The 72,089-nt window shown below is 42.1% G+C and overlaps 1 protein-coding gene across 1 annotated transcript; it reads right to left on the bottom strand.

The window, feature by feature from the left end:
- Nucleotides 1-20,656: 20,656 nt before the first annotated feature.
- cyp26b1 (cytochrome P450, family 26, subfamily b, polypeptide 1) lies at nt 20,657-59,111 on the bottom strand. Its single transcript, XM_004561115.6, has 7 exons — nt 57,775-59,111; nt 39,842-40,066; nt 28,026-28,144; nt 27,629-27,785; nt 27,112-27,267; nt 25,259-25,543; nt 20,657-24,325 (listed from the first exon to the last, which is right to left on the bottom strand). Exons 1-7 carry the CDS (start codon nt 57,976-57,978, stop codon nt 23,933-23,935), a joined length of 1,539 nt encoding a protein of 512 aa, XP_004561172.1. The 5' UTR covers nt 57,979-59,111; the 3' UTR covers nt 20,657-23,932.
- Between the last annotated feature and the right edge of the window lie 12,978 nt (nt 59,112-72,089).

Below are 72,089 nucleotides of genomic sequence, written 5' to 3'. Positions count from 1 at the left end.
TTATCTATGGATTCACTACACATAAACCTGTAAACAGATATGCATCCATATAGCAGATTTTTTTTTTCCACTGATCAATAGTGTGATGACATAAAACTTGATACTGACTCCATTACCACCTTCATCAATAATTCATCATCCACTTCGACCAGCAGTTTCTTGGTGAAACCGTCCATGTGTCTCTTTTTGTCTTGCAGATGTCCAAGATTAATATGCAGTAGACTGATGCTTATAAAATAAACTTCTTCAGGAGTTCAGGAGTTTTTGTCATTATATAAAAGCTGTTTTGGTTTTTTTTGTTTGTTTTGTTTTTTTCTTTCGCCTGTCCCGTTTGGTTCTTTTGCCATCAGAATTCTTGTCTAAAGGCAAAGAAAGATGCTCTTACTTTACCAAGTGGACCATCCCGGCCTTGCCGTATCAGTCCATTTGATTGACCTTTGTTTTTATTGTTTATTTTATTTTATTTTCAGTTGTTACATACGGGACAGACGTGACTGGGGGAAGGGAAAGAAAAACAGCAGAGAAGAGGAACAGTGATAAAGGGCACAAAACAAAAATAGAATAGAATAGAATTCAACTTTATTGTCATTGCACATGCACAGGTACAGGGCAACGAAATGCAGTTTGCATCCATCCAGAAGTGCTTTAGTGATATAGATATATTACAATATATATTAGCAATAATATAGATATGTAAGTATATTACAGAAATGGGTCTATTATGGTATGTTATAATGTACACGGTATGAAGTATGTTGTGAATATTCTATAACTATAGGTATGTACAGGCTGTAAGCTATGTACAGGTTATGAACAGGATATAAATATGAAAAACTATACAGAATATGAAATAAATAACTTTACAGACATCTGAGATATGCAGCTATACAGAAATGGGAACTATGCAAGTTGTAAACAGTTGTAGGGTTAAAAATTATCGAATATACACAATGATTATTTACACAGAGCTATACAGTAGTGCAGTTAAGATAAGTGAGATATAATTCCTACAGAGGCTATATAAAGTGCTAGTGGTTGTGAGTGGTGGTTCAGTCCATGTTATTATTGTGTGTTTGAGGGTACAGTTGTCCATTGTGGGTGTGTGTATGTTCAGTCCATGTGTTAACGTGGGTCAGATGTCAGGAGGCAGAGTTCAGGAGTCTGACAGCTGTGGGGAAGAAGCTGTTCCGGTACCTGGTGGTCTTAGTCCGGAGGCTCCTGTGGCGCCTCCCAGAGGGCAGGAGGGTGAAGAGTCCATGTGATGGGTGACTGGGGTCTTTGATGATTTTCCCAGCCTTTTTCAGACACTGCTTCCTGTAGATGTCTTTTATGGCAGGAAGTGGTGCTCCAACGATGCGCTGGGCAGTTTTCACGACCCTCTGCAATGCCTTCCGGTCCGAGGCAGAGCAGTTCCCGTACCAGACTGTTATACAGTTGGTCAGGATGCTCTCGATGGTGCAGCGATAGAAGTTCACCAGGATGTCTGAGGACAGGTGGTTCTTCCTCAGAGTCCTCAAGAAGAAGAGGCGCTGGTGAGCCTTCTTGACCAGCTTGGAGCAGTTGGTCGTCCAGGTGAGATCCTTGGAGATGTGGACTCCCAGGAACTTGAAGCTGCTCACACGCTCCACAGCCATCCCCTTAATGTGGATGGGTGGATGTGGGTCAGCATTCCTCCTGTAGTCTACGATGAGCTCCTTAGTCTTCTCGGTGTTAAGCAGCAGGTTGTTTGTGTCGCACCACTCAGCCAGACGATCCACCTCCTCCCTGTAGGCGGCCTCATCGTTGTCACTGATGAGGCCAATCACCGTGGTGTCATCTGCAAACTTAATGATGGTGTTGGGTGGACTGTCCCGGGCTCTGTGGGGCCGGGAGGCGCTGCTGCACTGGGCCCCGGTCTGATGGGCCTGGGCCCCCTTTCCCTGGCGGGTCGCGGAGTGTGGGAGTGCCTACTGGGGTCAGCGGGGGAGCTGGCCCCAGGGAGGGGTTACCTGCCCCTCCCTTCCTTCCCTCCCCATCTCCAGCTGCCTCCCTCTTCCCGCTCCACCACAACCACCCACACATGCAGGGCCTTGGAGTAGGGGTATGTCACCAGGGTGCAGAGGAGGCTACCCCCCCTCTGTCCCCTTCTGGCTGCCTCTGCCTCAATTTTATCCCACAACTTAGACATTCACATTATTCACACTCTCATTACACATACATATAGGATCTTGGGGGTGGGCACAATCACGGAGTCCAAATTACCATCAGGGTGTACACCTCACCCCTGGCATCGTTGCCCACCTCTCAATTTTAAATACACGTAGACATTGAGGGCTATCAGGAGGGACCATGCGCTTACCTGCTGCTCCTTGGCAGGTAGCTCCATGCCCTCCTGGGTTTTAAATGCACCTTAGAACACACATGCATCAACACTACAATGAGCGGGTGGAGGGAGGTTTGGAGTCTTCTCCCACCCCCATTCTCTGCGGCCTGCTGGAGCGGGAGGGCTAGGTGGAGTTGGCCGTCCGACTGCGGTCTGGAGTGTGGGGCCTCCCTGCTTCTGCGGAGTCGGGGTGGTCTGCCTCTCCCCACCGCAGGGAAAAGGGTAACACCACCTGGGTCTGGGTGCAGTTCCCCCCTCCAGGGGCAAGGGTACCTAGACCCGGTTCGTAGAGTACGCTTGGGGAGTGTGATCGTGTGTACAGCGTCTCTTTATGTCTGTCTCCACGTTGGTTGAGTGTGGAGTGAGTGCATATGAGAGCATGAGGGTGGGAATGGATGTTTGTGTCTGTGTGTGCCTGTATGTCTGTGTCTATATGTCAGGTTGGGTATCAGACGCCACCTCTCTGGGGACACCTCAGGCCCTCCAAGGTTTGGAGGCCTATCTCCACCTACCACCACTTCCCCTGCCGGTGGCGGACTCCCTCAGGTGTCGGTGCGTTGGTGGTTCTTTGTGTCTGGGGGTGGGCGTCCAGGTACACACCGGCTCACTCCTTGGTGGCCGCTTATCGGGGCCTGGAGCCTGGGGCTCGCTCGGGCCCCTTCGGGGGTGTGGTGCCCCCGGCCTCTTGGCCTGGGGCTCGGTCACTCAGGCACAGCTGGCGGCCGGCGGAGTTCACGGGCGCGTCACTGCAACTCCCCCTGGCTTCTGCTCCGCGGCTGCTGAGTGAGCCCTCATCTGGGACTCTCCTCAGCTCTTACTGGAACAGTGGCGCGGCTGCCCCTCTGTTAGTCTTCCATGGTCTCTTGTGTTCTGGGGGCCTCTGGATGTCTGGAGTTTTGATCTCCTCCATACCTGCTTCACACCCTGGAGGACGGGGCTGTGGCCCCCCCACACTCCCTAGCAGATCGTTACATGGAGAAACCTTTGGAATACAAGCGCGCTGATCCACACAGGTATGCACATGGGTGTTCACTGCTCGTAGACCCAAATTACACCTTTCTTGGCTGCTACTTCGAAGCACATCTGTCCTGCGTGCTGCACAACAACATTGAATATTTAGTATTTACTGCTGTTTACACTTAGCTAGATTAATGCGATGGTGTTGTGTTTAGTATGTTGCTTTGTTTGTTTTTTTTGGTCTTTTTTTGCTTGTTTTCTATTCTTCTCTCAACAGGTGATCCAGGAGATTTTTATTTTTTTTCTCCCCCCCTTTCTCACTGTCCCTCTCCCCTTCTGTTTTTCCTTTCCTTCCTCTTTCTTTCTCCCTTTCCTATCTCTCACTCATGTCTGTCCCGTCTGTAACATCTGAAAATAAAATATAATAAATAATAAAAACAAAGATCGACCAAATGGACCAATACGGCAATGCCACGATGATCCATTTGGCAAAGTAAATCCATTGGGTATCCTTGTTGGTCTTCGTACAACAATTCTGATGGCTAAAGAACCAAATGGGACAGGCAAAAAAAAAAAAAAAAATGATGGTGTTGGAACCATCAGCAGGTCTGCAGTCGTGGGTGAAGAGGGAGTAGAGGAAAGGGCTCATCACACAGCCTTGTGGTACACCGGTGTTCATTGTGATGGTAGATGAGTAGCGGTTATCCAGCCGGACATGTTGGGGGCGGTTGGTCAGGAAGTCCAGTTACCATTTGCAGATGAGGGAACTGATACCCAGGTCTGTCAGTTTCCTGATGAGTTGTGAGGGGTGGATTGTATTGAATGCTGAACTGAAGTCTATAAACAGCATTCTGGCGTAGGTGTTGTTGTTGTCCAGGTGTGAGAGGACAGAGTGCAGTGCGATGGAGACTGCATCCTCTGTGCTCCTGTTCTGGCGGTATGCGAATTGGTGGGGGTCCAGGGTGGGGGGGAGACAGGATTTGAAGTGTGCTAGGACCAGCTGCTCTAAGCACTTAGTGATGATGGGGGTGAGTGCTACTGGGCGGTAGTCATTGAGGCAAGATGGGTTGGAGTTTTTGAGTATCGGGACGATGGAGGTGGATTTGAAGCAGGCCGGTACCACAGCGTGGGCCAAGGACAGATTGAATATGTCTGTGAGCACTCCTGCAAGCTCCTCAGAACATGCTCTGAGAACATGCCCGGGGATGCCATCAGGACCTGCAGCCTTGTGGACATTGATCCTGCTCTCTCCCCCACATCGCACAGTGTGCTTTGAGGTGTAGTTTGTGTCTGTGAGCACCCGTGTGTACACCTGTGAGCATGAGTGCGCTTGTATTTAAAAGGTTCCTTCATGTAATGATCTGCTAGGGGCCACAGCCCCGTCCTCCAGGGCATGAAGCAGGCATGGAGGAGATCCAGGCTCCAGACATCCAGAGACTGTCAGAGCACAAGAGTCCAACACAGGGACCAACAGAGGGACAACTGTGCCACTCTCCCAGAAAGAGCTGAGGAGAGCCCCAGATGAGGGGTCATACAGCAGCAGCAGAGCAGAAGCCAGGGGGGGTTGCAGTGACATGCCCGTGACCTCCACCAGCATCCAGCTGTGCCAGAGTGGACCGAACCCCAGGCCCAGAGGCCCCGAGCCACAGGCGCCGGGCCCTGACAAGCAGCCACCGGGAGTGAGCCGGTGCATACCTGAGCTCCCAGCCCCGGACACCAAGAACCACCAATGCACCGATGTCTCAGGGTGTCAGCCACTGGCAGGTGGAGTGTTGTTGGGGGGGGGTCCATACCTTGGTCCATACCTTGGAAGGCCTAAGATGTCCCCAGAGAGGTGGCGTCTAATACCCGACCTGAGGTGGCATCTAATACCCGACCTGACATATAGACACAGACAAACGGGCACACACAGATACAAACATCCACCCATGCACACATATGCAAATACTCAGCACTCACCCAACGTGGAGACAGACGTAAGTAGACACTGTACACACAATCACACTCCTCTGTTTTCTGAAGTTTTACATAAAATAGAGTTACATGGCACTGTTCATAACATTTGAAAGGAAGCCTGCATTATGTCAGTAGTCTGAAGTGTATTACCCACTGTGAGATGATGGATCACAGTTGGCTTTCATGTCAGGTCAAAGGGTTTTTTATATGAAAGTGTCATCAAATCTTGAATACAGGGAGTGCAGAATTATTAGGCAAATGAGTATTTTGTCCACATCATCCTCTTCATGCATGTTGTCTTACTCCAAGCTGTATAGGCTCGAAAGCCTACTACCAATTAAGCATATTAGGTGATGTGCATCTCTGTAATGAGAAGGGGTGTGGTCTAATGACATCAACACCCTATATCAGGTGTGTATAATTATTAGGCAACGTCCTTTCCTTTGGCAAAATGGGTCAAAAGAAGGACTTGACAGGCTCAGAAAGTCAAAAATAGTGAGATATCTTGCAGAGGGATGCAGCAGTCTCAAAATTGCAAAGCTTCTGAAGCGTGATTATCGAACAATCAAGCGTTTCATTCAAAATAGTCAACAGGGTCGCAAGAAAAACCAAGGCACAAAATAACTGCCCATGAACTGAGAAAAGTCAAGCGTGCAGCTGCCAAGATGCCACTTGCCACCAGTTTGGCCATGTTTCAGAGCTGCAACATCACTGGAGTGCCCAAAAGCACAAGGTGTGCAATACTCAGAGACATGGCCAAGGTAAGAAAGGCTGAAAGACGACCACCACTGAACAAGACACACAAGCTGAAACGTCAAGACTGGGCCAAGAAATATCTCAAGACTGGTTTTTCTAAGGTTTTATGGACTGATGAAATGAGAGTGAGTCTTGATGGGCCAGATGGATGGGCCCGTGGCTGGATTGGTAAAGGGCAGAGAGCTCCAGTCCGACTCAGACGCCAGCAAGGTGGAGGTGGAGTACTGGTTTGGGCTGGTATCATCAAAGATGAGCTTGTGGGGCCTTTTCGGGTTGAGGATGGAGTCAAGCTCAACTCCCAGTCCTACTGCCAGTTTCTGGAAGACACCTTCTTCAAGCAGTGGTACAGGAAGAAGTCTGCATCCTTCAAGAAAAACATGATTTTCTTTTTTTTTTTTTGTTATTCTCTTTTTATTAAACAACCTATATAAACACAAATGATCCAAAATAAACATATAATCAAGAACAGACGTAAATTAAAAAATAAATAAATAAAAATAAGAAAAACAGACGGGTGTACCCTCTAGTGTGTATGTACTCGCACACACATATTCACTCACACACCCATATTCTTAAGCATACATACACATACCTACTTACATATGTGTTCACTTGTAGTCTCATACATACTAACATATACATATAAACACATAACGATTCAGAAATGTGGCATATATAGTTACAGAGATTCAAACAAGATCGGGTCTCCTTAACCGGATGTAGTGTTTCCATTTACCCCAAATTTCACTAAATATATCAAACTGGAGTCTTTTAATGAAGGTAATTCTTTCCATTTTAAACATCCCATGTACAGTCTCATGCCAATCACCCAGTGATGGAATTTTCGCACTAAGCCATTTCTTGGTAATAATTTTACGGGCAGCCAAACTCAGGATACCATACAACTGCTTAGACATTTTATCTACATTTACTGAGTATAAATATCCAAACAAAAGTTCGTCCCAATTAAAGGGAAGCTGCATACCAAAAATAATCTGCAACTCAGAGTGGATCAATACCCAAAAAATGTTGATCCTTGGGCAAGACCAGAACAGATGAAAATGTTTTACTCCTTGGGCCCCACAATTTCTCCAGCAATTAGAGTGATTAAAATAATGTTTACTTTGTGCAGGGGTAATAAAAAACCTACAGATACTCTTCCAACCGTAACATCTCCATGTATTAGAACTAGAAATTCTCCACTGAAAAGCGTACTGCTCATACCAAATGTTATCTGATATTGCTATATTTGTTTCATTTTCCCATTTTTTTTTTTGATGTAGGTAGTATTCCACTTCTTAACCTCTTGTATACCCTTGTACAATCTTGAAATCACCTTAAGGCCTGTGTCATGTGAAAAACATGATTTTCATGCAGGACAATGCTCCATCACACGCGTCCAAGTACTCCACAGCGTGGCTGGCAAGAAAGGGTATAAAAGAAGAAAAACTAATGACATGGCCACCTTGTTCACCTGATCTGAACCCCATTGAGAACCTGTGGTCCATCAGCAAATGTGAGATTTACAACACAGTACAGTACAGTACACCTCTCTGAACAGTGTCTGGGAGGCTGTGGTTGCTGCTGCACGCAATGTTGATGGTGAACAGATCAAAACACTGACAGAATCCATGGATGGCAGGCTTTTGAGTGTCCTTGCAAAGAAAGGTGGCTATATTGGTCGCTGATTTGTTTTTGTTTTGTTTTTGAATGTCAGAAATGTATATTTGTGAATGTGGAGATGTTATATTGGTTTCACTGGTAAAAATAAATGATTGAAATGGGTATATATTTGTTTTTTGTTAAGTTGCCTAATAATTATGCACAGTAATAGTCACCTGCACACGCAGATATCCCCCTAAAATAGCTAAAACTAAAAACTACTTCCAAAAACATTCAGCTTTGATATTAATGAGTTTTTTGGGTTCATTGAGAACATGGTTGTTGTTCAATAATAAAATTATTCCTCAAATATACAACTTGCCTAATAATTCTGCACTCCCTGTAATCTTCTGAGCCAAAGTGAATATGCTATATGTGCAGTCAAGCTACTGTACTGCACATGAGTGCCGCTGTGTGTGTGCGCCTGTGTTTTGCTTCTATCTTTCTGAGGTCCAATTTGTGTTTTAGATCCTTTTAGGACATTTTACTTGCTTTTGTTTTCGAGGATTAAGACTTAGTTTTACAGTGACAGACGTGATGTTCATCTAGGGGGATGTTTTCTATAATCACGGGTCCCCACGAGTGTATAAAGCCAAAGATAGCTGTGTGCCTGAGCTTGTTCTTTGAACTCAGTTTGACTCTGACACCTGCTGAGCATTAGACGCATCATCACGAGTTCACCTGGAGTGCATGACCCCACACATGTGTACACACCTGCAGTAATCCCCACAGTTTATCTCCCGTTTGATCTTCCCATCAGCACCCACGCCGCTTATCGCATTCTCTTTCACATTTTCTTTTCATTCATTAAATATTTACTTCCTTCTCATTCCTTATTTTCTATTTCTAAATCTATCTCTCCGCTTTGTTATACTTACTGTACCAGTCGATCACGTTATGCAACAATTTCTTCTTTCTGTCATTGTTTTGTTTCTCGATGAGTCACACCTCTTCTCTCACTTTCTCTTTTTCCACGACAGTAAAAAAACGGATTAAATAAACCAGGGAATTTAACAGAACCCTACTGTAGTATGTGACCAATGTCAAAGTGAAAGTAGCTTCTTGATGATATGTGTGGCCAGTTTCGACACACTGGAACTTTCTAGAAGTCAGCGGCCGGGCTTCCTGTGGTCCACTGTAAAATGGCACACAGGAGTATCATTTTAGGAGCCTATGAAAAACAAATGTTATTGTATTGCAGACAGGAATAAAATTGTTGTTTAGTTTAATGTTGACCACACAGAATGTGACTCTCACTGGTCAGTTTCTTTTTTTAATCAACCCACCACAAATATTTGAATGACTAGTGGATGAACTCCCCTGACTTAGTGCAAATTCACTGCTCAGTAAAATTAAGAAACCCTTGATCATCCCAGTGTAACGCAGAGTCAGTTAAATTTCAGGGCTATAAATCTGTCTCTTCAGGAAGCATAAATCACAAAAACATCAATTTCAGCTGACATGTCAGCAGGTTCACTCGAGTGCCAACAGCAAGACAAACCTATGTCCAGTCAAGATTGCTCTCTTCTTAGCTTGCAGCCCATTCAGACCACTTTTTTGACCAAACTGTCAGAAACAGACTCTATGGGGTCAGCGCAAGATCCCAACATCCTTCACTAGGACCTCTGCTCAAACTCCAGAACTGACTTGTCTGTGATTGGTGCCCATTCTCTTCACAGATGAGAGCAGGTTCACACTGAGCACATGGACAGATGTCACAGCCACCTGCAGACTCTTTCACCTGTGCGAGTTTCTTCAGTGAACGTTTGAAACGTGGCACTATGTTGTGTTTTATTCCCGTAAAGCCTGAACCATGAAATCATTTTCTCTGTTTATTTTAAACAAACAAAAATATATACAGCAGGTTGGATTAAGGTTCAAAAACACAGATAATTACACTGATGATGTACAGGTATCAGATATTATACACTTGGCATTACAGGCTTGATAATGCATTTAGCATCAATGAAGGGAAAGCATTAAACTCAGTGAATTCAGTCTTTATTATAATCAGTCATATGCCTTTTTAAATTCTTTATATTTTAAATAGCTGGCATGAAATGCATCATTTAAATTTGAATACAGTGCATTACTATCAGGACTGAGTCAATATTCCAACATATCCATGGAAATGACTAACCGTCTGAGGTCAAAGTGGCAACCCTATTCATTCTTAAGGCTAACTCTAACTCTAACCGTAGGCATTGAGAATATGAACTTTTTTTTATTGTTATTAACTTGCTCTCCCAATTCTGGGTATTTTGGGAACAAAACGTATGATGACTTAGACATCAGAGGGTTAAAACATTAAGAGGAAAGTGAGGAATTCTACCAAATTTTCTGAAACCATCACATATAAATTGGTGTTTATGGGCGAAGGAACTTGACCTCTATTTTTAAAAGTTTCTTTGATTTAACTTGATTAGAAATTCTCATTACAACCATGGGTATAATCCATATTTTATGCAGTGGAACTGGAAAAGAAAATGAAGTGAGGGAGTTCTGGCCCGTGTACACAGAGCTGATGAATAGAAAAACACTGGGTGCAGCCTTCTCAGATGGGAATTTCTGAAGAAAAAAATTACGCGAATAAACCTGAAAGTACAAGACGTGCAGAACCCCAGGCTGAATAGGGCGAACTGCCAAATAACTTCCTCCTCATTTCCTTCTACACCATTTACAGAAAGAGCTTCACCTTCATGATAAAAACAAAGGGAAAACCGCAACGTGTCAAATCTATAAATAGTCTGATGAGGTACCAGTGTTCAGTTGCAAGAAGCAAGTTTCTCTGGAAGCTCTTCCCACTCCAGCTGGATGTGCAGGACTTGCTTTGCCAGCCCAAACTCTTGGCTCGCTGTGGACAGTTTAAAAAAGAAGTGACAAAGCAGGAGCAGTTCTCACATGTTTGACAGGCCATCACGCAGGGAAACCCCACATTCAAGCAAGGAGGAAAAACTCACACACCTCATACATACCAGAATACATGCCAACTGACAATTCAGCCTGCCAGGAAATATTGACACTTGTTCAAACGCACGTGCCCGCACAAGCAGAATCACATGCCTAGAATTAAAGAGAGGCCTAAAGTGTAATTACACCCATAATTTCTTGTTCACCTTATTTTCCACCAAAATGTCATTATTCGCTTTTTGTCACCAACCACCAATTTAATTAAATCGCAGTCACTACAGATGTCAGTATTTGATTAGCTCTTACATTTCCTCTTACCAACCAGCAGTCCCGTACAAACAAGTCCTGCAGCTTCCAGCTGCAGACTCATTTAGTTTCTAGTGAAAAACCCCTGATGTTTACTGGAAGCATTGCTTGCAAGAAACTGGATAAGCTAAATGTGATTTTTCTTAACCCCCTACAGGATGTGTCACTTTATAAACTTTGACAAGCAGTTTTGCCCTGGGCTGTACCTTCTCACTTGAAGCTGCTGATACCTGCTTAAGCTTATGTGTGTTTCCTGCAAATTAACATAGTGATACTAAAGTAATGCTCATAGGCTACAATCTCTTTGCTGGGCCACATCAACTCGTTTAAAACCATTGCTGAGCAACATTAAAACATTAAAAATTAACCCATTATCTATTAAAATAAGCCTCCACTTTGCGTAGTTTAACTCTGTGCTCTTCGTCATCCTCCCAACACAACAAAGTGTGTAACAGACATGCCGGTCCACCTTGTCCTTTTAATGCTTTGTGTCTCCAAAGGTGAAATGTACACGCATGCAGAAGTTGCAGTAACAACCAAGGCAGATATTTTATTTCAAGCCAACATGAAAATGGTCACAGGAAAGTGTTTAAACAGAGTGTTTATTAACACATTTACATCTATATACATATTAGCCACTTAGCTTAATCCAGTGGTTCCCAAACCTCTTTTGCTTGGCCCCTTTGTTTTACAAGAAAATCTTCGTACCTTTGTTGTTGTAATTGTTGTTGTTGTTTTGACTGTGTAAGAATATTCGACATTGCTATCAATACATTTTTTTTAAAAATGCCTCTCTGTGCAAAATGGGTTTAAAAACATAAACAACTGTGGGATACTGTTTGTCTGTGACTTAAACAGGGGGAACAAATTGTGGCAGGATCAGCCTGATATTATTTGTATGCCACTGTAGCTTTGCTGTATAAAGAGCAACAATCGCCAAACTTTCATTATAGGAAGTGTTTGTGAACTAAAAATCAAGAATGTGGGGTACTGTTTCCCAGTGATTTAAGCAGCCCAGCGCGTGCTCCTGACGCAGGGGAAACAAATTCTGTCGGGGGATACCTACCTTGGCACCACCGTTGTGCAGGTGAAGCCAATTGCAAGATATGCTTCGTCATGTTTTCTAGTCTTTGGTTTGGATGAAGTTGGTTTGGAAGCATATTTGGCGATAATTCATCTTCTGCTTTGCATTTGTGTGGCAGCCCCGTTCATTATGCTAGCACTGTTCAAGCATTCTTTTTTTTCATTCATACCGCACCCTCCCTGCAATGGCTCTGCGTCACCCACTTTCGGAACCACTGGCTTAGTCGATTCTGACGAAAAAGACTCTGGAATGTACTTCATACGTTCTTAGTTCACTACTAACTTTGTGGCTTTAAATATATTATCTCCCCCTACTGGAAATGTACACAGTGGACCAGTATGTCTATTACACATTTGGCCATGATACTGGATTGCATTTGATCTGACAGCCTACACTCATATGACAAACGCCGGTCAGAGTGTCTGAGGACAATTGCAAAGTTTCCCAAATTATTTACTTGTCACCTGTCCACTTTTTGGACCTACGATGAAGCAAAGGATTCAACTACAAGTCCAGTTCCAACCATACAGTAAGTTATGATCTGTTAAGTTACTTTGCTTTGTCAATCTTTCCATCCACCCCTGCATCGTTTCTAAGCAAACTTTATGCTGCTGTATGTATGTTAACTGATGCTCACATCTAAAGGCAAAATAGAAAATTTGCAAATTACTACCACAAACCATAAATGATGGGGAGGTCAATATGCATTATGTTTGATCAGAAACAAAAGTAAACATTGAAATGTGCATATGACAGCCTGGCACGAAAAGTCATTCAGTCACAAACTTTGTCTTTATCTTCAACTTTGTTTGTGGATTGTCTTAAAAATTTCATCATCCAACCTACAGAATCAGGATTTGTCTTAAAGTCCTGCGTGAAGTTCATCATTGCTGTTATTCAGTTGTTTTAGCACATGATCCAGTCTTGACATGGGCGGTCACTCTTTCACTTTCACAGCACTCCCACTCTGTTTACTCAGGCTATGCACTAGCTGGTTGTTGCCCGTTGTTAGTATTTGTGATGATCCGTCATACCTGCAGCTAAGGATTCAGCTGTGTGCTGCCACATCCTGTCCACTGGATAATAGCTGAGGTTTAATCCTCAAGAAAAGATGAGAGTCACAGCTAAGAGAAGTCTCCCTTTCACCCTGAATTTTCCGTATTCTGCCGTTCCCTCTGTTGCTTTCTCTCCAACTTGCCTTTTAGTTTGCTGTTTCTTTTACCCAGCAAGAGACAGAACAGACACACATTTTATTCAGGAAACCAGACACAGGGGAGGTGCAGCTGTGTTATTGCAAATCCAACCAAACCAAATCTTTTCCATTGAGGTGTGTAATATCAAAAAATTGCTCATATCATAAGTTTTGATGATTATTAAGTTATTTTTAAATGTAATAATAGCTATAAATGTAAAGAAAATATATAATTTCCATCCTGGTTTAGCCCCGTTTTAAATTATTATTTTTTATTTAAATAAATTTCTTTACACACCAGTCATGGTAATTAGTCAGAAAAATTCCCAGCCAGGGGATTGCAGTTTGTGTGCCATTTGGAATTTTTTTTTTTTACTTGCTCATTAGGCTTTGCTCACTTTTTACTTTTGGTTTTACAGGATCAGTGGGTTTAAGCACAAAAACATTCAGTCACAAACTTTGTCTTTATCCAGGATAAAACAGGATTATTGTTGTTTATGGACCATTAGCATTATACTCGGATTGTACCATAAAGTGGCACAAATGTCCAAAATAAGGCTGTGCCACAATCGTATCATCCATGAAGACACCCATAATAATGTTTGCACAATAGGAGAGTGTCATAGTGTTGCTATAGTAATGCCATGGGTTTGTACACCTCTGCCTCCAGAACCGAGTTTCAACCTCTGATGAAGATTTATTTGGCAAAAACGCACCATGCAGTACAATCAGGCTATGTAGGCACATCAGGAGGAGATGAGAGGAGCTCCTGATGTGCGGCCCACGAATAAACAAGTGGTTTAACCAGGCATCACTGGAGCATCAGCAGCCAGCACGGGGAGTGCTAAGACATGGGAGCGGGGAGCACAAAGACACGGACTTTTCAGGGAGGACACGACACGGGAGTCAGGGGAGAGCACGGGGATTTATTGTTGTTTTTCCATTCACTGTGAATAAACGCACTGCTGATATTCAGAGCTCCACGCCTGGGTCCTCCTTCCTCACTTCCCCACGGTTGGCCATCGTCAACTGTGACAGCATCTGGTAGTTAGACTCTGTAACACAGGAAGAGCAAATGATGGATACAAATAAATGATGCAGGTGCATAATGGACAAGCAGGACTTCAGGCTGCTTGACCCAAGATATAACACCACAGGTGTCTATAAATGGTAAAATTCAATGCATGGTAAAAATACGGAAAAACATCCGTAAATAACCGATAGGGAAAATTCTTTCTTTTTAAAAACGGTACATTGTACTGTGTTTTCTTCTATTTGAAATCAAGATCAGAAAAGTCCAGTTTAAAAATATGTATCTCAAAGTATTTATCAGATATTTGTACTGAGCCGGTACAACTCCCAAGACGTTCTGAATGGATATTATTGTCATTGGTCGTAGTCATGTTGAAGAGCAGGTGTGCTCGAAACGCCTTACGCTACTCCTCAGTCTCTCAGAACCAATGAGACATGGGGAGTGGTTGCTCCATGATCGGAAGGTCGGGGGTTTGACTCCACTGAATGGGTATCCTGAGGTTCCCCTGACCAAGATACCGTCCCTACAGCTCCCCGGTCGCTGCATTGGTGGCTGCCCACTGCTTCACTGGGTGAATGGGTTAAATGCAGAGGAGGACCAACGGGGACCAACACACACACTTGCATCCTCGCAGATCCACAAAGTGTAATGCTTCCTTTTGATCTATGTTTTTGCCTCTTTGCACATCTTTTTACATCTTATTGTCCCCAGAAATAAATCTTAAAATGAATATTACCTACAGGTCGCAGCACACGACGAGCACATGGCCCTTCCACGAGCCTTTTTATGCTGGAGGTTTCTTCGTGTAAAAAGGGAGTTTTTCCTTCCCACTTTCACCAAATGCTTACTCATAGGGGGTCGCCTGATTGTTGGGGCTTTTTCTTGGTCTCTACCTTACAATATAAAAAGGCTTGAGGTGGCTGATGTTCTGATTTGGTGCTATGTGAATAAAACTTAGTTGAACTGATACAACACACAAAACCCATGTGGTTAGGTTCAAAAACAATATTATGGTTTGCACATTCGAAAAATGACGCTGCCCAGTACATTTTAATGGGACGTCACTAGTACCTTGTGTATTACACAAGTCTAGTCACCTTGTGTATTACAGCACTGATGCCAAAGGACACCTTGTGCGAGACGCTAGGGGTTTTGACACAACAACAGGATCTGACGCCCTGGGAAACTGTGCAGTTTTGGAAACTGAAGGAGAATGGCTTCCAGGTGGTGCAGAAGACTGGAGAAAAAGGTCTTAATGTTCGCAAGCTGATTTTTTTCTTTTCTTTCTGTTGGAAGCATTTTTCAAAAACACTTTACCTTTTAAGCACCGCATTCACAACACTGTGTAATGGTATAAAGACAATAAAATGAAAAACAAATACAGATCACAGAACTTTCCTCCATTCATGAAAGCCATCAAATTATGTCCACACAGTCTGACCAACAGGACACAGGGAAACACAAACACAAACACACACACACACACACACACACACACACACACACACACACACTGTTCCCTTGAAGTGGTTCATCTTGGAGTACTTACTGTGGCAAACAGACTCTCCTGGCAGCAAAACTACAAACAAACAGAACCAAACTCCTTGTTCTTCCCACAAGCTGTGTGTGATTTGATGCGTGTATCCCAACTGTAAAGCCGGTGTTACTTTCAGTCATATGTCATGTTGTTTGTGAACATTATCATTTTTTTCCAAAACTTCCTCGTACACTTGTGTGTTCTTCTTTGGTGACCATGTAAGTGTGTGTAGCTTGCATCTCTCCAACCCTAATGTCTTTGAAGTGGGTGTAGGTTTTTACATGTGGACTTATTGTAGTAGCTTTCTCCTTGTCTTCCTCTCTCTTTCTCTCTTCTGTCTTCCATCAAGCCAGAGAAAAACTCTGGTTTTTTTCTTGATGTTCACAAACCACAGTGATCTGCTGGCAGGGGAATAAAAACAGATATGGAAGCAGTGAGACGTCACTCAATCACACAATCACAGTGCTGAGACCCTGAACCAGATCATCGTTTTCTGTGTGTTCCCCAACATAACAGTTCTCAGTCCCACTGTTAGGCTCTCTTTGAAGAGTCCAATACTGAAGTTGAATATTCACAACAGAAGACACACAAGAGATTACAAAAAGCTTTACTATTTAATAATCTAGTGTGCAGCTAAGCATTGCTTCCCTGTGGCTTTTCAAATGAGAGTCAGCTTTTCATGGAGCATGTTTACACGTACGCGGGAGATCTGACTCTGTTTTCTAGTTCCAGTAACAGTTCCAAGAACAATGTTCAAGGAAAGAGCCACCATTCATCTCTGCATCAAGAAAGCGAGGCTGCTTAAGGGAACGTTCGAGTAGGGTTTAATCAAGTCTGCGGTCTTTTTAATGTTGGGCGTCATTTATTTATGAAAGCATCCAGCTTGTTGACGATTTGTTACCAACAGTATCGCGTTTCACCCATTAAGCTGCTCATTGCTGCTTTCACAATGCTTACTTAGCTAAAATCAAATGAATCTTTCCTCTAAATAACACTGCGGTCCCACACTACACCCAAATTTGATTTTTATTTAGATCTGACAGATGTGAACACCAAAAAGGTTCCTGATGGAAAGGCTAATCCCCTCTTTCTAATCACTATCACTTATGCTGCCTTCTTCTTTCTGTTTGCCACAGCGGATCATCTGCTTCTGTCTTTCTCCGGCTCTAGCATCTAACTTTGTCACAGCAACCCTTTTGCATGACTTCCTTCACTACATCCATGCTCTAGATATGTCCAAACCATCCCAGCCATCCCTCTTTGTCTTCGAGCTGCTCAACCTCTGATGTATTCCTGTCCATCGTGGACACTCCCAATGAAAATCTTCAAACCTGCTACCTTCAGCTCAGCCTCCTGTCTCTCTTCATTACTTTGAATGGTTGGCCGTAGGTATTAAAACTCATCTTTTACTACTGCTACTCCTTGCACCTATACCTTTCCACCTCCCTCCATTTCATTCTTTCTCAATTTAAATCAGTTTTCAAATCTGTTTGATGAACTCAAATAAGTAACAAAGTGTAACAAATATGCTAAAAAGGGGCAAATATTGTTTCCCAGCTCTGTATCAGCATTGATAAGGGTGTATTAGACATCCTAAAATTAACAGAAATATGCTGAATGGTTAAAATTAGGTTGACGTGCTGATGTCTAAGGAATGGTGATGCTTTAGACCTCAGAGGAATAAATTCAGGTGTCTCTAATGCCTTGAAAAGATTACCATTCACTTTTACACACTTGAATGTTAGCTGGAGTTAGATTATGGGAAACAAATGTGTATTAATTAATCAACTAAAATGAACTCAATCCCCCAAATCAATCAACAATTGAGTTTCTTATGCGAATGGTGCAAGGTTTAGCACTGCTTGCCAAAAATAATTTTCCCATGTAGGACAATACCGTTTTTTTATGGAAGCCCGTTTCCTCCACAAAAAAACCAATAGAATTAGATCAGGTCAGCTGTTACGCTCACTAAGAAATTACTAGAGAAAACCCAGAGGGATCGGGTGACTTCTTGAGGCCTTGTAAATAATTGCTTTTAAAATCTTAAACCTTCTAACCTAAAAAACTGAGCTTTCTAAAACGTGTTTAACATTGTAATGAGGGTGTATTTACGAAGTGAAATTGAAATGGTCTATTAAAATGAAAGTAAATGGCATGTAAAAACAAAGGTCAAAACATAATATGAAACTAAGATAACATGGGAGTTTAACGCTGCTGAGTGAAACTGTTGTATTGATGTATAACACTCCCATAGTCATGTATAACAGTCCCATAACGTCCTGATGTGAACTATTGTTGTTCTTTCAAAGGGGAAACAATGACTGGTTTTATTTAAATGACAGAAGCCATCCCAGCAGGTGGGCGTATTTTCAAAAAAGTGTCACTGATGGGATTGTGAGCGTAAAAACAAAACTTAACTCAAAATATAATATGAAACTATGATTACATGAGGGTTGAACTCCAGTGTCATGGGTGAACTTGCTGTACTGACGTGTGACACTGCCACTCCTACAACCTTTTTACATAGACTTCTTTTGCGCTTTCAAAGTGGAAACACTCACGGGTTTCTTTTTTAGTGGACAGAAGCCACTTGAGCAGATGGGTGAATATGTCATTCATGGAGCTGGGATTCATCACAGAAACCACTACTATAAATAGTTAACTTAAACTGACAGAGAGCACCTGGTCCTGCTTGTTACCCTTCCGCAAGATTTCCAACCTTTCTGATTTACAAGTTCGTGCTTTCAGTACTTCAAGCTTGTTAGCATGCACAATACAGGCGGCCTACCATCTGTCTGACTTGCTTGCTGGCTGCACTTTTGCACATACATTTGTTTTTGTTTGTGTGCCGGTTTCATGTGGCTTCCAAAAAACTAACAAAGTTCTCATGCATGCTCTTCAGAGTCTGGATGTAATTTGGTTATCTAGATTGTCACTGCATTAACACCTTATATAAAGATTTAACTTCATCTGAATACAATACACAGCAATGCTGCATGGCAAAGCTGAGTGTAGGGTAGAAGTTGTTAATGGTTGATCTTTGAATCGGTCAAAAAGCTGGTTCACAGATGTAACCAAGTCTAGGTTTTTTCTTTTCCACACAGCTTTTTTAGTTAGGATTTATTTACTTTAGTATTCTGGCTAAGAGGTTAGGGTTATCCCAGCTGTCATGGAGGGTTGGGCGATATGACCTCTAATCACAATAGCAAATAACTGAAGATTTTACCTTGTTTGCTCTGCAAGCGCTACCACACACACGCATAACAAATTTATAAGACCACCACCTATTATATTTTAGAAATCTGCCAAAACATGTTTAAGACTAAAAATTCTAAAATTTGCAAAGTTTTTATACCTAAATTCGAGTTTTCAGTCCACTGTATGGACTGAAAACTCGGAAAGTAATAAAGTACAATGTTCAACCATTAAATGTTTTTTTTCTCTTCAGGAATGCAAATAAATAACTGTAATTATTTACTTATAAATCTGAAAATTAATGGATAGGGACCAGTGTTGTTCAAGTTATTTGAAAAAAGTCATTAGTTACTTATTACTGATTACTTCTCCAAAAAAGTAACCCCGTTACATTACTGAGTACTTATTTTCAAAAGTAATTAATTACTTATTACTTAGTTACTTTTTAAAAACATGATACACAACCTGAATACTTAATAAAGCAATAGACCTTTCAGCCCAATTCTATTTTTTATGCATAATCTATCATATAAAACTGAATCAAATGGAAAAGTCTCTTTGTAAAATTGTTTTATTAGTTTTAATCTTTTAAATTTATGCACATCAAGCAAAAAATTTAATTATAAGCAACAGTCTTTCATTTGAATACACTTTTTTAATATTTAAACCCATTTTCTGCATATTCCAGCATGTAAAATGAAATATGTTTTTGTGTTTCACTCACTCTTTCAAATAGATGCAAGTAAAACAGCAAAAAATAAACAAAATCCAAGATTTAGCTACACTAAGTCCTGACTCTCTTAAATCTGTTTTCACCTGTTTAGCAGGAGTGGGGCAGGTGGAGGTTTGCCCAGTGCCGCAGCGGTCATGTCAGTGGAGGGATCCGGGGGTTTCTCTGTCAATTTCACATTCCCGTGGCGGCTTGCTCGGTGCTTGCTCAGATTTGAAGTTTAACTTTTCTTCCCACGTAGAGTGTACAGCGGACGCTAATGTTTCTGTCACTTTTTACAGAATAAAACTTGAAGTAGAGTAAGCACTTCCACGCTTTTAGCACTACATGGTTGTACTCTCTCCATTGTTGATCTACACGTCTGTTGCTGCCACAGACGTTGCACGCGCTTACATCATTGTCGTGAGACACTTCACAAACAAAATCACGGTTTAGTAACACAGTAACGCAGCATGCTTACGGGAAAGTAGCAGTAATCTAATTGCTTTTTTGCATTAGTAATCCGTTACATTACTCATTACTTGAAAAAAGGAATCAGATTAACGCGTTACTGCCCATCTCTGATAGGGACAATGATTGTATTTTAGCTTTAAAATATCAAAATTTACTGGGAGAGTACATACTGTAGGTTGTATTGAGAGAATTTAAAAGCAAAATGTCAGTTCTCATTCATTTAAATTACTGCCCAACCCTACACCTTGATGAGGTTGTCAGGTTAGCATGGGCCTAACACAGAGACCCAGCCAACCATTTACTTGCACAGTCACACCCATTAAGCTAACATGCATGTCTGGACTATGAGGGAATATCGAGTATCCAGAAAGAGCACGTGCAAGGACCAGTGAAGGAGACCCCAGCCAGGATTAAAAACCAGGACCGTCTTGTTGTGAAGGTAACACAGTGCTGTCCAATAAAAACTGCAGTTTCTCTTTGCTAGTCAAAAGAAAGAGTGGTCAAAAAATTCACTTTTCAGATATCTTTTTCACTTTATATTTTATTACAGGAGTATATTTAACAATCATAGTAACAAAAAGAAAACAAGGAAAGTAGCACACGACATTCATATTTAACCTAAATGATTTTTTTTTCGTATAAAGAAAGGCAAATATGTACAGAATGACGTAAGACAGGTTCAGAAACCAACAGGTGAGAGAAAAAGGAAGTGTAGTCGCATGGCACTTAAAAAATAAAACATACCTCACAAGTGCTTTTTTGTTTCCCATAATTAATATCAAATAAAATGCAGTGATAATAAGTCTGAATAACAAAACAAATAATAATTATTACAGTAATCAAATCATCAATATTAACATTTTAAACACTGTTTACAATATAATTGAAATACATAACATTCTAAATACATCCAATATTTACCAAAGACCTTCTCATTTAGCCTAAAAACTCTAAATCTGTAATAGAATAAAAATAGCATTTCAAATATCTTATAACAACAATATTAATTGTACAATAACATTAATATTAGGTTATTAGTTGATGTAAATAGCTGATTTTCCCCAATGGCTTGCTAATGAAAGGAATATTGTACAAATTAATATACACTATAACCTGTTAATGCTCTTTCTGCTTTCACAAAATATTTTAATCAGCTAAATTATATATATATATATATATATATATATATATATATATATATATGAATGAAGGAAAGAAATAGCAAGTCTCACTCGATACAAACTATTGCAATCTAGAACTCTCAATTAGAAAATGTACACAAGAAAAGCAGCAAAACCAAAAACAAAAATATCTACGTTCATATTTTTTCATCATGACGAGATCAGTGGTGTGGTTGGCAGAAAGAGTGAACAACATCTGGCACAGGCAGGATCCATCTGGAATGTTAGTGGACAACAGGATGGTCCAATTAGATATCAAATTTTATTTAAAAATAAACAAAAAAACTCTGAGTGCCACCCTGTCCTCCCCTAAAACCTCATTGGTCCTTCTCTCCCAAGCTCAAAACATAGAACTCTGTCCAAGGAGCTCAGAATGTCCCAAACAAGTCCCAGATTTCCACTGTTAGAAGCTTTCCATATATGGGAAAAAGAACTGGATGTTCCTTTCCAATTATGGAACACAAAAATCTCCAAGAGTTCTGATTGTGCAATCACCTCGAGCAATAAATCTCTTTCAGCTCATAAAGTTGCTTAAACCGTGGAATTACTTTTGTTTTTGCATTCTTAGTGTTGATTGGAGGAGCAGCAAGACAGAGCGTCAATTTTTTCCGCAGAGCTCAAAATGGCCGCCCCAGGGAGCCACACAAATAAAAACAGCACACAAATAAACAAACGCAGAATGACAAAGCAACATTCAAGCAGCATGTATTTAGGACTTCTCTCCACCTCCGCCTTACCCTTCTTTTTTTCACTGCTCTCTCTCTCTCGGAGCAAGTCCTTAAAGTTACTTGTTTCCTTGTTAGCGGGACAAAGTGTCCACCCGAGAGAGAGTACAATCTCAATGCAACTTGGTAGTGTGGTATATAAAAAAATCAAATCAAATCAAAGCACAGGTTCAGAGAATTTACAAAGCAGACCTGGACCACGTTACTTTTGACCTGAATTCCATTGCTTTTATCTTGTGTGATGCCGAATGGGAATTCCTGTCGGTTGTTTGTGCTTCCACCAACAAAATTGTTTGCTTTGGGGGATGCAAAATGGTTGCAGAAGGGTAACATGTCAAGTAGAAAAAGAATTGCTGTTTGAAGTTGCTCACCCTCACCCCATGATTCATCTTCTTTTTTTCTTCTTTTTGATTTGGGCAAAAAACATCAATCCAGCTCTGAAGTTACGGCGGCAAGTAAGGGATAGTCCTGTTATGTGCAGTCATAGTTAAATATTAAAGAAGGCTTATCAGTTCTACACCATAGTGCCTAATCTGCACCTGAGTTTATTCACTTTTTAGATAATTGAGGATTTGTATATATGGGCAAGATTCTGACTTGATGCAGACGGGCAACCTGAAAACAATCTCAAGGTTCAAAGTGGAATTAAGGAAGTAAGGCTGTCTTTGAGCTTCTCTTGAACTCAGTTCCCATTTTTAGGGCTTTTTAAGTGGAATGTTAGAGCCAGAAAGCACATTGTCCTTCCAGCATGATTTTATTCTTTCAAGATATATCTCAAAGAGTTTGAGGCTCCCTAGTTCCTCTCTTTGCTGTGATTGCAGCTGCACTTTGCATTAAAATCCCCCCTCCCTCCTGGATAAAAGCTCTGCAGCTCTTAGCCTTTATGTATGTGTTTCTTTGCGATGCTAGTACTTTGAGAAGCTTATTTTACTTTATGGTGCACGAGTGGAGGTAATATGGAAACTGTTAGAGGCAGATAGGAAAGGCAATGTTGTCATAAGAAACAAATTGCCCATTTACATCACTTCAGTGTGGTTTGAGTACTGCCCCTCAACTTAGCCATCCAGCGTATCTTCCCCATTAAAATACATTCTTCATTGATACTTGACACTAATTAGCAGTACAAGTTTAAACCACTCAAAAGTATATACTGCATCATCATACAGTTAATGGTATAGAGCTAAAGTGATGCACAACCTGCTACCCAGTGTGCAACGATCCTTTAGGGTGCATCCGAGTGCTAGTAAAGAACTTGAATTGGAAAGAACCCAAAAAAAGCTACCACTACCATACACTAAAAAGACATGGATTAAATTTGGAGGGCACCACTAAGAAGGAAATGAAAAAGACTAAAGGATCATGAAACCTGAAATGTTTAAGTCTATATATCCATCTCTCTTACCCTGCTATACAACTGAAATGGTTCACTCATTTTTTGATTAAGCACAAGCATAAATGCTAGAATATCATATTTGTTCATCCTTTACCCTGTTTCATCCATCTCGCCTCCCATTGACAACCATCTTTAACTTTTCTACACTTCATTTCACCAAAAGTACCACCACAACTCTCTTTCTCCCTTTGTGCACTACCCACATTCTTTTTCAAATTATATTACATAGCTTTTTTGTTTTCTTTTTTTTGTACATACTTTTTGTGTTATAGTTCTTTGTATAGTATAGAACTCTAGAACTTTTTTTGGCAGCTTCTTTCTTTCTTAAAGGAAAGTCCAAATCATCAGCTGTAGCATAACACTAAGACTTCTCCTTCTTGGCTGAAAAAAAAGGTGGAAAGGAAAAGATAACTCTAAAATGTATTCCTTCCTTTCTCAAATCTTCTCCCTTACAAATCTGCTCTCCTCCCCTACCCCCACTCATCAACCCCTCCACCCTTTTAAACTGTCGCTCCCAGGAGCTCTTCGGACTTGGCCATGATCTCATTTTGGTTGGAGTCCAATCCGTAGAACTTAACCTTCAGCCCATCGACCGGGTGGACAACGGGCACCGTGATCACGCGGGGGAAGTTCCGCGTAGCCAGCTCGAAGCGGCTGGTGCAGGCCAGCTCAATCGCCAGGATGCGAAGGAAGAGGGTGGCGAGCTGCTTTCCCAGACAGGACCTGACGCCGCCACCAAAAGGCAGATAGTGGAAGCGTCCTTCTTTGTCTTCACTCCGCTCCTGACTGAAGCGGTCAGGGTCAAAGGCATCCACATCTTTGAAGACGGCAGCAGTGTCGTGGGTGTCCCGAATGCTGTACATCACACTCCAGCCTTTGGGAATCTGGACTCCCTGGAGACAAAAGACCAGAATTCATAACAATGAACACACATAAAAATAATTGTTCACTTAGCCACCATAAGCACATATGACCAATTAATTTGGATAACAATCTGATTTCTGTTGTTGTATCCCCAAGAAGTAATTGTGAACTTTTCTGCTAATATGTGTTCTTCCATATTCAAACCATCTTTTCTCTGTTCATACCAGAATACAGCAATATGAGAAGCATTTAGGGTCCTTGATCAATCCAGGAACCCATTGGAATAGAATAGAATAGAATAGACTAGAATAGCCCATTACTGTCATTGTACGTGTACAATGGAAAGAGTCTGTTGATTTAACATCTGGCTGCAACACCCATTTTTTTCAGGCGTGCAGAGTATCAGAAGATATGTGGGCTAGGACCTTCTTTTTCTATCCAGTGGTCATTGTTAATGAATGCAAATACATTAAAGAAGCAAATAAAGTCAAAATCATCATAAATAGTTTCACTGCTGAATTCATCTGTGATGGTGATCAGGACATTGGAACACTTTTTGTACCAAAATTCGTTTCCATTGCCAGTGGTTCTCTCTTCTTTAAATACAGATAGCTATTTAAAGAGGTCCATCCTTGGTAATTTTCCTCTAAACCTCCCCTTCCCTCCTTTTGTGTGATGAGACTCTTGGTACTCTTGTAATGATTCTTGTAGTGTCTGCAGGTTGTGAACCAACACCTACACCATTCATTTGAATGGTAACTCGATGGTTCTTCTAGTTGAGTCTCTGACCTTTTGGGTAGATTTGATATGACAGAACTACCACTGCACAAAAATATAACGGGAAATAAAAGCTGACATTGAGTAGCATTGATTTAAAAAAGAAAATTCATGTTAAGGCAAGCATGCTGCACAACAAGAGGTACATGAAGATGTGAAGGATGTACTGTTCTAGGGACACTTACGTCCAGTTCGAAGGTCTGCATGGCGGTTCGGTAGGCCCCAGAAACAGGAGTAAAGAGTCTCAGCACCTCCTTGATGACACAGTCCAGGTACTTCAGGCTGATAATGGTGTCGAGCCTCAGTTCTGCTTCTGGGCAGAGGCAGCCGTTGTGAAGGAGACCCCTGGATCTCAGTTCCTCCCTCAGGCGCTCAAGGACTTGCGGGTGGCGGAGGAGCTGCATGATAAGGGAGGTGCTTGCGCTGGCAGTGGTGGCAAAGGCAGCAAAGATCAGCTCAATGGTTGATTCCTGTGGGTCAGCAAACAGATACGATGGTGTATTAGTGCGCTACTTGGGTCTTGTTTGGTTAACAGTTTTGCAGAAAAACACATTTATCTTGCAACCCCTTGGAGGTCCCGAGCTCCCAGGGTATCAGTCGACCCTATACATTTTTCATCTTCTCCCATGGGGGAAAAACTTTTATGGGTTTATAGAATAGCAAACAGCTTTGAAAAAGAGTTCCTATCACTATTTACAACAATAACTAGGAAAGTAAAGACTCATTCTTGAATGATCACAAGCATTCATTGAGTACTTGGCAGTACTGAGGGTGTATCAGCTGACTTGTCTTTACTTTGAGAGCAAGCCAACTATAGCCTCATTTCATCTCTGATTGGTTAATTACTTGTTGTTTTAATAAACAGTTTGCAGAGTGGAAATAAAGAAGGCTGAGGGTGAGCATCAGCCAAATGCTCAACCAGTAGTCTTTCATAGTCTTTTTGAGCTAGAAGTAAACCCAGAAACTGCTTGTTTAACAGCGGCATGTAGGAATATTATTCTAAAAAATGTAAAATTGTTCTTTCCACTGAGTAAAAACAGAGCTATGTGCAAACTCAACCAAAATTTGGACACAAATCCATTACCCCACACCTCAAGCTTGCCATTTGTTTTGGAACAATGTTGGACCAAAAGAGAGAGAGGAGTCAAAAGTCAATACATAATAAAAGAATGGTGTTTTTAATTCCTGAAAAGTAGTGTGTTTGGAAATATGAAGGTAACATCCAATAACAAACTCAGTGTGCACTATGCTGGGCCCCTTAAGGCCTTAAGTCAGTGGAATAAATAATAGTGAGGTCCTCCTCGCATCTACCAGCATGCATATGCATATATATATATATATATATATATATATATACACACACACACACACACACACACACACGTGTGTGTGTGTGTGTGCGCGCTATAAATGCATGCGTCAGAAAACTGCAGGAGAAAGCGACAGGGCCTCCCCAGTTCACTTTGTGTGTGTATTTAAATATTTGTGTGTGAGTGTGTGCGTACAGGAGGCCTCTTTCAGACCCCTAGCAGGGGGGGAGTGTTGACTTATTTTTGGCCCTGGACTTAACCCAGAAACCACAAAGTCCGAGAGAGAAGCAGAGAGTCGAGTTTCCACAGAATTCCTCTGAATTACTTTAATAGGTAAACAGAGGGTGTGCCTGACCATGAGTGTGTGTGTATGTGTGTGTTATGCTGTTCCTGTCAGCCGATAGGTATTAACGCAGCTTGCTTTCATATTTCACATTAGGGTGTGTATCATTATCCCCATTTGGTACTTATGATCACTGGCTGATTTGTCAGAGAATTATGATGACTGTTTGTGTTTTCAGTCAGCCCAGACTGGTTCCCTTTGGCAGCTCTCTGCTAGGTAAATAGAGATTTCTATGTGTGTTTGCACCCATACGAATCAGTGTGTATCCACGTGCTTCTACATGCGATTGAGTGACTTCTTGTGGTTCTGGCTTCTTTTCAGCGCATGCTTGCACTACCCTACCCTCTTTCCCAGGTGGCTGTTTTTTTGTGCTTAGGTATGTTACCTTGAGTTCTTGCATGGTGAGCTCGCTGCCATTCTCTTTGGAACTCTCCATTAGGACATCCAACGCGTCACTGTAATCTTTGCCTTGGGTGCACATGGGCTTCTCCCTGATGGCTTTCTCTATGCTCTTCTGAAGGGTGTCTCGTGCACGGATACCCTGCAACAATGCACAAATTAAGTCCTTTTACCCTTAAAATGTCCTCTTTGATGCAAATTCAGTTTAGCTGAGCAACAAGCACCCCAAAATGCTTTGTATTGTAAGGTAAAGATCCTACAATATTAGAAAGAAACCTAAACAGTTGCACAACGCCCTATGAGCAAACACTTGATGACAGTAGGAAAGAAAAACTCCCTTTTAACAGGAAGTACCGTTGAACAGAACCAGGCTCAGGGAGGTGCAGCCATCTGCAGTGACCAGTTGGGAAAACACTTTTATTTTTGGGGACATTAAGATGTAAAAAGATATACTAAGCTCCAAAAATACCAATGAGAAGGAAGTGGTCATATGATACACTTACCCTTCTGTAGCCACTAAATGGCAGGTCTATGGGCAGACTGAAGAGGTTGTTAACAAAGTCCTGGAAGGTTGAGAACAAATGCTTCATTTCCTCCTCCGTCACCCTGAAGCCCAGCAGCACCCTGACAGCCATGGTGAAGGACAGCCTCTGGCTCTCCCTACAGAAAAATGACAGATGACAGAATATTAATTTAGTAGCCCATTGAAGCAGCCTGTGTTTTTGAACTGTTGTATATTCTGAGTTTCTACCACTGCTGATAACGACTCTGTGTTGTCAGCGATACTCATCATAAATACCTTTCTACCTGCATTCACCTAGGATAGGAGCGCTGTTTTAGTCTTGCTCCCAGATTTTAGCTACATTAACAACTGTCTCCACTGTCCTTTCCTGGCCGTACCTGTAGACGTTGATGGGCTCAGGTGTAGAGCTCCACACTCTGAGACTCTCCTGGATGACCTGCTGGATTTTAGGGAGGTACGACTCTAAGGCCTCATGGCTGAACACTTTGGCAAACACCTGGAGGGACAGAGAAATGAGCAAATAACATCAGTCTCAAATGCAGAATGCAACAGCGCCCAGCTGTTGGAGAAGTGCAAGTCAAAACAGAGGACAAATGTCCACAGATTATATGTTGTAATCCCCTCGGTAAATCCTGACTGACAGGTATGTGGAAAGACAACAGGAAGCACAAGTTTATTCTGCAGTAATGCTGGTATTCACTGGGAATTTATTGGGGTGTTTTGTGTCTGTCTCTTGGTTTGCAGGGCATCTAAAAATGTGCACTTTACAAGTGAAATTTGGTACAAAGTTCTACAGTTGACCATGAAAGAGACAACTGGTTTTTGGTAAAGGATAAAACATCTGGCTGTATTTTTGTAGCCATTGTCTTGGCCTCTCATATTTCTCTAAATTGTCTAACCATTGATCTCCTTCTCTCTTCTAAATTCTACCTAGGCTGGACTTTCCATCACGTGTTCATTCATTTTTTCATTTTCTATGATTCCCGTTCCTTATTTATCCCCAAGTTCTCCCTCTCTCTGTCTCTCCCCCCTTATTGCTCTTGCTTGGTCTTTACAGAGACTTATACATTGTGGAGGTTTTTCCCCTGTAGTCAGCAGAACTAGAATGACAGACAGAAAGAGCACGAACAGAAAGAGGGGGAAGAGCTAAGTTCTTTCCTGGCTGCACAGAGTATTTCTTAGTATGAATCAGTCACCAGTCGTCAGTGTTGTTTGGACAAATAATATTCCATCAGATTTAAAGTGCAAAACTGCCCATGAAAGAGTCTTGGGAATGATTTAGAGGGGAGAACACCGAAGAGGAGAAAAAGGAGAGGGAAATGGACTAGAATAGAGCTTTTATATTAAAATGAGTCAACTACCCATGCTTAGTTTTATTTGAACTAATAAGTTTCTTGTTCCTTTAACGGTTGGACATTTTCCTAATTATGTAGATGAGTGAAGAAGAAAAAACAAAGTTAGAACCAGATGAACTGTAGCCGTTAACAGCCTTAATTATTTTCTCAAAACACTGAGTGAAATCAAATTTTGTAGCTGTGTTTAGGATTTCACCTAAAAAGAATATGCCAGAAGTGAGGTGCAGTTCCTTCAGTGGCCACTTGAGGCTGATTCCAAAAGTTGGTAAATGCCCATAGAGCCCCATATTAAAATGCTCCTACTTTACAACAAAAATAAACATGTTCACAGGCTGCTACAAAAATTTCTCTCTTCTTAATAGCTGTACACAGTTACTATTTTTAATATTGTTCCCTAATCTAACCAAGGCATGGCTGACTTGTTGGGGCTTTTTATCCTTTACATCCACTGATGCAAGTAACTAAAGTGGACACTTCAAACATATTTGGAGTATTTTAAAGCAAATATTGTTTGTTTGTCCGACATGTCTGCGCTCTAGTATTGTTATACTATTTAAAAATACTAATAAAAATAATAATAATGAAACACTGTTCTGCCTAGTAGTAACTAACTGTGTCTATGCACTCAACAATCACACCTGGCTCCAAAACAAGACAATGATATTAGAATGGTCACACTGAGACTTCAAAAAAAGACTGTCATATTTAATTTGGACCACCCTCTAATCAATACATCTTATAGGTTTTACTGAATCAGAAATCAAAGCTGAATGAGCTGAGTTTCCATTAGAAGTGGAAAACTTCTAATAAATAGTGGTCATTGAAGCCTTACAGTTGTTTTGGAAATGTCTCCAATCCAGCAGACGTTAAGTGGATTTTTATTATTTTTTAATGGCTTTCGTTTTTATTATCTAAAATACACATACAAAACTTCCAACTGCTACTTGTCTGTGGTTTTTCTCTGCTTTATTTAATCACTGTGGTTTCTTTTTATGACTTTCTCCTTTATTAGACCCTGCAGAGAAACTAATCTATGCTAAAAAAAAAAATCCTGTATAGGTATTGTTTCTAATAGCAGCATGTTGTAAAAGAAAATATATGCTTAATCTCTTTGATAATGGCTTTTGTCTGCAATCATCCTTAATTCGTTACCACCTGAAAGCTGATGAGGAGTAACCTTTGAAACCCTTTTCTTAACTGAGTGGTTTCTGTCATATTTCAGGGCTTTTTACATAACAAAATGACTGGTTGTTCATCAAAAGTTGGTGAGGTTGGTCTCTGCTTATGCAGCTATCCTTGGAGAAACCCGGAAACTATTCTAATGGTGGTCAAACCACCTCTTTATTGATATTGTGAAGTGTCAAAACTCATCATTAAGGGTACAGGGGAGGCTGTCAAATGTTGTCTGTATGGGGGAAAGAGTTTTTTGTTTTTTTTTTAAAGTATAACAGTATATGCTCGTAAAAACTGTATTGTGTCCAGATTCTTTGTTTTACTGAAATATGCACAAACAAAGTGCCTTTATTGTTTATTTTGGAATATATTTCCCATATGTTAACACACCGGAGGAGCCAGTGGAGTGTTTCTGCTTCTCTTCATTGACTTATTGAGAGGGAAGAAAGCAGCTTCTAGTGGGATCTGAACCAAGGCCAGAGAGGGTACATGTGGTTCTTGAGGTTGATGTTTCAGCCACCAAAACATCAGTTGGGCGCTCATACTCTTATTTTGCTCTCTACTTCATTTCCCTCTTATTTTCTGCCGCTCTTCTCATTCCTCCAAAGTCTGCTTCCCTCCCTACGCCCTCCTGAAAATGAATGAACAATAGTCCACTGAGCTGGTGCCGAGTGCACGAGTGCGTGCATGCGTTACATGTGCGCACTGTACGGGTACATACGTATGTGCTGTGCGTTAGGGAGTGGTTAGTGCAGATCACAGAGCCCTCTAAGACCTTAGTAGCACTACATTTCCTCTGCTGCCGCACCCTGGGACTGCTGGTCACAGATCAGCTTACACGACCTGCTGCCCAACCCCAACCACAGGAGATTACACACAATATCTGAACTCAAAAGAGCCTGAGATACTGAAACTGCAGTGACGTCTTTTGTTCGTCTGCTACTTTGAGGGCTGTCAATGTTGTATTAATCAGTCATTTGTTTGTCTGTTGCCCAGGAAACAGTGGACACCACTGATTGGATTTGGATGAAATTCGAAGGATTGCGCATCTTTAAACTGCTTTCCACTCTTTTCATAATGACATCGATTGTCCCGTGAGGGTTGCTGAAGTTGCGTGGTAAAACAGGGTTGTGGTCAGCCTGTTCCCATTCCCATGGTGTCGAGCGCTGCCAAAGTCAAATTTGTCAAAGCTGTCAGTGTCGCACCAATCATGGCGATAATGAGACGAGTGTTACGCACGTATCAATGCTTGTTCAAGACAACTCGGTGTCACATTGAGTGCCATGTACCCTGCTTATGTGCAGGGCTGCTGTTGTGAAGGGGCATATTATAACAGAGCCATTTTGTCTTACATCGAACAAAGTCCTTTTTGTGCTAACCAATCAGTGAATGAAAACAGAGCAAAACAAATCACAAAACACAAAGCTCCCCAAGGGGATGCAACAGTCTTCTGGCTGGCAGCTTTGTGCCTTATACTTCCACCAGCCCTCATCATGTCTCCTCATGCTGAGGTTTTGCTTATAAAAACTAGGTTGTTAGTTTTCAGCATACCTTCAGATAAGAATGTGTTTCAGGTGGTTCAGGCATCTGATTAAGATACCTCCCGGACACCTCCTGGTAAGATGAGGTGTTCCAAGTATGTCCTACCAGGATGAAGCCCCAGGTAGGACCAGGACAAACTAGAGAGATTACATCTCTGAGCGGTCCTGGAAATATCTTAATGTAGAGAAGTATGGATGGATACGACCACAGTTTACAATTTAAACATCACATTGCGCTCAGTCAGTCTGAAAGCTAAAGTCTGAGACCTTAAAGAATATGAAAAGTGTTGACTGAGAGTCGGAGATCAAATAATTTTCCAATAACCTTCAACGCTACCCGAAATCTCTTCACAACCAGTGGAATCTCCCTCTGCTGGCCGTTCAAAAGAATTCAGGTTTAAGGCACTTTTTAAATCAAGAAGCTCCATTTATCTTTTATATACAATATCCAGTACATGCAACGCAAATATGTTTGTGAATCATCATGAAAAATCAGCAATAAAAACCATGCAAACACACACACACACCAAGCAGAGACTGAACGCCAGAAACACTAGTTAGGCCAAATAAGGCTCTGTAACATTGTGAATTTAGCCATTTAACCCGTCTGCACTGGATTATGCATAATTGGTCAATCTGGTTGAGCACTTTGTCTCTTCCAACACACACACACACACACACACACACACACACACACACACACACACACACACACACACACACACACACACACACACACACACACACACACACACACACACACACACACACACACACACACACACACTTTTAAGTACAGACAGAGCAGAAAGGTTGAGCTACTGTAGGACCCGTGAGTCAGGCAGTCAGTGTGTGAGCAGGCAGACGGGAGACTCTGAAAGGTAACTACAGGTCAGACAAACACACACACGTTGAGAAACACACACAGTTTCTCTGGCTGCCAATCAAACACAGTTTTTTATGTAGTGTCACTCTGGGACGTTCCAAGTTCCACACAAGACGGGAGTTTGTGTGTGTGTGTGTTTTAGTGGGGGATTGTTCAATACAACAGTCATTTTGCTGCACCACAAAAACGTGACTGTCTTCTGTAGCCTGCAGCGCAAAGACACATGCTTAAAGACACACTCACTCCTGTGCTCTCTCTCTCTCACACACAGATATAGTCAGACACACACTCGCACACAGACACAGTTGTCCTAATAACGTCCATATGTCTTAAATTATGTGAAAGTGCTGCGAGCTGCTGGTTCCACAGACATGTAAAGACTCCTTTATTCTTTTCTCTGCCCTCCTTTCCCTCCCTCTTTCTCTCTCTCTCTCTGCTCCCACCTCTTCCTGGCTCTCCCTGCCCCTTCATCCATCCTTTTTTTCTAAACCATACTATTTATTCCTTTTTACTCATTTCTCCTACTTACAAAAGCAGTCCCTGTGTTTTTCCCTGCTTGTATTGTCACGTTGAATCACAAAGTGATTGCTTTGCTGATGAGGGTTAAGGTCAATATTAAGCTTAATATTTCACCCCGTCATTTACTTTTAGGAGGAAGGCACGTAATAATTTAACTTTTAATTATTTAACAGAATTTGGAAATATAGAGCGGAAAAACTAACAGCAGTGCACATGTTTAACGTGCAGCTACAGCACTGTATTCAGGAACACATCTCTATCTAATTCAGGGTAATGGGGTGGCTGGAGCCCCTCCCAGCTGTCACTGGGTGGAAGTCAGGGTACACGCTGGTTGCACAAAGAGATTCACACCTTCGGCTGATTTAGAATCACAGATGAACCCAACATACACGTCTTGGACTGTGGGTGGAAGCTATCCTGCAGGAAACCACGCAGGCACAAGGAGAAAATGCAAACTCCACACAGAAGAAGCTCCTAGACTCAAACCCAGGACCTTCTTGCTGTGTTGCAATAGCTCTAACCATTGTACCACTGTGCTACTGTTTATTCATGTCAAGTAATAACAAGCTGTAATGCTGGACTGCTGGATTTTTACTTTCTGGGTATTGTTGAGTATTACTTTTCTCAAAACTAAATTATCTTTCTTGCATGCAGTATTTCTAAGACAGTATAGTACTGTACTGATTTTAAACTTCCACTGGATCTTTAGAAAATATGTATATACACTTTTGAAATTTTTAAGAGGTCAATTTGATCTTAGCAATGATAAAACCTGGATTTAAAAAAAAAGGGACGCACAGAGTGGGCTTCACCTCAGTCCCACTTTGCAGTGCCCTCTACTGGTGATGAGCAGAAGCACAGGAGGCTGAGACAAACATACAAGGGCTCCATGCAAAGAATCATCACCATCGCAGCACTTTCACAGACATCACATCTCTCTGATTTCACTGTACGCTTATTTAAAGCAAGCGTTTATGGAGTTCCTCGAGAAAACCCCGGCAGCAACCGAGAAAAGGTGTTAGATCGAGTCAGATTCTTGTCCATTCTTCTCTCTACATCTCTATTTTTTCTTTGTCCAAGTTTGGTTTTTTCTAAATGTAAGGATCGGGCAATGTTTCCAAAAGAAAGAATAACAAAGGGGGAAGGAAAATGTGGAGAAAAACTGGAAAAGAAAGGGATGGTATGAGGGAATGTGCGGGCGGCTGTGGGCTTAAATTGAAGAAGTGAGAAGTATCTCGTGAAGCTGAAAATAAAAGTAGTGGCTGCCACAGTCAACAGAGTGTTTGCACAGTGTTGTTCCATCACAGAGGGAAACATTTCCACTGAGAGCCAAGTAGGACTCTCTAAAGAAGCATGTTTATAACCATAGCCTGCTTCTTTAATCTAGCCCCAACCAGCTGCCTCCTTCCCACTGTCACCAAGTTCTTGCTTATAGGGGCGTTACCTGATTGTTGGGGTTTTGTCTGTATTACTGTGCGGTCTTTACTTTACAATATGAAGCACCTTGAGGAAACTGTTGTTATGATTTGTTCAATATAAATAGAACCAAATTGAATTGAATTTAAAACACTGATGAATGCAATGTGTCCAAAAAAAGGGGGGGAAAGTGGTCAAAGCTAACAAATTGTGTAGCATCTTCCCTGATGTGACAGTGGAGACCAAAAACAGAGTTACAACCTCTAATTATTGAACTTCAGTTTTTTTAAGCTGGAAATAAAAGAGATATATCTCTAAACTCTGATTTTTGATTCTGGCCAAGAGTCATTAACCTAATCGAATACCTTCGTGGAGTTTAAGCAGTCTTGCCGTGCCTCTAGTGTTTGCACAGATCTGAAAAAGACATATTTCATTGGAAAGTCTGATGTCTACATGAGAACAAACACTACGCTCAAACCCATCTAGTTGTTCATCCAGCAGGAGCAAAGATCTTAGCCTACACAACTAAAACCCACCAAAATAAAAAAAGTCCTTCAGTTCGCAGCAGAAATGCAAACGGTATGTTCGATGTTGTTTTCAGTCAAGGATGATGTGTAAGTCCTGGCTGCCCTTGTTAGGCTCTGATTGGCCTGTAGTGGAAAACCAGTCTACTGTGGTTCTTTGATGGAGTTAGTTTCCTAGTTTAACACGGGGTTATATGGAAACTGGCTGGCTCTGTTGATCCACCAAAAAGGCTAATGTGCTGTGTGCAGATTGTTTTTCCATATGAAAACCACAGACACACACACAGAGGAGACACTCTGGTCCAGCTGGTCAGACAGTAAACCAGTTTCTTATTTTTCTCTCAGCTGATGGTGTTTCGCTTCTTTCTGTTGACTTAGCTTTATTATCGAGAAAAACAGGAGGGAGCCCGCGCGCGCGCGCGCGCACACACACACACACACACACACACACACACACTCTTGTTTAAGCTGCTGAAAAATGGCTAGCTGACCTCTGGCTCTCCTTATAATATCATTCATTCTGTCGGCCCTCCTTATATTGAAGTGATGTGTCTGTAAATACCACAGCAAGCTGAAAGTCAAAGTGTAAACACGCGTATATTTGAAGGAAACTGCAAGCCACCCGCCTCTCTGCACCTGCCACAAGCTCAGTCTATTGGTTTTCTGATGGCTCTTTAAACCTACATGTTCACTAATAGCTCTCTTGAAGTCTTTCTAGTTCTGTATCTGCAACAAGGTTTAAACAATCCCATAAAATGTTGTTTTTTTCAGGGGTAGCTGACTTAAGTGCTCATATATCCATATATATTTATCTAGCTAGAAAGTGACTAACTTGGCAGCAGTGGTGGGTACTGATCCATGATGGGATTGGTCCGCACTGAAGCTAAGACGATGTACGAGGTGGCGTGGAGGCCCACAAAAATCAAAAGTCTTACCTGAACTTGGCTGATTTTCTAGGGCAGGGGTGCCCAATCCCGGTCCTCAAGAGCTACCGTCCTGCAGCTTTTAGATGCATCCCTACTCCAACACAGCTGAATCAAATGGTTTGATTACCTCTTCAGCATGCCATCGTGTTTGGCAAAGGCCTGATAACAAGCCATTCATTTGATTCAGCTGTGTTGGAGTAGGGATGCATCTAAAAGCTGCAGGATAGTAGCTCTCGAGGACTGGGATTGGGCAGCCCTGTTCTAGGGCATGTCATGACAGTTTCCAGGCTGCTTTTAGATCTCCCTGAAAGTCCTGAAAGTTTTGACCACTTGTGCTCTGTGATCTTACCACAGGCTCGAAACTTGTGCAGAGAGAGCAAACATCCTCTGCTGTTTCATGTAGAAGAGCATAACCGGTGACCAGAACCGGGTCTGCCGCCACGACTGAAGTTTTTAGCTCATCCCTCAGAATGAGACTGACACTGCAGAGAAAAAAATACTGTCTCACCCCAGAAAAAACACAGCCAGGACTGAGATGCTTGTGTGCCATTTTTTTCCCTCATCACTATGCTCCACGTGACTTCATCAACTTGAGGAGACTCAAAAAGGCAAAGGGGAAGGACCATTAAGAGATCTAAACATATCAGTCGTGCTAAAAATGATCCAGAACTGCAGGTTTCCCGATCATAAACAGGACAGTAGACAAGTTGAAATCAGGTTAGATGCAACAGTCGAACATTCGGGGACAGCTTGGCTGGAGTCGAGGCCATGATAATTTTCCGTTCTTTCCCTAAATAAGTTAAAGAAATTGTGGAATTTTGTTGTTTTAATCGTTTTTTCTTCATGATTTATTTCTATCAGAGAAAAGGCTTCAAAGACAAGGATTTTCCTCTTTGCATTCAGGTCAAAATTCTCTCTGAACTCGACAGTTTGACACCACATTGGCTGATCTACTTAGGAAGGATCTCTTTTTTTTTGCCTATTATGGAGGCCAGAGGTCACGAGTTTGAGTTTTGAGTCTTGCTCAGAGGCACTTCAGCTTAAACCTATGAGGCTAAGCAACTTTACTGTGTGTGTATCCATCCAAGGCAGCGTTCAGGTGTGTGTGTGTGTATGTTGGGCCCCCACAGAAAGCCCCTCTTTGTGCCGTGTCGGAGGCAGCCTTCCTAATCAGGGGTCATTACATGAGGTTAGTGCGGGGGTCTCCAGGGAGAGGAGAGGGGATCAGAGCTCAGATTAGACCCGACCAACCCCTCGCCTGTCCCGGGGCACGGCAGCAAGGAAACCCGACCCCGCCTCCAAACCCCTCCAAAAAAACCTAACTGTGTCTGCAGAGAGAAAATGAGAGACTGATTTACAGGAAAACACAGGGAGCTCTACTTCTTGTTTTTCTCGTTCCGATTCTTTGTGCGTGATGTTGCGTGTGCATTAAATGTGTGTGTGTGTGTGTGTGTGTGTGTGTGTGTGTGTGTGTGTGTGTGTGTGTGTGTGTGTGTGTGTGTGTGTGTGTGTGTGGAAGAGAGAGAGAGAAAAGAAGGTTTGTGCCCTGGGGATAAGGGGATAATAGGAGGGAGAGGTAAGTGGCTGATTACCTGAAATGGTCTTGGCACAGAAATGAGAGAGCCAGAGAGGAAGCAAGAGACAGAAAAGAAGAGAGAAAGTGCACGAGCGAGAGAGAGATAATAATAATAGTCAGGGGGAGAAATGACAGAAAATTTAAAAAAAAACAGAAACATGAGGGCTGTCTCTCGCTCTCTCACTCGCTCTGTCCGAAGGCAGATGAGAGGAGGAGCAGGAGAAGATGGAATGATGGAGGGGTCGTTCTCACGCTTCAGCAGCCAGGATGCTGCTGATAAGAGCGAGCGGACAGGATCAGCTTTACACCGATACTCTGTCTGTTTGCGCGTCCTGCCTCACCCTTTGTGCAGAGGACTCCGAATGTGTGCACGTCACTGTCTGCCACTTATTCCACAGCATGAATATTGATGAGCGTTTCTGCATGCAGTTGCAGCTGCTGCAGGTTGATGTGCACATAGTGTGCAAAGAGATGAAGAAATCAACAGAAAATAGGCTGAAAACTTGTTTGGGACTCGATCAAAGATGCTCGTCACTCCCGAGTCCGATGGTTGCCTTTGCAAACAAAAATAATGTGCACATCCCAATTCCCAATTTTGTTTTCACTCAATCATTAGGAATTAAAAAGTTGATGTTCCATCTATTAATTGTTTGCATTTAAATTAGGTCTGCTTTTTATTTTCTTCATCGATTAAAGCGCAGTGGTTCTGCCCTTGCTCCAGACTCCTTGTTTTAAGACGTTGTGCTTGATGACGGGTGGATTTTTCACTGTTCTCTGGCAGCTTATAAATGAAATGACTAACAGATTAATATAGAAATCCTATAGGTCTTAAGAATTAAGTAATTTTTAGACATGAAATTCAGAGTTTATTTTTGTTTGCATGTGGAGACAGATCTTCATCTTTGGTAAAAGTAAAAGCCGACTATTTAAGATGTCCTGGTGATTTTATATGTTTTTACTGCCTCACGTTTCTTTTGCCTCCGAGAAATGTATTCAAGCATTGTCTCAGGGTGAGCATTTGATATTCTCGTGCATGCTGCTGCATGAAGATGCAGTTCATATGATTACATTCAATTCCACACTTCAGCCTCGTGTGTTACAAAAACAAGGTACAAGAGAAAAGCCGGTAAAAGTTGGGACCATTAAACCTCATCAGGCCAAACAAGACAAGAGTTGAATTATCTTTATAACTTGTGTAATTAATCTTATGTCTCTTTTGTGTTGTATTTTGTGTTCTGGGTTTATATTTGTGAATCCAGGTGGGTTTAGCCGCAGACATTTCGAGGGAGACAGATCCTTTGCTGTTTGAACCATCCAGCGGTGAGTCTTTCTTTCAGAGTGCTGCTTTTAGTTCATACTGAAGCTTTGTAAGAAAGCTGGTACGCCCTGATACGATAGCAAGCGTATGCTTCCTACTTCATTCTTTTCAGTGCTCTCAAGGTTGTCCCCTTAAAGCGTCATGTGACGAGATGATCAGTTTCTACCTAACATAACGTAAAAGGGAATAAAGGACCTAACTCAGCGTTTCTGTCGATATTGAGTCAGGGCTGGAGTTTATCGTCAGAGTGCAGTTTTATCATTTGTTGCTAATTATTTCGAGGAACTGTTGACGATGTGTTGCAGGCAGCTAGATTTCTGAAGCCAAATATAAGCCGTACTTACAAAAAAAAAACAAAAAACAGTTGTGCAGATTCAGGAAACACTTGAAGGTATATTTTCATTTAACTTTTTTTTCTATTGTGTCAGGTGAGTACTCTGGTCTCCAAAAAGTTCAAATATTATGCCTCAGTTTAAAACGGTCTTTTAGCTCCTTCTACTATCGTGTTAGAATATCAAAATAAAGTTGGCAGCTGGTGTTAACCTTCTCACATTGAAGGGAGTAGTTAGTTGTATCCAAGGGCAGAGTCATTAATAATGATTGCATTTAAATTAAATCAGTAGTTGCATTGTTATATTTAAGTCCGTATCTTTCCTCTGCCTGAAGTATTGAAATTATAGTGCTGCCTTTTTTTTTGTGCTGCTAAAAATATAAGACAGAGACTGAGATGTCTTACTAAACACTTTGTATAGTCAAATGGCTTAAAATCAAAATATCTACATCCTGAAAATATTTTACTTTTGATTGGTTTAGGATGTAAATTTTCCTTGGTCAAGTTGAGTCTTTGCAGTTAGCACAAAGTGAAGCATTAAAAGTAAAGATGAACACACAAATACATGCATTCGGTATCTCTGTATAGTTGTGTGTGTTTGCGAACTTAAATTAACACGTGTCCTGACCTTTCTCCTCTTGCGGTGGATGTCTCCGATGCTGTTGGCCAGTGAGTTTGGTCCCAGCAGCGTGGACGTGCTCTGAGGCCAGTCCACCGCCACCAGAGTGTGCTCGCCCATCAGCACCTTGCGCACGTTCTCTGCGCCCGTAACCCGAATCACAGGACGGCCTAGCAGGTGGGTCTTGAACACGTTGCCGTACTTCTGTCTCCGTGATGCATGAAAGCTCGAGCCCTGGACAAAGAAAAAGAGAGTAAGCACAGAGATCAATCACAGATCTAACTTGTAATGCTGAAGACACAACTCACGAGAGTCGTTTTAAGATATTTTTTACAGTAGAATGAGCGACAGTTCTTTAGTCGTGCTGGAGGATTAATTATATGAGGCAGTATGTCAAAAATCCATATTAAAGAAACTAGTTTTGCTCATAGAAAAATAAACCTGGTGCTTTTCCATTCTTCCTCCTTCAACATCTATAAGAAAGTCGAAATTCTATTAAGAAAGGAAGAAGAGAAAGATGGGTAGTTTTAGAGAACACTGTTGGGACTGAATGCTGGAGTTCCCCTTTGAGAGAAGCAGGTGTGAGGAGACGGTAACAGAAGGAATTCCCCAAACACTCCTCACCCTGTTTCACGGAAATCAGAGGAACCTTTTCAAATCCTGCTAATGGAGATTGCCCCCATCTCCACTTCTAAATCTTTCTTAATATCTGCACTCAAAGAAATCTTTTATATTGTCAGCAGTTTAAGGGTTAGTGTATTCTTAACATGAAATTCCTTAAAATTTAGTGATTCTAGCCATCATCATCACTGTCACGGAAACATTGTGAGACGAGGTTTTAATCATGCAGAAATCATTTTAAAAACTGATGAAATATTACAATAGACAGCCAGCAGTTGCTGTCCTCAAACAGAAGATGGTCAGATCCAAAAAGGCTCCTCAAAACAGTGATACCTCACCGAACTGATGGGGCCTACTCTGAAAAACGCTCTCCTTGCCCTCGACCACCGTTAACAAAACATGCTAGTTCTTCATGCTTTTTGCACTTTCTAATAATTTAAAACAGTCTTTAGGATCCAACCTTCACCCCAGCTTTTGATCTTCATCTCTAAAAGGTTTCAGTAAGTACTTTCTACTCTCTCTGTGGCTCGGGGCCCAAACAGACTGGTGAGTTCTCCACATGCTAAAAGTTACTGAGGTTTCCATCATCTCAGCTCTCAGAGAAAAAAGTAAACTTAAACCAACTGAAAGCAGAAGACTGCAGATGTTTAAGGAGCCTGTATACATCAGGTTAATGCAATGAAAACTGATTCAAGTTGCCTTTAGGGCACAGGCAGAGATCAGTTTTAACATCGGCCCACGAGCGGTGAGGTTAAAGGTTCTCAAAACATTTGCAGTTCAGGCTTAAAATACAGTAAATGAAATTTCTCATCCTGATGAAGAAGACTGACAGGAGACTGCTCGAGGATATAAGAAGTTTCAGCCTCAGACTGCTCATTTTTGGCCACTGCCACTTCAAATCTTTTTCTCCTCGTTCATCAACTGAGGTGGAGCTCCAAGTTGTCAGGCCTGGGGAACCCAAGCCCTAAGATGAATGGACTATGCCGGCAACCTCTGACGAATGGTCATGGGAATCTACATATTAACAATCATGCAACTGAGCTCATGGCTCATTGTTAGGCAATGTTGCTAGTGTCAGTCATGTTTATAAGGTTAGGGAAACCGGCAGTCACTTGGAAAACTGACGAAATGTTTCGCCAGTTGAAAACGTCCAGATGAACGGGATCAGTTTACCTGGATTATTGAGGAGGTCCAAACGTCCAAGATGTAGTTTAACATGTAGCACATTAAACTACGTCTTTCTTCACAGGGTTGTCACTATTTAAATCACAGAGGGGATTCCTCCTTCTCAGATTGTTTTATTTGAAGGCAATCAGAGAAAGTGAATTTTCCCTTTTTCTATAAGAAGCATAGTGCTTGCTAGAATTACAGGTAGAGCTTCCGGTTTAACTCGAAAATAGTTCTTAGAAAAAGTGCAAAATAATTTTTTTAGTGACAGGTGTGTGATTTCTTTTAAAAAAAAGAGAGATTAAGTGCATGTTTTATTCCTATAAGCATCTAGATAAGCGTTGTTACACCCCATACCTGCAAAACTGGGCAGTTAACACCAAAACAATGTAGGTGCATGAGCAATACTACGAGCCACGGAGAAAAATTAGAATTTCTTGCTGGAGAATAAAAAAATAAACATTTGTCCCTGTTTTATGTTTCGACCCATCACGAGGAGCCACATCGCCACATTTCAGGGCCCCTGTCCCACAGTTTGGACAACCCAAGTTGCAAGCACAACCCCCAGAGGACCAAAGCTGGAGTCAGTTAGCAAGCTGACCTGAGTTCAGCTTTGACGTTGACCTCTAAACGGTCTGGGTCACAGCAGAGTGAGAGGGAGCCGACCCCAGAACTGTAAATGGGCTGTTTGAGTGAAAAGAATATATAGCCGCCTGAGAGGCTGCTTACTGTGTTACACACACAGACACACACACACACGTACACGGGACATACACACTGAGTCTAACAAGGCATTATTCAAATGCAAGTATTAACACACATGTGCATATAGACTTAAAAACACACTCTCACTCAAGATTACTAAAATAAAACGATCTTTAAAAACTCAGAAACATGGAAAGCAAACAAACATGCGGAGGCCCAACTGCAAATTGCCGTGACAACACTAACTGGTTTGACCCCGGTTTACTCAAGGGAAAAGAGATATTTATGACTGTGAGGCACACAGACACACACACACAAATATATATGTACGCATATATATTTGTGTGTGTGTGTAAACATGAAGGCAAAAGGACAGCCTGTAAGGCAGTTTATTCACACATCAACACAAAACAGACAAGGAGAGCATTTTTATTGTGATTTTTGTTTAAAAAAAATCAGAATAACTTCAAACCTTCCTGACACGAGCCAACATTAAGATCAGCTGTAACACCCGACACTACAAAACAGTCAGCATGTGTATGAGTGCAGTTATAGGCCGCATGTTTGTGTTTGAATGCGGAGCTCAGAAACTAATTTTAGCAAGTAGTTTGTTTCCTGGTCGAGGGCACACCTCTGGCAGCGGCCGCGGTGCTTTTTGTTTGTGTGCGAGGGCTCAAAATGTGTCCGCTCACTGATTCCGGTCAGCGGTGTGATTACTGGCTCACAGCCCTACAGTGAAGCCTCGATAGATTTACTAAACTCCCAATCAAAAACACCCCGCTTGGCCAAGAGGTTTCAAAGCTGAGGAGGAGCTTATGGTCTAAATTAGGAGTGACTTTAAAAAGTGTGTGTGTCTCTGGTTGGGTGTAAATAAGTGTTTTACATTCGGTGCATAGATGTTTGTAAAGGGGAACTCAGTGGAATTAGTAGTGCATGTTTATAAAGTCACACATTTTAAGAGAATAAATTACCAGAGGCTGAGATATTCCTGCTTTTAGTCCCTATGAAAGGTTCAGCTCCAAACACACTGGTACATGTTAAAGACATGTCTAATTATCAGAGACATATTGCTCACTTGTGTTTGAGCAGCGTGCGGGGGACAACCATGGGAATAGATAAAGACTTTGAAGGGGGCTAAAAGAGGCAATGTAATAAATGCAATCTCAAAACTTTATATGGTCTTTCACGTATTTAGAAGAATGAGCTGGATAAAACTGAACCCCTCCAAAATTACCATCAACTAATAAGAGGGATATCGGTTTTTAATTAGCTGGTTCTTTTGTATTACCTCTCACAACTAGCAAAAAACTGGTGGACTCCACCTTCAACCACGAATGAAATATATCTTGAAGGCGGAGACACCAAATCATATTAAACAGCTTGAAGCGAAGGTGGGTAAAATAACCACTGGTGACATGAAGTGGGTCAATTGATGGAATAGAATTCAAGTGAAGTATGCCGTCGATAGCCATGTGGCAGGGTTTGTAAAAATATTAGAGGGTTACCTAGGCAACCAGAAGGCTACCAACCATCAGCACCAAAGTGATGCACTTTGTGTATGGAGCCCCTTTGAAAAAAGCAGCTACTGTCAGCTGCTCTGTTATGCTGCTCTATTCCATAGTGTGCTGTATTCAGCATGCTTTTGCCAGTACTCCTTGGATTTACATCTTTGCAGGAAAACCCACGACCCTAAACGAACACAGCTGACACGCAGGTGAAGCTCCTACTCCTAAAGACTGGTAACAGACCAGTTTCAATCCCAGTTTCCACCCACGATGAAGTTGCTGCAGTAAAACTGAGTCATTTTTGCAGAAACTAACAGCCATGTCATTTTGATTCCTACAGCTCAGCACGGTGTTAGTTCAGGCAGGCCAAGAAGCTAAGCTGAGCCTTTTACACGATGTCCTTGTACACATCCAGACGTGCTATGTATCAATGCTCCTTCTGCAAGCCACATTTCAACCCACCTCCACCCCCAGCACCTCCTTTTCATACCACCTCTTACATCTCCGTTGTGTAATTGGTTCCTGCTGCTGCTTTCCATTACCATATCACCAAATATAAGCTGGAAATAAGAGTTGTAATTAAATCGTTTTTTGACATCAGAAAGACAAACAAGACTCAAACGGTTTCTGTGGCAGAGGATAAAGATGCGACGCAAAGCACCTGCTGAACAGCAACCAATGACGATCAAGAGGTGATTGAAGCTTCCTTCTTCCTTCATGACTGCTTATTAATATCAGTCATTCATTTCTTTCTCTCGTCATCGCAACGTAGCTGACATGCTAAGGTTTCTCTGTGTGAAGTCGACCTAAATTGAGCACAGATGCTTTTGCCCTCTCTGTACGTCTGGCTGCTGTTTTCGTGCTGCTTTGAAAACTCTGATTGCCAGACTGCTTTTATAGATGAAAAATCCTGTTAATTAGCATTCAAGCTCCTCACGCCCCACTGTCCCACCCTGCCGTGTTTCAGAGTGTTCACTCGAGCTCGAGGTGCTGGCGTTATTTTATTCACACTGGGTTTTATCCTGCAAAGCTGTCCGACAGCTGCCTGATTCCTGGTCGATGTCGTCCACCTGATAGTCGGCTTAAAACTGTAGAAACCATCCAGTTTCAGTGTAGCTGGGACTGAGTTGTCTTTAAAGAGTCTATTTTTGAAGCCGCATCCATTCATTCATTCATGCACCTTTGCAAATTTTGGGGGTTTCTTTTTCTCTCTGTCGATGTGTCTGGGTACAAACCGTTGGCCCGAGCTGTTTTCACAGCTCCTGTACACTTCCTGTTTTCACTGCAGCACACACACATTAACAAACACACACACCAGGTCGACCGGCTGGCCTCTAGAGCCCTCAGGGTGTGTGTGTGTGTGTTTGAGTGCGTAAATGTGTGTGTTAGAGCAGGGTTGTTTTCCAAGCTACATTTTGCTGCCACATGGATGTAGAGTGGTTTAGTATGTCTGCCTGGCAGGCCTGCTGACACACACACACACGCACACACAGTCCAATTCAAAGGGAGTTCCTCAGGCAGCCAGACAAGGCTCCCTTTCACCCTCCGAGATACAGCATCAGATTGGGACGATTGTGTACTTTTTTTGTGCGTTCTGTGCGTTACGACTTCTCTTTCCATTTCTCTGTGTTTTCTTTTTAGAAACTCGCACACATTTTGGCAAATGCTGAAGGTTTTCTTCTGTCAGATTCTCTGCAAGAAAAAAGTGTGTGTGTGCTTGAGTGTGAGCATGCGCCAGGGGTGTGGTCTGGGTGACATTTAGCTTAAAAGGTGAGAAGTGTACAGCCCCCGTACCCCCACCCCATCCCTCCCTAACCCCACAACCTCCCCGCCGCTCTCAAAACTGGCCCAACACACACACACAGGGAGCAAGCATGGAAAGTTGTGATGTAATGACGCCACAGTTCTTCTGCAGGAGAACACGTACATAACTGTGCACACGCACACACAGATTTGTAAACGTAGCCGTCGCGTCTGCAATCACCCTGATTGGTTCAAACACTCTTTCCCTCCAAACTCTGGCGAGGCGAAGCAGCCGTCGCTGTAAACACTCACACACAAAAAACCCCAAACCAAAATTGGTCCCACAACATAACGGCTGATTTTACCATCGAGGTCACAGGCAACAAACTCTGATGTGAGCTGAAAACCATAAAGAGGTTTCTCTTAATGACAGTGGGCATAAAGTTTTTTTTTCTTGTTACATAGCAACTGCGGGAAGTACAAGCTGGCTATGGGAGCCGAAAACGGGTTTTATTTAATTTTATTTTTATTTTCCAGCACCGTGCAGTCAGAAGCTGTGAATAACACGGGAATCAAGCCAGAGAGCTCAGGGTGCAATCACACCCCTGCCGCCGCTTCACTGTTGAACCGCGGCCGACTTTGTGAAGGTTTTCCAGCACAAGCTGAAAGAAATTCCTGCAATTACCTGCAACGCCGTACGCCAGTTGGATGCTTTATGAAAAGCAACAAAACTGACGACATGTAGATTTTATTTTGGATCTGCTATAAGTAGCCTGCTGTGATTAGATAACACAGCTAATACCAGCGAGCATGGCCTCGAAAACATTCACAGTTGATTTTAACAAGTATAAATAACCACTGGCCACTTTTTCTTTTTTTTAGGTATTTAAAATAAATTCAGGTCCTTTATTTGACTTCTCGCAGATCATTTTAAGTGGGTTAAATTTGTTTCTTTTGGTTTAAATTAATTCCTATTTGAACTTTACTGCATATTAGCTCCATGCATTTAGCAAATGGACAACAAATAAAGGTGCATGTGTGTGTGTGGCTTCACTTAATTCTGCAAAATGTCTGAAGTGCATTCTACTCTGACTCTTAAGAACAAAATAACGGCGCTTTTGCTGTTGTTCGTTGTATATAATAATATGGAATAAACAGCAGCGGTGGGGCCTGGACCCAAACTGGTTCACAGTGTCATTAATAATTCTAATTTATTACAGTTGCCATGGCGATGCAAGCAGTTTAAAATATTTCTAGACCTTGACAAGCTGTTTGAATCCAAAACTCTCGATATGAAGGTTTCGTGACTTTTGCGGTTTGGTGGCAGCGGGCTGATTGCATTTTGTTACAGACATTTATCATGTGGATCGATTATTTCAGGGGAACATCTTTTCTAAAAAGAAGGGAATCTGGCGGAGGTGTTTTTATCATAATAATCAACAAAATTTTATGCACACTAGTCTGTGTGTGTGGTCAGTGAAATTCCTGTCGATCTTCTCGTTGTAACAACCTGTACACCGACATTTTCAGCCATTCTCCCTGTTCTGGATTTGAAAGGAAGAAGTGGGTTTCCTTCAAAAACAAAACTTTTCTCGACTTAAAAGAATTTAAAAATTGATGCTTTTTTCCACACGCTTTTTTCCATCGGTCTCACCCATAAACTCCCCGTTCACTTTAAGATAAGAACAAAAACGCTGTCGTTAGGTTTAGACAGGCGAACACAGCTTCAAGCTGGACCCTGAGGTGTGGTTAAAGGAGGGTTAAAATAGGAGGGTTAAAGGTTTTATACACACAATGGGAAGGGGACAGACTAAAGGAATGGCCTTGAAAGATTGTCTGTGCGTGACTACAGTCTGGACAGCGTTCTCGTAGCCGTCAGTGTCCGCTTCTCTAGAGTGCTTTTATCAGATTTTTTTCTCAATAAAGGAGAGCTACACTCTCACATTTCAACAGAATTTCTCACAAAAACCAGCACAATCACAAAAGATGTCAAAAAATCTCAGTTTCTCTTCTTTTCTCTCTCTCTTACACACACACACACTCACTCACACACACTGTCCCGGCAAACCCTGCTAGCACGCCGGCCGTGCTAAAAATACCCCCGTCTGTTCTGTTGGGGTTGGCCTGGGGGCGAACCTGGGCCCGGGCTTATAAATGTCCTCTTTGTAGTGCAGTGGAAATGTCTAACAAATGAGTCTTTTATTAGGGCAAGACAAAAAAACACAGCTAATTATGTTTACTCAGATCAATCCACACACACACACACACACAGAGACACACACTGGCTCGCTGACCAGAGACAGTGAGAGTAAGTGTGTCTGTGTATAAGTGTGTATATTTAGAGAGTCTATGAAATATAAATATTGGGGTGATGGTTAGACGGAGTAGAGAAACAGACAGTTGTAGGAAATTCACCAACAAACCCGGGGAAGATTTTTTACCAGCTGCAGAAAAAAATGAGGGAGATGGAAGCTTTACTGTGTAAAGAGAGAAAGCAGCTGATATAACAACAGCAAATATTTCAAATTAACTTCAGGGAGTGAACCCAAACTTGATGTTTTGGGGGATCTATCAAATATATAAATTACATCTATCTTTTTCAAGGCATTCCCAGAGCAGTTGAAGGTTTCCTTGAATGAAAATGTTTGACTTATTAACTCGGTGTAAAGTGCACACGATGCAGTCGACATACACAGACGCTATACTCCGATTTAGACGTGCTCGTAAGAGTGTTGTTTTCTGACATTTCCTGCTAAATTACCAGGAAGAAAGAGTGCATCCTGAAGACTTTGGTCTAAATTCTTGCTTTGCATTTATTTTCTGTGATTTAAACGCATCCGCGTTTTAAAAAAATCTTTATAGTTTCTAAATTAATGGTTAAAAAGTCGTTTTTTTCACATCAAACTCCAGTCACTTTACAGCTTTGTGTGAATTAGCAGGCTCACACTTTAAAATGCTTTAAACGTTTTCTTTAATCGAGGTGCGTGCACTAACATTTTACAAGAAAGCCGAGTATGAGCCCCAAAATATTATATTTTACACAGTGACATTGACAGAAAACATTTTACTTCGGAAAAAGCAATTTGTAGTAAAGCAGTACATTTACCAACGCGAGTCGTTATTTTAAATACTTATCAAAAGAAGCTGTTTGGCTTTTGTTTTTAATTTAAAAATGTAAGTTAAATATAATAACTTGAATATTAACCTTACATCTAACAAACTTAAGAAAGCTCAGATTGAACTTGTTGACCACATCCGGCTTCAGCCTCGCCTCCTTTTTACCGTATTCTGGTTTTGCGGTTGCTCGGTTGTTTTGTTTGTTTGACGCTTTTAATCACGGCTCCTTTCAACACATTCGAGGCGGCTGGTTTCCAACAAAGAGTATGTTTGTATGGGACGTGAGACACGTCAGTAATAATATAGTCAGAAATTTCAGTATCGATATTTCTTAAAAATGAAAGCAAACTGTACATGTTAGGTTTGTCACAGCATCGATCATGTGATGGACAGAGCTACGATTGTTCTCATTGTCTTCGTGCATTCACGAATTACCGTTTTCTGCCCTTGTAGCTTTTTTTTGTAACCCCAAAATCCCTGTGAAACGTGCATGTGTGTTCACTTTGCTAAAATGGAGCCAATCAAAATGTAGGACATTGCCTCGGTGGTGTAGGGCTGGGGAGGGACGGGTCACGCTTTCTGAGGTGCGTGCGTGCTGCTGTCATTGTGTTGGACTCTGTCGGTGGCGTTTCTCGTTAAAATGTAAATGTGTGGTTGTCTTAAGCGTTGCGCTTGCATTTATCTGTGCTGTAATTTCTGAGAGGAATGGATATCCATCAGACTTTAACTCTTTATTGTCTTTGCACATGTTTGTACACAGGCACAGTGAAACTGCAGTACGGTTGTACATCGGTGCTAAAGAGGAAGCAAGCGAAACAAATGTACGAGGAAACAACGAGTTTAATTCCCTCTAACTGAAGAAATGACAGGTACTGAGTGCCGGCCTTCACCCTCCTCTTCAAGTCTTTGCAGTTTGTTAAAAGGCAACCTTTAAGACGCAAATGACGACATGAAGCGATGTGAGGTAGCTCACGGTTAGCTTGATGCGCTAACGTTACTAGAAGTGAGAAAAAGAGAATCTAAAACCCACAAAAGTCACAGGCGAAGAAGCAAAAACATCCACAAGATCTCTGTCCGTATGATGCTTGACTGATAGGAAGGGGAGAATATATAGTCTGGAAACACACAGACACATACAAAAAACCCACTTTTATCTAAATCAAAGGTTAAAAAATGAAAAGTGAAAATGCTGCGAGAATAACTGTGGAAGTGCGAGGCAGAGGAAACGAGGTCAAAGGCTGCAAGGGAATTCCTTCTCTCTTTTCAACTGTCAATCATTCAGCTGGTGCCAGAGATACCAAGGAGCCAGTGTGTGTGTGCGAGGGGGGGTTTGTGCGTTTGAATGGTGCGATAGGTCCTCAACTTGACAATGAACCCCCGTCCCTTTGCAGTCACGCCACCACATCAGAGAGAGACACCGAGAGGAGGAGGAGGAGAAGAAGAAGGGTTAGGAATGAGGGGAGTGGGGTGGAAGAAAGAAGAGAAGGAAGGAAACTAAGGTAAGAGGAGAGGAGGAAAGATAAAGAATGAAGGTGGGGGGGTTAAAGAAGGAGGGAGAAAGTGTGAAAGGGGACTGAGCGTGGCGGAGGAGGCGGGGAGATCGGGATGGGTGCTCGTTTCAGAAAGGACGGATTAAGGAAAAAAGGGCTACGGATAGTTCAGCCAAAAAACGAGGAGAATAGAGCGAGCGAGCAGGAGAGAGAGGGAGCGGGTGGGAGAGAGAGGGAGAGGCTTGGCCCCTGACCCGGGGACATTATAGAAAGGGAGATTATGGTTGTTTAAAACTCTCTAAGCGCTAACCCCGGGGACCCGAGCTAATACCCGGACACACAGACGCACCCCAACTACAAGCCAACACAGACACCGTGTGAAAGTCCACCAATATCCTTCAGCTGATATTCCCTCTTTTTCCTTCTAAATGACCAAAACCAACAAGGACTTGATCCTCCTAGCAGCTGCCATCTGACACGTCCTGTTCCTCCATTGTTGTCCAGAGAGTTAACTCTCATTTCGCTGAGTAATGGAAGGTTTTTACAGGAGGCATCAGGCCACTTTTCTCCTGCAACCTCTGCGACCTCTGAGCCTGAACTTGACTTCGGATGCTGCGACTGGAACCCAAACAGGATCTTGTTTGCACTGCTTCTCTATCTTCTTCTGGAAAGATCTGCTTGACTTGGTCCCATTTACAAGCACCAAATAGTCATTATAGCACCAACTGTAGATCAAGCCGCTGCTGAAAATAGTTCCTAACACTTTTAGCGTTTGCTACAATGCCGTGCTCGTCTGTTTTTTAGGAGCAACTTCCTGATTTCTTCCGTGACGCTTGACAAAAAGTGGGGAAAGCGTTGTGAAAAATGCAGCAAGCATTGAGCTCTTTGGTGGGAGTTGTGCAGCCAATTTTTTAACAATGAGAAAATAAGAGAATGAAAAAACTTCCTGATCTTTTAAAAACTCGAGCTCTCTGTGACACACACACACACGCACACTCATTGAGAAAGGGAGATTAACACTGGCCTCTATACTCGGCCCAGGACAAGAGTGTTGAAGGAGGGAGCAGTGTGTTCTCGGGGTGAAAGAAGGGGCAAGGGACCTGCTGCCAGTACCTCCTGCTAATCTGTACAAGAGGAGGGAGGAGGAGGGCATGGATGGATGGATGGATGGATGGATGTAAGAGTGAGGGGGGAAAAGGGAAGAAGAAAAATAGTGATGAAAAATGTCATTATTGACTGGGGGAAAACAAGAAAATGGCAAGACGTAGAGAAGCAAAGGCTCGAGGAGACAGCAGAGAAAGAGTGGGGAAAAAATTAGGTAAGGCTATTTTTGAAAAACTGAAATCCAGAAAGTTAGAAATGCCTCAGATATTTGAAGAAGATAAAAAACAGAAGGCTGCAGGGAAGCAGCACTACGGGTCTGAAAAGCTGGGGGGGGGGAATTATATAACGAATCACGCAGAGGATCATTAAATGCACTTAAAATGTAAAGTCGACTATATTTACACTAGACGGTGACAGGAGGTTTTTTTTTCATTGTTAAATTTAAGAAAATTGAAAAAAACGGGGAAAAAAATACAACGAAAAACAGAGAGGAGCTTGAACACAGTTTAGCGGGGTGTGAGAAGAAGAAGCGTCCTCGGCGGTTCAAGGGTCCTGCCTTGAATGTTAACACTTTTACCCCCTGTGTCCGCTCAGTGAACTATGTATCTCTTACCCAGTGAACATGCACTTGCCAGCTCCCTGCCACGCCACACAAGAAAGACAGAGAGAAAGAGTGGGTTTATGATCTGTGTGTGCTCACACACTGCTGTCCATGTGTGGCCAATTAATTGTGTCTTTGCATGTGTGCTACATCATCGTACTCTATATGTGCGCCTGCTGCATGTTATATGACTTTATGCACACACAGACCAACACAGCAAATGGAAAGACTCTGAGTGTGTGTGTGTGTGTGTGTGTGTGTGTGTGTGTGTGTGTGTGTGTGTGTGTGTGTGTGTGTGTGTGTGTGTGTGCGCGCGCCTCAGGACTGTGTAACCACAGCTATGCAGCACACAGCGGGCTGGACCGCAGTAATGGAACCTACTATAGATGAAGCCACCAGTCCTCACAATCCCCCCTCTGTCTGAGCTGCTTAAAGGAGCAATTCGGCTAAAAAACAAAAGGCCTCACATGCACTACGAGGCAGAGGAGCTTCGAGGTGGTCGTCTGCCGTCGGCATGAGAGAATCTTGCGTCGTATACGACTGAATTTAGAGTTTTATGATGACAATTTGTCAAGATCTGTGAATCTCTGTTAAAATTTGTACAATTGTTCCCAATTTTAAAAAAGTTTAGGAAACATTGTTTTTTTAACAACAATCTTTTTTTAAGTTTCATTGCATTTGATTTTTTTTAAATCCAGCATGTTGTGCGTCCTCACTTCCAGCTCCTTACATGCTGACGTTCGGTCAGGAGCCAGAAGCTTCATGTATTGCTCCAGACAACATGACACATCCCCCCACATGCCTGGCACAGCCGTGAATAGATAGCATGGTTGCTGGTACACACACCGTGAAATGACCACCATGCCGATTAGGCAAATGAAGAATAAGCTTATTGAAGAGGAGATACGTAAGTTTTGTTCAACGCTGAGAAAAGAGGCGTCTAAACCCAAACACTGACCTTTTCCCTAACGCCAGCGACAAAGCAACAAAAGGAGCCGTATTTATATAATTCTTTTCTGCTCTGTTTGGGATTGGCTGCAGCTCAGGAGGTAAAACCAGGTCATCTGCTAATTGGAAGGTTGGCGGTTCGATCCATGTCTAGATATGCTGAAACATCCTTAAGTAAGGTAACAGGTTGCTCTAGAAAAAAATGAAAAAAGTGCTTGTACGAATTGGTGAATAAGGCATGTTGTACAAAGGGCTTTGAGTGCTCAGGTAGAACAGAGAAGCACTGCATATGAATCAGTCCATTTACCAAAGCGCTTTCTTACTACAGCCTTCATTCATCCTTTCACACTCACATTCTGATGAATGCATCAGTGGAAACTCAGTATCTTGCCCAGTGATGCTTCGTCATGCTGAAGGTTTTCCTCCACATCCACCTCCTACTTCAGACTTCTGTATTTACTTATTTGTCCTCACCAAGCCAAAGGGTATGCTGGCACACTGAAAAACGCTGCACAGCGGGCTGCAGTGAGACAATATGGACCTGACCGAGCATCAGTGTCATCCATGTAGCTTCTTAAGCACTTATCCAGGTGAGGATTGCCAGACGAAGCCAAAGCGAGATAAACCCCAGATAAGTCGCCAGTCCGTCGCAGGGCCAACATTTAGGACCATTTAGGAATGACCGGTAAACCCAAACGTGCACGTGTTTGGGCTGTGAGGAAGAAACTAAAGTAGCCTTGTTAGTCAAACCTTCCAACTCTGCACGGCTGATGAACACTTCTCAATTTTGGTGGCTTTTTCCTGCATTTATCTGCAAACAAGAATTAAAAGTTGCTTTTAAAGGCTGCTTGGGATGTTGTAAAAGTTGACTATATGAAAAGGTTGGGTTCAAGTCATCAAAGAACACAAACACCTGATGACACCAAATACCATCAACAGAAACAGCCATCACCTGCCGAGGATCTGTAGCCGTACCACCATAGAAGAAGACAACAGTGCAGGTGCAGAAGAAGAAGAAGGCGCAAGCTGTAAAAGGAGGGAGGCTGTCGTCACTGTGAGCCGCGAGAGAGTGTTTGGGCTGCAGGATTGTCATTACTCTGGCCACCGTCATTTACACTTCATCACAGCCGAATAGACAGAAGGCAGGCAGGCAGAGGGTACCTCATTAGTGTGTGTGTGTGTGTGTGTGTGTGTGTGTGTGTGTGTGTGTGTGTGTGAGTTGATGTAGCTCCATCTGAGCTGCTGGTTGCTATTTTTGACCAATTATGCAAGCCAAAAATGACGACACAAAACATTTGGACCTTCCACTCTGTGTGTGCGAGCCTCATGTTCATTTCTTCTCATCTGACCCAGATTCAGTCCAGTGAGGCTGCTCCATGTACATGTTTGTGTGGTTTGTTTGTGTGTGTGTGTGTGAAAAAGTTATGAGGCTCTGACCCAAAGAAACTGCATGAAAAAAAGAAGAAAGGTTTACCTGGTTACCTAGCAACAGTAGATTTGTTTTGTCAAAGGAGGAAAAAAATGTATTTAAAAAACTTCATTGGTTCGACTTATCGGTGTTTCCGATGTTTTTGAATTCACTTCTTAGCTACCAAAATATTTTCTTGGGATCCTTGTGGTGTGGTGACCCCTAGTGGTCGTGGAAGGTAACTGTTAACGAACTTCAACCAAGTAGAAACCCAGCAACATGCGTACAATATTTCAGAAAAAACTTTAAAAGATGAAATGGGATCATTTGCATCCAGCAAAAATTGTGAGGAGTGGAGTGATTAAAACAAAGTATCCAGATCATCTAACGTGAGACAAAAATGCTACAAGTCTACGGCCGTACAGCTTCACTCAAAAATAAAAGTTTGTTATAAATTATATGTTTAAAGGTAACTCAGAATCAACATGCACTTATGGTTTTTGTACCATATTTTCTCTTCATATATGTGTGTGCACAGGAAAACATTTATGTCGATGTGCAAAAAGATTAGTACATTATTTCTGTGTGCCTGTATGTGTGTTTGTGTGTGTGTGAAGCCTCAGTAGCGCTCCTGCTTGGCACCGTAGCTCCAGAAAGCTCAGGCTCCTAATGAGAGCAGACAGGGCTCTGGCAGAGTGACCACAGAACTATTTCTAACTGCAGATTGCTTTAAAATGGATCCGTCACAGAAATGTGCTGCGTGTGTGTGCAGGGTAAAAATATACCATGTGTATATGTGTGTATGCGCATAACTTCACTGTTTTTACGCTCTCATAGTGAGAAAAAAAATTCAGCAGCAGACAGGCAGATTTACCAAATGGTGACTGTGTGTGTAGCTAAAGTGTGAGGAGTGGGCAGCGACCGACGACAGAGCTAACACAGAATGCTCAGAACCTCCAAATGCTGCTTCTGCTCTGCATGAATTGGTTCTTATGATCCCAAGTGATCAAAAAAAAGAAAGTTGAGTCTTTAAAAAGAAACCAAACATTGAAACAGGAAGGAAGTTCTGGATGATGATGCCTCACATAGCTCAAACTCTGATTGGTAGAAGGAAGATGACCACAACAAGTATGGTTGATCTCTAGGAGGAAGAAGAGCAAAACAAAAAACTACATCGCAGTAACGCAGTCCCCCAAAAATGTTCTAAGTAGCACAAAGTCAACCTCCGCAAGCCAGCTTTATGTCTGATGGCCAGCAGGGGGCAAAGTCAGTTTTAATTAAACCTATAGGAAAACAGTGCTAGTGCTTCTTCACTAAGCGCTTTCCTGGGCAGTTTATGACCTCATTGTTCATTTCAAATCATCGTCAGTGCAGCCTTTGTTGTGTTGTTATGCTCCCATTTAGAGAAAAATATGCTTGGGGGCGTGGCTTCCTTAGCGCATGGGTGTGGTATAGTCTCCTGTGGCTTGGAGACGGGCAAAGTACTCAACCTGAGGCTTCCAGACAGGATTTCACCAGCCAGTGAGTGATGTCACAGACATCCATCCTCTATCTACAGTCTTTGGACTGGACACGGGACACACACAGACTGTAGTGCATGCACCTTCTTTCTTTTTCTTATAATCAAAAAGATGTCTGTAATGGCTCCTGGTACACTGGCTGCTACTGTAAACACAGGACACGTATTACTGATACCAGTGCTGATACTACTACTTGATGAAGGCAGCTCACGTAGAGGAGAGCAGCAAGTCATGATTTACGAGATGAATAGTAAAAAATTTGCAAATTCCGAACACTTGTTACCAACCAAAAAATCACTCTGATTCTTACTCTCCACAATAGTTAGTTAACACAACAAAACACAACTTTCAGCATTTGGTGTTTCTTGAATGTAAATGTGCCTGCCTATGAAGCACTTTGGCTCAACTTCTGTTCTTTAAATGTGCTATAAGCTATAAATGAAACGGGCATGGCAGGCAACACAAGAATGATCCTAAACCAATACCAGCATACGATTGATATTAGGATCGACCCGCCCACCTCTCCTGACTGCGCTGTTCTAAAACTTCACTTTAAGGTTATAAATCAGGTCTGAGCCCTGCTTGTGGGGACGCGGGGTCCTCATAAGTACAGACAGCCTCTTATTCCTCCTTCTGACTGACATGCCTCCCCCCTCCCCTCACCATAAACTTGGCCGTGGTTCCCGCTTGCATTCCGGGAACGCGTCTCGCTCGGTGTCAGATGTAACGCAGAGGAGCACCGCGAGTTCAAGCCCCGCACGCGGCCAACGTGCCTCCGCTCGTCGAGCCTTGCTTCCCTTTCCCTCCTGTCTCTCTTCTTCTTCTCTCTGTTTTATTAGCTGTCCCCTCAGCTGGCGCGCTCCCGGGAGTCCTCAGTAGCGGCACTCATGTGCACCCTGATCTCCTATCACTCACTGGTCCAAGTGTCTCGTTTTTAGCCTCAAACATTAAGATTATCTGCAAATTTTATTGATAAGGGTGGATGCTGGGGGGGGGGGGGGGGGGGGGGGGGTTTAGACTGTGAAGCATCTCACCGATTAAGCGAACCTTCGGTAAGCTGGATCAATACTACGCATGGTGCAGGGCTTTCCTTTTTTCTGCAGGAATCTCTGACCAATCTACTGAAAACGCGGCGTGTCGGGAACCTTTCTGAATGCAACCAAGATTTTAAAAAAGAAGAAGAAAAGGAGGAGGAGGAGAGCGTGTCCAGAGACTGCACTTTACCCTCGATTTAACCCTTTCACACAGAACTTCCCTTTTCTCATTCCTTCTCCGAACAATCAGCACAAAACACAATCTCTTTGTGGACACGAGTGTCCTCCTTCTCCGTCAGAGACATGAGTCCCCACGGCTCAGCCTGGACTCGCCACCGTATCAGATGTGATCAATAGACTGTGACGTCGCGCCGCGACTGGCTGATGCGCTCCTGTGTGAGATAATGAGGGGAAAGAAGAGTCTGTGCGAGCCACCGCTGGAGTGCGGGGAGAGATATTACAGGGCTGTAAACTAATAAAAGATGAAGCGAAACTCTTTGATTCTCCTCTGTGTGTGCGTGTTCACTGTGCATCCCATTCACGCAGGATGGAGATGAAGCAGCAGATCAGTTTTGTGGGTTTTTTTGTTTTAGAATCTCGATATTTATGAGTTTCTGAGTTAATGTAACATTGTGCATTATGGGATATGGAGTCCAATTAACAAAGGCTATAAAAGAACGAGTGTGAGGCTTTAAAAACAAAACAAAAAAGTTGCGTTCTGGTGTTTTTTAAATGAGTTTTCTCCTTTTGCAAACAACAAAAATGTGGCTGGTAAAAAAAAGGCGCAGATGTTTGCACAAATTACTAAAGATGTCAATAAAAAAGCGCAAAACGATCTTTGGGGAGGAATAAATAATTAGATGAGACTGATATCACCTCACAGACACGGAGACCGGCGCTGACCCAGATTCTGTCTCCCTCCACCAAACTCATCCCCTCTCCCTCCCTCCCTCGCTCCCTGCCCAGAGTGCGCTCTTACCTGCAGGAGCCAGTGGCAGGTCTCGCCGATGAAGGGGAAGCCCATGGATCCTTTCGGCATGGGCAGCTTGCAGTTTTTATCCCGCGTGGCCGTCCAACGGAGCTGCCACAGTTGCTGGGACACGGCGAGGAGCAGGGCCATGGACACCAGGCAAGCGGCCAGAGTGGCCAGAGCGGAGACGATGTCGAAAGTGTCGAACAGCATGGTGATGGAGAGCCCGGTGATCTCTGCGGAACTGGGGTCGACTTTCAGAAACTTTGGAGAAAGATGCGCTGAAACTTTTGTGCTCCAAAAAGGGGGCAAAGTAAATCTTCGTCAAACTTTCAAAGTTCTTTTTTGCGTAAAATAGCGCAGCGCTCTTTTTACGCGCGCTGGAGGTGTCAGGAGGCAGCGGCTGCTCTGCTCTGAGAATGAATGAAGTGTGTAAAGTTCCTTTCTGATTTCGTGGGTCTGTGTTTTAAAACAGTCACAAAGTGGCGTCTCTGTGCCTCAGAGGTGCGAATCAGGCTCGGCTGAACTGGGCAGAGACGCTACAGGTGAGCTCCCCGCGTCTTCAGGATCACGCCTCAACTTATGAAGTGTGGGGGGGAAAGTGAAACTATTAAAATTCGCTTTGTTTTAATGATTGAAACATTTAGGACACGGAATTCTCTTGGCTGGGGTCTGTCCTGATGTTTGAAATATCATTTTTAGTCTCGTTTGTGAATTACTGACTAAAAATAAAAATAAAAAAGGGAGATGGAAAAAATTGCTGAAGAAAGAAAAAGAAAAAAATGATCTCTAAGGTGACACGTGTATTTCAAACGCCGGGACTCCCGGGGAAACGTGGAAAAAGTGAAGCCGAGCCCTGGAACTGACGAGGGCTTTTTACTTTTTAAAACTTCTCGAGGGATGGAAAGAGTTGGTTTAAGGTGAGAGAGGAAAAAAATAAACGAAAACTCTTCCAGGAATCGCGTCTCCTTCAAATAATTTTTAAAGAGAAAATCAAAAGGCGTCTTTGCATTAAAAAGTCACGTCTCTGTGGCGCAAACACGAGGAGTAGAAATGTTTAAGATCCGTGAGCGTACAGGGATGCGTGGGTGCGCAGGAGATGCTCAGGAGCTGCCGTCCTCCTTCTCCTTCTCTTACTTTCTGACGTCCACTCTCCTCTCTGTGTACCTTTCTGTTTCTCAGAGCGCTCTCTCTCCTCTCTCTCTCGCTCTCTGGCTGCCTATACAAGTCACCCTCAGTGTGTGTATTGTGCATGCGTGCGCAAGGAGTGTGTGTGCGTCAAGCCAGAGGCACCAATGAGTGTTTATATAGTGTGGAGGCAACTGGAAGGCGAATAGGCGGCCAAGGGCTCCCGTCGCCCCCCTCCAACCCAACTCTACCTCACTCCAGCGTCGGCAGAGAGACTCCCCTGCTCCCTCCCTCCGCTCGGCTCCACCTCTTTCGGGGGCACCCCCTTCTCCATCCTCCCTCCCACTCTCTCTCTCTCCCCTCTCAGGAGAAGGGGTGGTGTAAAGTGAGCAGCAAGCGGCGCAAGAGGAGAAGAGGCTCGGAGCGTGCTGGACCTGGCGGGGTGCCAACGGGAGGAAAAGTGAGAGAGAGGGGGAACAAGGCTCGCAGTTCTGACTTGTGTCTCCGTGCAGGACGTGCGCACTATAGTACGAGTCACCTGCATCAGGACTGATGAGACCTCTTTGTGTTTCTGCAGAAGCGATAGAGTCCAAACTGTTAACAGATCATGTCGCGTTTGTTTTAAAACGTGATTCTCAGCTGCGTGTTTACTCTGAGACGCGTCTTTACGCGCAGGCTGTCTGGAGCGAGCTTCTTGTTTCTTTCTGTTGCGCATGTCAAAACTTGAATCACTGAGCTCGCAGGTGTTTTAGTGTCAAACAGAACTGATGTAAACAGCGTGGATCTGATGTATGCTGACTTTATTTACAGAACATCCCTTTATCCATCCCATATTCTACGCACATCCCGCGCGCTTCATCAGAGTGACAGATTAGGTTCTGTCTGTTTCTTCCCTGATATTTTTTTTTTTATTAAACTCGTTCCCTCACTTTCTCTGATTTCTCTCAGTGTTTGTAAAGAAATGAGTTCAAGTTTAGGACTGGGAATACTGGGAATGTTCGCACTCCAACTAAACCCTTATTCTCCTCGCGTCTCTCTCCGTGTTGTGTCCTTTCCTTGCCTCATCTCAGAGTTAAAGTTGCTGCACATCTTCCCAACACGCACCTCATCTAGTCTCATGTCTCCCGCGTAACAATGATTTAATCCCGCTCACTCAGCTGACCTTTTAAAATTGAGCGCCGGGTGGTTTATCTCTTTCTTGAGCCCCCAGAATACAGTTTCATCAATGACACGCAGGAGCGCGAGGATTTGGGGGGGGGGGGGGGGGGGGTTGCGGGAGCTGCTTCATTCCAAAGAAAATGACTGGCTTCAATTAGGTCCGCAGACATTACCTGTTACATAACACGGAGGCAGAGTGGAGACCCTGACCCGCAGCACGGATGCAAAAGGTCATTCGTACATTGAGGGGGCGCGTTTTGCTCTGCGGTCTCATTGTTTCATGTCATTTATCAAACCACTCTGTTTTCTGTCTTTGCATCTTTAACCACACTTGTGTCTTTTTTTCACGAATCCTCTTTTCTCTTCACCCTTTCCCCTCCTTTCTTCATCTCCGAAACCTGCACTCCAGACCGAGACTCACAGAGCCAAACTCTCATTTCTCCTTTCTTTCATCGGGTCTTTCCCCTCTTGCTCTCAGACAGCGGCTTAATGCTGCCGCCTAGCGGAGGAGAATCACATGACTCGCGAGTCAGACATGGAAAGGAGTGAAGAGAAAAGGGTGAAGAGCAAATGATAGATAAGAAAAAACAGTGTCAAGTTTTTCCTTTCATCGTGAGAGCATCAAAAGTTTAGTCCTGCATCATTACACATTTGAAACTCACTGCTCAGCACACACACGCGGACATGCACTGATATCTCATAAAACATCTGCTGATAACAGGAAACTTCAAACATATGTGAGAGGACAAAATGAGTCAACCGTTTCTTGAAATCCCAATAAAATGCTTACATTCAGGCTCTCAGTATTAGCTTGAACTCATATGTAGGGCAGCAGCAGCTTTATGTCATAAACCCAAAGTCACCACAGTGCTGAATCATTTCACACAGAGATCTGATCCAATAAACTCCAGCAAGGCAACAATAAAAACAAAAATAAAAGCAGATTTTTGGATTTTATTCTGTTCTTTGCTTCTTCCTTTTATTGTGGTGTCAATGTACAGTTTGGAGAGTTTAAATGCAAACCCATCAATCAAGCAGAAGGTTTGCTGATTTGTTATTTCAAATGTCTTGATCACATTGAATGACATTCCTGAGAAGACTCTGTTTGTCCAGTTTGTTTGTTTCTGTAACTGCAGCTGTTCAAAGTTTCAGTTTCTGTGAGCAGTTTAATAAGTTCCCCAATCAGCCAATCACATGGCAGAAAAGCACTTAGGCACAAACCTGGAATCAACATTAAGAATAAAGGTGATTTCAGTGACCTTGAATGTGGCATGGTTGTTGGTGCTGGGATATTCCCACACAACCATCAATAGGGGTTAAAGAGAAAGGGCTGAAAAAGAGAAAATATCTGGTGAGCAGCTTTGTTGATCACAGGGTTCAGATGAGAATCAGGCTGCTTCAAGCTCAACACAAATAACCACTTATTGCAACTTAGGTAAGGAGAAGAGCATCAAACCTTGAAGCAGATGGGCTGCAGCAGCAGAAGACCACGCTGGATGCATTCCTGCCACCTATAAATAGGAAACTGAGGCTACAACTCACACTGGCTCAACAGATGAAGATTTGTAACAACCTTTTGTACTCAAAGGGCCTCCACAGTCACAGCCGCAGATGTGTTCAGCAACTTGTTGAAGCTTAGCCACGAAGAATTAAAGCAGTTCAGAAGGCAAAAGGAGCTCCAACCTGGTACTGGTGACGTGTAACTCATGAGTTTTCACAGCACCTTTGGCAGACGAGCAAAAAACATGATTCTCAGAAGGCAAATTAGATTAGAAAGACAAACATTAAGGCAAAACAAGTTTAACTGACACGACTATGCAAGATTTCAATTTTAATAAACACACCCTTATAAATAAACATACTATAGAAGCAATAAGTAAAAAATCAAAGCCAGTTAAAGTTGTAATAGAAAATGAAAAGGGGATAAAAACAATATTAAACAAAAAAGGAAACCAGTTTATACTGAAATAAAGATGAATATAAAAGCATGAGGACGAACGTACGCAGTGACATAAACATGCCTCTCTGCGTATCTAACTCTAACAAACATGCCTGAAGGTCTAATCCACACACAGAGTTACAAATGATGCATGTTTATGTATTTGAATATAAAGTTCAGAAGGTTTAAGAAGCTGTTGTGCTGTTACTCTAACACGTGTTTCCTATTTTCACTTGTAGATGTTTTTTATTTCGCAGTTGTTTTTCACCTGCCGTCACGCCAATTTCACAACAAAACACCCGAAACCTGACCTCAGAGTGAACTCTAGATTAGAACACCCTAACCCGCATACGATTGCCAAACTGCTGAATCAGAGCTGCTTTGAAACTGACTTTAGGCTAAGTAAAGGGAGTGTCAGCACCATGGACAGAGTCGCAGCACTGCAGATTGACAGGATCAAACGCTTCGTGTTACTTAAACAGCACAGAGTTAAAAAATGGAAGGGAAAGTCCGAGCTCACGAGTTTCTAAACCTAAACAGCGAGATCAGCGAACAGCTTTACTTTTTGTCTCGTTGTTATTTCAGCCTGCAGCCAAAACTGGACCGCATGCCATCCATGCTTATTATCTTGGACTGTTTGTTTGTTTCAGTTAAAATTCAGCTTCATATCCCAAGCAGAGATTCCTCACAGTGATTATGGGCACAGTAGTGATGTAATATTCACTGCTGGCAGCACAGAGGAAACCACGATAGCACAGAAAAATGCTCCCAGCACATCGTGTATTGTTTGAGACAGATGCATGTGTGCTCAGCAGAATGAATTAAGTTTGTTCCTAATTTCAAATCTTCAGGTTTCCTTCAGGTCTGCAGGTTGCACTCCTGCTGGTTATATATAACTGTTCTGTATATCGATACATAGCTGCTATTTAAATGCAGGTTCTTAAGTCATGTGTAACAATGAAATATTAAACATAAAAAAGTGTTTTTATAAATAGGGAGTAGCTGTAGCTAGGTTATTTTGGGGAAACCTGCAGTCAGCTGAGACTGAAGACATCACTTGGTTGAGTTTCAACTTTCTGGGCTGTTCCACCCTTTTTTGTGGGTCGCTTTGTCTTCAGTTTTGTCTTCAGTACCTGATGGGTTGAGAGTTCACTAACAGTTGACTAACTTGGCCGTTGAAGACCATCTCTTTTCTCTGCCTTGAGAAAGTCTTGAGTTGTTGTTTTTGCAGTGTGCTTTGGGTCATCATATGTTTGCATTTTGAAACTCTTTCTGATCACTTCTGCAGAGTTTGGCTGAATCTGAGCAGAGAGCATAGCCCAGTACACGACACAATTAATCCTGCTACACCTGTCAGCAGTCACACCGTCAATAACACTAGTGAGTTTTATCATCATTTGTAATGGAATAACAAGGAAACAGGCATCACCTGGCCCTGAAACTGCTTGTCAGTTAATCATGGTATTATCACCTCCGTAGTATTATTGATTTTTATAATTGAGCCATTTGTATATATTAGTGCTATTTCCTTAATTGAGACTCTGTAGACATATTGTATTATTTAATACATTATGTTATTTCGCAGTAACTCCTAAACAGCGATTGCAGTACTTTAGTTAAATCCCTTGAATTAAAGCTGGAAGTCTGCACTATCTGAAAGTCTGAACCCACTTAAAACCCACTTTAAAAACCCACTGTGGTGCTGCACAGAGGACAATATGCAAAAATAGGGTCAAACACATGTGGGCCTGACCACATACTGTAGGTGAGTAATTAACTGAAGAGGAACTGTGAGACCAGAGACCTTCCAATTCTGGGAAACCTCAGTCATGTGAAACTGGTTTCAGTATCTCGGGGTTTTTAAAAAAAACAGCAACCCTTTCACCTCCACCTTTTTCCACACCTTAAAAGAAAAAAAGCAGAAAAACAACAACAATGGTTTCTCCTGTTAGAGTCCTATGTTTTTAAACCCTTCCATCCACCCCAGCCTCCTCCTGGTGTGGATTTTGTGGCTCTAAAACATAATCTGACCTTCTTCTTTGTTGCCATCACACATGAGTGATCGCTAAGGTGTCTCACTTGACCACAGAGGGTCATTTATGATTAATACATGAGCAAACACACCACCCAGTAAATGTCATAACCATTTTTCTTCTGTGATACAAGTTATGCAATGTAATGATGTCACATCATCATGCAGTATTATTATATTATTACATACATGAAAATTACACATATATGCCAATAAAGAGAAAGTATTTTAAATCCAATTGATTGTCTTTGTAAAGTTTTGGTTGTTTAAAGGAGTTTTTAGAGGGGGAAGAAAATGAGTAGGAGTGCAGATGAAGTCGCTGTGATTCAAAGCTGATTCACAACTTTGTGGTGCGACTCTGATTGAACACAGTGAGGCAATGAGTGAGCAACCTTGATTTAAATAGTTCCCGAACAAGTAAATCACTGCCCTCCTGAACATCCTCTGTGGGTGACCTCATTCGCTCGACTGCGAGGTCGCGACCTCTTGTATAATGTTTCAGACTTCCAGTGTTTGATTTGGTGCTACTTAACCCCGTTAAAGCTGTTATGCGTGTAAGACAGATAATTACCCATTTCATGTGGCTGCAGCGTAAGCGTGTGTGTGTGTCTTTCGTTGTATAAGCACAGAGGCCTTATCTTTACATTCCACAGCTATGTCCATTTAAGCTTTTAACGTTCTACCTAAACACACACAGCCGCTTGCCTCAGTTAGCCCGAGCAGAAACAATGTGGGTGCGCAACATACAGAAAAGTGTGTGTGTAAGTCCTGACGTGTTTCTACTCAACAGCTATTTTCAATTTCCTCTGACCCTGGAACAACCTTTCACAGCCAAGGTGGCTTTAGAGGGCTTAGCGGGGTACAGGGAGTGAACACAAGCGCACACACATGCCGAAAAGCGAAGCGGTGAGCAGAATTTTACTGATGTGTAGCTTTATTTTAAAACTCTACACAAAACCCTTCTCGATTTAGAGTCTGTCTCTGGTATCTCCTAGAAGTGTTCACTTCATCATATTCACATGATGAGTCTCTCTTTCCTCATCACATGCACATACAGAGTTGTGCAAAACTCTTGAGCCACCACTCATGTCTTTAAATTTGTGTCCAGTGAGACAGACTTTCTTGTTTTTTTTTGCTTTTTGAGAGACTTGAAACTGATCTATGAATCATTCAAGAGTAAAAAAAGGTACCAAACACAAGGGATGAACAAGTGTCATGTCTTTGCAAAGAACTAAATGATGTGTGTTTTTAATTTGAAAAGAAGCACATTTTTTTGTTCCCATTTCTTTAGTTGAATCTATGACATTTGACATTTTTCATAGATTCAAGTATAAAAAATATTGCACAATGTGTTTGGTCAGTGTTCATTTTTAAGCTTTCCCCCATTTAGATGTTCGCTGTACTCTCAATGAAGAGTTTTAACACCTCAGAATATATAAATACGTGCGTGCTTTGATGACCATTAGAATACCTTCTGGATTTTTCCAAGTGTGTTGCTATTAAAGTGATCACCTTTGCTAATTTCTGATGTGAACCCAGTCATTTTGTTCTGCAAACAGGCCTGAAATATCACAGAAACCGCTCAGTAGGCATCCAATGGGAAAAGAGTTAAAGCTTTTGGACCCAAAATAAGCAGCGAAACAATGAATTGCAAGAAAAACTGCGAAGGCTTGATTTGTAAAACTTAACATTGACCCAATATTTTGAAACAGGGTAGAGGGGAGTAGAGAATGAGACTGCAAAGACAGTTTGCAATGACCTCATTATCTCACGTACAAAAACAAAGTCGTTTCCATCACAGCGTTCACTTCCTGCTGATTAACTCAGCAATGCTTCCCCTTTTCACAAAGTTGAAGAGTCAGTCGGTCTTTAGGTCACTTTGGTAAATTTTGCCTTCAATAGAAACCATTTATCCACTGTATTTAATATGAATAATATATGTATAATGGATGATATAGTGTATTTAGAAAACTATTTGAAGCACTTTTCCATCCAGCTAACTGCAACTTTTTAAAATTTAACTATATCTGACTTAAAGTTTTCATTTGCCACTAGCATTTTATTGAATCTCTCCATCTTTACTGGTGACTTATCCAGCATTATATTACATATTTAAATTATTTCTCAGTTGCTTTAAGCTAATGTATTTCCTTTTAACTACGTGATCGAACTTCTTTGTTCCATTTAGTGTTTTTATGAGTCAGCGGGGACATGGTTTTTTTTGTTTTGTTTTTTTATTCATTTAATTATTTTTAATTAAATTAATCTATTTAGTGAGGTTTCCTGTAGGGGTGTGGGAATGAGTGATTTAAGTGATTAGGGCTGTTTTTCCCTCCCTGAACAGGAACACGGTCCCCACAAGTAACTGATTCACAGTGCGCCCCCACAACATTGGTTATACAAATACACACACACACACACACACACACACACACACACACACACACACACACACACACACATATATTTATCTACAACGGCACCCCGGGTGACCTTACAAGCTGACTTAGAATACAGTATCCGTTCAGCAAGCATGACATCACCACTTACTGCCTGCAGATACTCACACAAATCAGATTTACTGTAACCTGCTGATTTACAGGCAGCACCACCAGATTTACAGCCTCTGAGACTTAATAAGGACACAAATAACACCCAGAAACTAACCTGCATTCTTCTGAACATGAGACGTTTGCATGATCAGCTTGTTGTTTGCTGTTGTATTTATTTATTTATTTATTTTTTTAAATATGTGGGTGTTCAAAACAAAATCAGGGGAGGGAATTACTGGTCTCAGCCTTAGGCTTGCTATTATCTGCTGATGGAGCACCAGCTATTTTCGAATTAGGGGGAAATTTAGGCAAGTTTGGCATGCAGGAGTGACGATAGTTTGTTGGGTGCCTTGCCAAAAGATGTTGGATAACATTTAACCTCTTCAGTGCTGACAGACTAGTGTAGGAAGGAGTTTGCACAGAATTTACTCTAATAGAAAATCCAATAGTTTTACATTAAATTCTTTATACAGATGGTACTACTTCTGTGTGAAAAATGTAGATTGCACAAAGTTCCCGGGTTGTTCTTTGGGGCTAAAGAGGGCACATGCTTGAAGATGTGAAGAAACTAGCATCAACTTTCCTTTTTGCAACCATTCTGTATTGGATGGCTTAATTATCTCACAGGTATGGGGTAGGTGTGTATGGCTGTTTAGTTTTGCATGTGCATGGGCTGTGTACATAAAAGATGGGTGTAGCTTCTACATCTGTAAAGTGAGGCCAATCTGGAGGTGTCTAAAATCATAATTTCTTAATGGCCAGCAGGAGATGAACCCTGTAGCTGAAAAAAGACTTCTGGTTGTATATAAGCCTTTAATTTTAATTTAAAGCACCACACGAGTGTTTCTATTGAGAAATTCAAGTTTTGAAGGGTTAAACGGGTAAATGAAAAGAACTAAAAGTTAATTTGGGCATTATAACTGTGGAAAAAGATGATCATCGGAAAAGCCTTTATTATATTAATTTTAAATGAGCTAGTAAGCCTTCTGATATGTAATCACAGGCTGTGCCAATTAGCTTTGCACATTTTTTCATCATTTGAACTCTTAGGTAACCTCCATTAACAAAATAAGAGCTGTGTGTAGCACAGCAGGCGGCTGCAGACCTGTGGTAATGGATGAAACAATAAAAGGACCGGGCAGAAGTGGGAAGACAACAACACGGTGGAACAAGCAGAAACAGACAGATTAAATGAACTAAAATTAAAGCTGCTCAGTAGTTACAGATGTGGCTGATGTTCTCTTCTGTTCATTTTAGTGGAGGGACAGAGGTTTTCCACGTGGCACTTTTTGTTTTGGATCTCCATATGAGCGTCGACTCGAATTAATTAGCTATGCTGATAACAAACCATGTCCTCATGTGCCGTTCTCGGTGTTAATAAACACTTGGATGTCACATTAAAGATGGCTGATCCAGACTTTAAAGTTCAGGAGAGGTCAGCAGTCTGCTTTTTATTACCAAGATAATAATCCAATTTATTCACAGCACTTTTCAAAATAACACATTCAGAAAAGTTGTATTCGCGAGTCAAACATAACCTTCTCGTCATCTGTTATATATTGAGGACCCAAGCCTTTAAAACGGCTGAAGCTGAACACACGACTGATTCTGGAGACGAGTCTCACAAGAAGAAGAGAACTATCTGTGCTGTGTTTGATGCCTGCAGGGCACCGGGTCAGTGACTAAGTGTGGTTAAACAGTCCAAGGTTTTATGCGGATTCCTTGAAGTAATTAAATACAAAGTGCCCTTCCTGCTCCACAAATTTTCTGGATCGGGACTTGTGGAAGACTTCTGAATAAAACTAGGATGTGGGTTTCTAAGCTGCCCCTCAAGGTCGCAGTGTGACAACTTAATTAGAGCTTCAGCTCATCAGAACTCTAAGCTTCTAGTCTTGGCTGCATATTTGTTAGAAGGGAAGATGTAAAATCTGGTCAATTCACTTATTTAATACTTTAAAAAATGCCTTTTTTTTTTTAATCGGAAAGCTGTACATTTGAACTCTTACATTTGGCCGAGGGATGTGAGTGCATGATTTTCTGTTTGTTCAGTCTGTCCTGCTGATGAGCTTGTCACTAATTTATTCACAGTCATATTTAGGGTCCTGCTTGACAGTTAAAGTCAGTTCTAAGTTGGCAGCTACAGATAAAACAAGCTAAATACTCCAGTGGGCAGACTGTACGCATGTCCTTCAAAGGAAAATTGTGACATTAACTCAAAATCCTAACCAACAACTCATCCAAACACTCACTCAGGTCCAGGTCGGTTGAATCATCCATCTGAATATCGCTGGCCACCTCCTCCACTTCCTCTGGGGCAACACTGAGCCATTCTCAAACCGGCCAGGAGACATAATCTCTCCAGCATGTCTTGAGTGCACCCCTTGTTCTCTTCCCATTTTGATATGCCCAAAAAATGTCACCTAGGAAGTGTTCAGGAAACATCCTGATCAAACGCCCAACTCATCGCAACTGGCTTCTGTTGATGTGGAGGAATGATGAAGCTCCTCGCAGCTCTCTTTTCAACGTATAGGCATCTGTAGATGCAGATGACAGACTCCACACTCACCTCACTCGTGAACAAGAAACTGTTCTGAAGCTTTGTATGTCAGTAGATTGTGAATTTAGTTTTGTCTTTGTTTTGATGTTTTCTTTGTTTTGTTTTCAGAAGGTTTATTTTTATTTTTGAGTTTCACGTTTGTTTATTTATTTACTTGGTTGATGGTTATATTTACCACACAATTTTGGAAATATTGATTGTATTGATCAGTGTGATGTGTTATACCTTACATATATAGTGCAACAAACCTAAAGGTTTCAAAAAAAAAAGTAAAAGTAAAGAAAGAAAAAGTAAAAGTAGATCCCAGCGTTGCAGTACAAAGAAATGTTCATAATGTTGTAAGTTTGCAGTTCACATGGGGGAAAATGACAAAACTTAATGAAGGTTTATTAAGTTTATTATGATTGTTGTGATCCATCTGACATCCAGATGTGTGCAGAAGCCGGTCCAGAGGCAAGTTTGGTAACCAGGATCTGTATGTGAATCTTTTTTTTTTGTTTGTGACTTTAAAAAAAGATTTTAAAATTATTTTGAATTATGTTGAGAAGTACACATTTTAAGTCAAGTGAGATGATTGATTCCACCCGCATACCTAACTGTGAAGCTGCAGCCAGCAAACACATGTTTCTAAACAAGGAAATGGCTTGCCCCGGGCCGTTTTCACACATGCACCACAGCTTTGAAGTAGACAGTACTCAGAGCTTTATGTGAAAATGCAGTAAACCAGAAAAAGTTTTTGCTCTGCTAGGCTCCAAGGACAAAGCCCAAAAAATGACCCTCGGGTCCACAGTTCCTTTCACCGAAACCAGGCAGTGCTTTTACTACCCTCACTGTAACTCGTGCCTGATATGACAAAGGACTATTGGGGACAAAGTTACAACTCAGTTCTCCCAGCAGTGTATTCTTGAAAAGAGCTTTAGTGAACTTCAGTGAGCTTTGAAATCATTAATTATAGGTGCACGTTAACATTTCACAAAACCAGTTTAGCCATTACTCTCTCTCCAGTTTTGTAGCCTTTTTGTGAAGAGATTAGAGAAGAGCACTTTTTTCATGTTGATAAGAGCCAGATGATGTAATCTGGGCATCTGATTAGGATGATTATGCTCTTGGGCACCTTTTTTTAGGCACACCCAACTTGGAGGACACCCCATGATGGACCCAGGACCTTATAGAGAGATTATACAGCTCTTGTCACCTCAGGAATCCCCTGAAGTACATCTGGAATACGTACTTGACTTCAGATAAGCAGAATGGATTGATGGATGGATGGATCCATTAATTAACTGTAACTCTTGACCAAGTGCTCATTAAGAAGCACCTCTAATCTCTATGTTAAACACATGAGACTCTTTAATCTTTAAGAATCTGACTGAAACCTCTGATTCATGCAGAAATACAACATCTGTTGTGATGTTTTGCTGTTTTGAGAAGAGCCTCTAACTTTTTTGCCGTCGGGGGCTCCACAGGGAGTCTTTATGCTACTGGTCGGGCAGAGGATGTTTTAAATTAACTCAAAGTCGTCTTGTGTTAGAGTGAGAAACAGACAGACCTTAATCCGCCCTCGTCAGATGCCATGGCAACATCTGATGATGGAACAAAAACAGAGGGATTAATGTATTTCTTTTGAAGTGACAAATAAACCCTCTGATGAAAAGGGAGAAGCCAGAGAAAAGAGTGACGCTGGGAAGCCAGAAAGGGAGCATAAACATATTTTTCTGACAGAATAAGTGATCAATGACAAGCACCAACAAGGCGTGGAGGGGAAAATATGACAACAGTGGTGCCATAGAGGGATCAGAACTGAACATGTACTGGAGGTTTCTCTGGTACAGACTAGACTGAGACCAATGAGCGAAAATTAGAACAAGAAATGCCAGTGTTTATTCTCTGTCTACCCAGTTTGTCTGGTTTCCTCTAAACTAGTACTTAATCACTCCTCCCTACCATGTTATTTTCTCTTTAAGTCAGCTTTTTTGTGGTGCTTCTCTTTGTAATTTCTTTTCATTTGCATTCCTCCCACGCCGTTTCTTTCCCCATCCTTTCTTCTTTCTCCATCATCTTATCAGCCACTTTCACAAAGTCCAGCAAACAGTTCCTGCCTCCAGTTTAGAACCCAGTCTCTTTTTAAATAGGTCACGTTTTTCGAAATACGATGATATGTTTAGTTTCCAAGTACCTCTTCAGTCTGGCACCAAGTTAGCATTAGCTGACTTCTGACAGAGGGCACATTCGAGCTGAGGATGTCTGCTGATGCGATAAAACAGGTAGGGTTTGCAGTAGTTTTATCTGACCAGTTTTCTCTGCATTCTTTAGGTAATGGGTCATACTGGTGTTTAGCTGTGGTCTGCTCCAGATAAGAAAGTATTCAGCGTTCCCCCTGTTATCTTCTGTGCTGTGAATCAGTGCCTTTGATGCATCATGTCATAGTAAAAATCCCTCAATCTGTGCTCATGAGAGCTTTAAAGGTTGTGTCTGTGTTGGTAAATGAGAGCAACATAAATAAGTACAAAGTAATGAGTATAACAAATTATTCACAACATCTTTGCAGCTTTTTTGTATATTGCACTACTGTTGGATAATGTCACCAAATCTAGATCCACAGCAGAACTTGCTTCACAGTGCATGAGTACTAAGTCTGAAACTGATGCTCTGTGCCATAAAAGTGTGGAGCGCCCACTCGGGATGAGCTGCAGCCCTAGGTGGGGGAGTTTAAGTATCTTGGGAGTTTCCCAAGTGAGGCGAAAGTTGAGAGACAGATGAACTGGTGTGGTATCAGCAGTGAGGGGACTCTGTGCTTGTCTGTTGGTGTAAGGTGATAACTCACCATAAACAATCTACCAGTTGATCTACATACCCTCCACCTATGGTCATGATCTGTGGATAGTGACCAAAAGAATGAGTTCGCAGATACAAGTGCCAGAATTGAGTTTCCTCTGAAGAGTTTCTGGCCTCTCAAAG

The sequence above is a fragment of the Maylandia zebra genome, linkage group LG3 (assembly GCF_041146795.1).
Source record: "Maylandia zebra isolate NMK-2024a linkage group LG3, Mzebra_GT3a, whole genome shotgun sequence".
NCBI classification, from domain to species: Eukaryota; Metazoa; Chordata; class Actinopteri; order Cichliformes; family Cichlidae; genus Maylandia; species Maylandia zebra.
The sequence above is the reverse complement of the archived record's forward strand: the minus strand, read 5'-3'. Positions and strand labels throughout refer to the sequence as shown.

Bases quoted from the DNA above. Each gene is read 5' to 3' on its own strand.
- cyp26b1 (XM_004561115.6), bottom strand. From the start codon at position 57,978: ATGCTGTTCGACACTTTCGACATCGTCTCCGCTCTGGCCACTCTGGCC. The intron at 28,145-39,841 runs GTCAGGACACGT...CTGTCCCTCCAG, and splicing joins TCCACCGCAAGAGGAGAAAG to GTGTTTGCCAAAGTGTTCAG. The intron at 25,544-27,111 runs GTAACATACCTA...GCTGACCCACAG, and splicing joins TCACCATGCAAGAACTCAAG to GAATCAACCATTGAGCTGAT.